This window comes from Cibotium barometz, chromosome 21, assembly GCF_041138505.1.
Source record: "Cibotium barometz isolate CiBa-2024 chromosome 21, ASM4113850v1, whole genome shotgun sequence".
Lineage (NCBI taxonomy): Eukaryota > Viridiplantae > Streptophyta > Polypodiopsida > Cyatheales > Cibotiaceae > Cibotium > Cibotium barometz.
Genome location: NC_141066.1, coordinates 36,929,855 through 37,001,943, shown reverse-complemented (window position 1 = coordinate 37,001,943; position 72,089 = coordinate 36,929,855). Strand labels below are relative to the sequence as shown.

Sequence of the window (72,089 nt, the reverse complement as noted above, 5' to 3'; positions counted from 1 at the left end):
AAATGATGTTTATTTGGAAGACATATTTAGATGGATTGTACAAATCAAAAGACTATGTTTACAAGATTATGTAATGAGAAATCCTTTTTTGTAATGTAATGTTTTTCAACTGTTCTATTCTCACTCAAGTAATGTGTCTTGGAAAATAGTATACATTGAATTGTTTTTTGAAAGTACTGCATCGAACAAAAGGCTCTTGATTAATTATGTTAAAAGAGTACATTCAAATTTGTAATGTTAAGTAGGAGTGTCATTAACAAGATAGACTTGATTAATTATGTCAGAAGAGTACATTGGAGTGGGTATTGTCAAGTAGGAATGATCTTGACTGTGTTACCCAATTCTTTACATTGTATTAGTCGCTCCCTTCTAAGGAGGACCTTTCTTACATTGTATTAGTTGCTCCCTTCTAAGGAGGACCTTTCTTCCATTGTGAATGAAATTAAAGTGTGCTGGCGTGTCTTGCAAGGATTCTTCGACAATATAATTCGGTAGCTATTGTAAATTACATTTTCCTCGTATAGAAACAATTGTCACCAGTTCAGCAATCACTTCAATGTCTATGACTTTGTTGTCCATTGCACTTGTGGATTCTTGATCTATTGGTACCAACTCTCCATTGATGTAACGGGACTTGCTATACCAGAAGGACAAGATAAAAGTTTGAGTTGCAATCATGTACTTTGCAACTACTGTCTCCAGTGCAATGTTACAATGGATATCGTCAAAAACTTTACTCGGCCATCCCTCATTAAGAAGTCTTGATAAGAGGAATGTGTCCAAATCTTTGCAAACAAGCATGGTTCTTGCTATCTTCACCTGAAATAAGCTAAAAAGTTCCACAAACACAGTAATTGGTAGGTAAACAATAATTTTTACTACACAAGTTGGAATGCTCCCTCGTAGAGAGCGTTGCACATCCTTGAAGAGCTTGCTCTTTGCTGACTCCATTACTATGAGGGGTATGGGATAGGCCAATCCATGTAGTTCCATTGAGCTTGCAAAGGTAGCTCTTCCAAGCGGTCACGATTGTGTCTCCTGTTGAGAAGATGGTAGAAATGATCATAGAAAAAGATTCTTATATCTACAAGGCTTTTGTTGCTCCTTCCCTCATATTGTAGCCAACCAATGTGTTCGTGAACCACATTCATAATTCCAATGATACAATGAGCTGGCTCCCACTCCTCATATGATGAGGCATACACATCTACAACCATAGACGTGGACAGTTTACACAATTCATTAGACCATTATGAGAGAAAATGAAAGATTCACACAAGTGATAGATTTACTTATAGTTTTGTCTATGCGAGGGTAATTTTATGTCATCTGGATTCTCAAGCACAAGCTCATTATGCATATATATATATGCTGCACTAGGACTTCCTTGATGATTGTCCTTCCTGTCTCTATCTTGAAGTCTTTTACTCTTCCTTTCCATGACGCCCTAATTGTTGCTTGTCTTTCTTTTCTTCCTTGACTGCATAAGGACCCATGTGCCCTTGTGATTAGCATTTTAGTCCACTGATTTTGCGCATTGAGAGAGTTGGATACAAGTATAGCAAACACTGATGATCTTGGTCTCCTTGCCCTAGGAATTGAATCATCTATGATGGCATTAGTGGGGTGAAATTGGGATGATATAAAACGAGATTTGCTACCCATGTTTTCAAGAAGGAATGGAGTACAAAAGCTTGAAGCTTCAGAAAATGGAGTGCAACAGAAGGTAGAGGAAATGAAAAGAGCGTGAGATGAGAGGAAGTTTGAGAGGGGGGAATTTTCCCGCCTTTGCAAAAAGGTGTATTTAATACATGGATTTGAATAGAAGTTTCCCTCCCTACAAAAGTGTAGGTGTGTTTAATGCATTCGGGTGTGAAAAGTGTAGGTGTGTTTAATGCATTCGGGTGTGAAAAGTGACTATCAAGTGTAAGTAGAGTACATTTTGATGTGAGAAAGAAGAGTTTTTGGATTTAGAAAAAAGAAATAACCTATTTTTCAACGTAATGTTGCCTTCTTCTTGATTGGATGTGCTCCTTTTTCTCTCTCTACTAAAAGGCCCTACGAATGACCTCCAAAATGTCTTAATGAGGGTACCACAACTAGACCAAAGGGCCATGAACCCGAGATACCTAGAAGAGCCAATACAGGTAGGGGACGAGGTCTAGGAAGGGGGGGAGAAATTCCCCAGAGACCTAGAAACGATTCAGCCATGGACCTTAATGTGGCCACCACAAGGGCAGACTTGTTAAATATGGCAGCAGAGATGGGTAGGGGGATGGTCAGGGAACTAGGCTCTACTCTAGAACCCCAACCTTCCCAGATGAAACCCTATATCATTTCAAAACTTGTCTAAAAGTTCTCTGGGGATGGGGATCCTATCCAACATGTAGAGATTTTTGAATCTACATGTGAAACCTGCAGACCGGTCAGTGACGTGACCATGATACATGCCTTCTCTCGCTGACGTTAGAAGGAAAAGCTCATCAGTGGTTCAGAACCCTTAAGCCTGAGGACAAGGTTAATTTTACAAGATTAAAGAATTTTTTTGTGCCCAGCTTTGCATGTGACAGATGGATCCCTGTGGAACAACTACATAACATCAAACAAAAGGAAGATGAGTCGATGAGAGACTATGTCTCTCACCCTGAAGCACTTAAATTCAAGATGCAAATTTCAGGAAAGGTTGATAGATGATCAACTGTTACCTTGTTTTAGGAGAGGAGTTAGGGACCATAAAATGCATGATTACCTGGTACTAGCCCAGTTAACTACTCTTGATGCATGCTGTAAATTGGCAATCAAATATGAAGATATCATGTTAGAATTGCCACAACTCGAAGATGTTAAAACCTATGTGGATAGTTTCATTAAAAACTTTAAGCCTAAAGCTTTAACTCATGAACAATGTGATAGCACATCCATTGCTTGTAAGCATTAGTGAATTGCATGACAGTATTCAATTTAGAATACTACAATATGTTTTAGAATCATACGTAGTAGAGCTAAGAGACACTACTTTGATCGTGGTGGAGTGCTATCAAAAAACCAATTGGGATCAAGGTTGGGAAGAAAACCTTGTGTACATTCAATTGTGTTGCATATTGAGGTTTACTAAACGTGTTGAATTTGTTACATCCACTTTTGGATATTCTCGGGATTGGTATACTAGAGATTATTTTGGGGAATTGAGAACATATTTTTAGGAATTTAGTCCCTTCCTAAATTTAATCAACAGGTTACCATTCTCGTTTAATGAAACCGATAGAAACCGAATAGAGAGAGGGATTGAAGATGAAATAAGAGAAGGGTAATATTTGAATTTCCTCTTATCAAAAGCTAGAGTGTCTGGTTATTTGCCCTTCAAATTTCTAGACTAAATTGGGCATCTATCCTATAAATTGGTGGAGTCTTAACAGAGCATTTGGATGATGCTGCCAAATGGTTCTCCAAATGGTTCAAAACTTTAGAACCAGAGGGAAAAGAAACTTATGAAGATTTGAAGCAAACCTTTTTGATTTCTTACACCAAGATTGGTGCCAAGGGGAGCTCAGTGAACCAGCTCAATACTCTTAAACAAAAACAAGAAGAGACGATTCCATAATATATCAACAGAGCTAAATATCTTTATAAATAGGTGTGAACCTATTTAAAGAGAAACCTAGCCAGACACGATTGATCTCACTCTTCTTAGAAGGTTTACAAACTAAAAGATTTCATGATATGGTGGATGAACAAAGGCATAGAACCTTCAATGAGTGTGCGTAAAATGCCATTGATTACAATGATAACTTTATGGGACCACCCAAAGAAATTCATGGCTCTAAAGCACTACTTGATTGATCTTAGCTTGTGGTGGTTGTGGCAGTAGAACTGGTGGTGGTAAGGGCGAAGCGTCTTGTACCCGAAACATCCCCCTAGGTAAGTAGGAAGAGTTGGGTTGCCCAGCAGTGGTAGTGATCTGCATAGGTGGTGTTGGAAAAGCCAATGGGACTCTATTTGGTGGTAGTTGTGCCACATTATGAAACCTTGGAAATCTACACATTGATGTGTCATGATTTCCCAATTTTACACAATGCACACAATAAAGTAATGGTATTGCCCTTAACTGTGGACATTCGGTGGTGGTATGATTTAGTCTGCACATGGATCACCACACCAATTCCTTGTGGGGGTAAAGGTGACTATACCCATGCCTCGATGTCTCTCTTCCTTCCCCGACCTTTAATTTTTCTATTATGGCATTGTTGAGCTCAGCCATAGTCATATGTCCGACTTGCTTACTTCAAGTTCCAATTTCTTGGGGTGACTCGAGACACGCGAAGTCGTGGTTGCTGCACAATTTGTTTCCCATTTTCCCAATTTTTTCTTATTATAAACTGTATTGACTGTTTTTCAAAGTAGTCAAAATAGACTTAGACCTAGTGCGTGGATACTCCTCAAGGTTAGGACTTGAGCCATATGCTTGGTTTTCAAAACAGATCCCTAAGTGCCCAACAACCAGTTTTAGCAAACTTACCTCTCAAGATGGCTATTTTTGACAAGTCTGTATAGGCTTTCTAAGGCTCTTCTTAAGATGGTGAGTTGACAAGCCCAAACTCCAATGGACGAATTATCACCGTATCAGACGGTGTCTGAAATAGATCTCTGAGAGAAAAGATATAGCCTTGTCAAAATTGCTTTTCAATTCCCAAATCTGCTTCACAAAGTTAGACAAATTTTGGGAGCTTTTCTCTCTTAAAGAAGACAAAAATGGGCTCTAACTAGTCCAAAACTAATCCCAACCAAGCCAAACTTGATAGGATGTATATTTAGAGTACAAGGCTTGATGTGGATGCTTCAAATCCAGTTTTTTAATTCCTATTAATTTTAGCATGAACAGCTAAAACTCGACAGTAATCTTACCATGTCAAAACTAAACCAAATTTAGTGTGAGGGTAGTCCATGACATCGTCTATGACTATGTGTATTCAGTTTTCAAGAACTCTACCCAAGCACGAAATTAGAGCCAGGCATGGACAAGTAGAAAGAATCTTGCTTCATTTACACCTGGCTTTCGTCTTCACATATAAGTGGTCATAATAGAATTCTGTTTGGACAGGGCTGTAGACCTCGGCAAGGACCACCTCTATACACAGGTTTGCTTAGAATAGGCATATAGATTTCTAATTATATCCAGTTGTGGATAAGAGGCTTGCATAAGGTTTGGGGTCCGTAGAACTGCTAAAAATAGCCACTTCACCACTCAGTTAAGTTTGGTATAAGTACTAGTAGGGTTCTTCGCACACCTACAACGTTTCAAGTGATTCGGACTCTCCGCCGTTTAGAAGTTAGGGCTAGGCATAGACCACTCATGCAAATCAGCCCAGAAATGCTTAATTCTCAGCCATGTATCCTTGCTTAAGCTCATTTTGGAGTGGTCCTCAGATGGGTCTACACTTGTTGAAATGAGACAAGATTTGATACGTGGTATGTCCAACTACTAATCTTCAATCTTAGAACCTTAGGTCTTCTTTTCCAAAATTCCACCTGCTATTTTTAGCCAGGCATAAACGAGAGAAAGAGCAATATTGCCAATTTTGGCCAATTTCTAAATTTAGCAATTTGAGGTCATACTTGACATAGGCCTAGTACTAGGTCTCTATAACATCAACCAAAAGTTAGAACTCAAAAAGAGTTATTGAGCTAAGAGAAAATGCCAGGCATGGGATAACTTTTGGCCAGGCGTGGACAACTCTTCTAGACAGGGTGAATTTGTACAACTCATAACTTTTGACTCGTAGTAGTTAAAAGTTATCTACTAGAGATGAGATTTCCATTGATGAAAATAGTTTCTCATTTTGGGTTGTGCATCAAAAGTTATTGCAGTTCAGAGAATTATAACTTTTTAACAATCTTCCACTTGTCCTAATTCGTACCCCTTCCTACCCAGTCAAAATCGGTCCCAACCGCGTTCGAATGCTAAAATATAACATAATAGGCTACTCAAGCATACAACCAATAGTTATGTACTAGAGATGAGATTTCCATTGATGCAAATAGTTTCTCATTTTAGGTTGTGCATCAAACGTTATTGCAGTGTTCAGAGAATTGCAACTTTTTAACAATATTCCACTTGTTCTAATTCGTACCCCTTCCTACCCAGTCAAAATTGGTCCCAACCATGTTGGAATGCTAAAATATAACATAATAAGGCTCCTCAAGCATACAACCAATAGAGTTTAGGACTTACTTGAGGATGTAGCCATAGATTGAGTGGTCGTCCACACAAGTCCACACATCAGCAGAGCCAAGGTCTCCAATCTCCTATAAGATTTAGTTGATCCACACCATCTTTGATTCGTAGACTTGATTACTACATGTTGTAAATCAACCTAATAAGTGAAATTAGTCCCAAGAAGATAGATGTAGCATATATAGTCGTGTAAGTGCTTGTGGACTCTAGGGACCTCAAAGGGTATGCTGTAACATATAGTGCATGTGAGTTGTGAGGAGTTTAGAGCTTGTAAGTTTTACCAATTGCCCACCAAACACTCACCTTCTTCGTGTTGAAATTGGGAATGCTAGCATTCAACTATACCAGTTGATCTTTGTCCTCTTTCCTCTTGTTCATAGCCAAACAAACACCTCCAAAGATGTGATCATCAATGGCGCTTAATTGCACCTGTAAGCACCACTAAGATACCAAATGCATTAAAAATTACTCTACTATGCAAAATCTTAAGCTAAAATTCAAAGTGAAAACATAAATAATAAGAAAAATATGCCTAGATTATGATTAATTACATCACTAATCCTTATTAGAGATCTAAAAATAGTAACTTTTCACAATCCTAAACCCATAAGATTGTAGAGCTCGATCTCTCGATTCCAATGGTGCTTTACGGAATCAAATTCTGAGTTCGGGAGCTCAAAAATAGCTGAAAAATGATGACTTGATTATCTCCTAATTAGTTCTTATCTTAGTTAACAAAATGCATCTAAATGCTTCTATTAATGTTAGGAATCCAATGCCTATGATTAATTTTTTTAAATTTTTTGATTAATAGAGAAATTAGAGATTAATTAGAGCCAAAATAGACATTTTGATTCCATTTTTTTAAATCCAATGAGAAAACATCAAATAAACCCTAATCTACTTCATACATTACCATCGATAACCTCAAATCAAATGAAAAACACAAAATCTAATAACAAAAACATAAAATAACCCACTCAAATCCCTGAGTGAACCAACCTTGTCCTTTTTTCTCTCTCTTCTCCCACTCATTGTATTTTCACACAGTGAGCTCACATAATGGAAAAAATACTTGAAAAACCACCAAAGACTACCACACGGGCTAGGATAACAACCACAAATCCTCGATAGCGGTGCCAATGTTAATCCAAAATGCTTTAGCAATTAAATTGAAATGCATTGTACCCAAGCACTCCCATAGATCAAGCTTTCGGTTTAGAATCACCGATTAATATTTCATGGGGCTCAAGGTAATACCCGTATTCAGCTTCCCAAGAAGGGAGACCTTCCAACCACCACTATGTGTAGAAGCTAGCCCTAATGGTATCTTCCATTGCTTGTCTCACTGAACAATGTTGATAGATAGATCAAGGACAACTCCCTCTCACGGGGCAAGGAGATATGGAGGTGGAGAAAGCCCTCAAGCTCACACTCACTCACACATAAGAGATAGAGGAAAGAAGAAGAAGCAAGAGCTCTCTATTCTCACACAAGGGAAATGTCCATTCTCATTAGATGAGTTATCCTTTATACTACAAACTTACTAAGTGGTTGGACACCCAGGCACATGTGGACATTGAGTAAATATATCATCTAGTGTGTGCTAGACTACTAGTATACATGTGAACTCGATGCCATGATCACACTTAGCTCGATCATCTCTTGTTTTCATCGTGTGTAGCTCATTAGAGCGAAAAAAATCATAAGTTATGCATTAAGTGCAAAAAAACCACTCAGGTGGGCGGACAAAATTACAAAGTGATGTAGACTAATAAAACCTTTGATGCCAATCACTTGTAATGACTTTGAATTCTTTGAAGAAAATCTGATGGGGCCCATTGAAGCCATCCACCCCCATTTAATTGCCATAAATGGGGAGAAAATCTGATGGGGCCCATTGAATCCATCCACCTAGTTAACCGCTATAAATGGGGTTAATGCAAGTGGACCAATTTAGACTCCAAAACATTATCTCTCGTCATTTGTGGGCTAGGTGACAACCAAATCCATCAAGTGAGCTCAGCAAAAGACTTCCAATGAAGCATGGCTTATTCTCAATTCCATCTTTGGGCAAACTAATGCAACTGCTAGGTTCTTCTTAAGGGACAAACTTTATAGGATGGAAAAGGATGACAAAACGAGTGTTACTTCTCATGTCAATGACATTCGATGTCTGATTGATCAACTCAGTGGTGCAGGTGTTACCATTAAATAAAGAGGAGGCCATCTATGTGTTGCTCTTTAGCATGCCTCCTTGTTAGGAGAAGTGTGTCTCAGTGATAGCAAATCAAACCAATCATACTCTTACCATAGTGACATCTGCCCTCATTCTGGAGGAAACCCACATCATGGAGGGTTCCAAAGCTTCAGTTTCTTCAATATACCAATTCTAGTGGAGCATGCCTATTATGCCTATAGTCAAGGACAATAAGACCAAGGCTCCTCGGACTTGCTACTATTGCAAAAATAAGGGCCACGTCATCAAATATTGCTTCAAAAGGAAGAAGGATGAAGAGGAGAAAGAGAAGGGCAAGGATAAGCAACCAGAGAAGGAGGAGGTAAACTTCTCTTCTACTAGCAGTTGTCATGTATGACATTTTATAGCCCGTGGGGTATTTTTTATCTTAGTGATAGATCTGATCCAAGCACACCCTGCGTGGTATGGATGCTTGATCAAGGGAGGGTGTTAGAAATTATGTGATCTAGCATCCATTATTAGTGTGAGATCCTTAGTGGTACCTTAGAGTGTCTTGTTCTAAGGTTAGAAGGCTCATTTACTAGAGTGATTGAGTGTAGGCCTAGTAGATACTTTCCCCTGATTGAGGCATCACCTTTTAGGTGATTATGGTGAAAAATCTAAGGGAGGTGGAGAGATTCATGGCATCTAGGTGCCCCCCTCTCTTGAGACTATATAAATAGGGCACAATACTCACTCTCATGGAGCTAAGTGGAGAGAGTAAAGCCCATGCTTTGTGTACTTCCTTAGTGGCTAATATACTAAGTGGTCCTTTGTGAAAATACTCTCTTCTTTGGAATTTTCATTAGCATGTGTTTATGTGATGCTTTGTGATGACCTTGAGTACATCCTATTGCTCATTGGTTACGTCTCATCTTTATCTTGGTGGTTGCATATGTTGCTCTAGTGGTGTGAGTGTGATTGTGTGATAACCATCTCCATTGTGTGATTCATTTAATCATTGTCAAGCTTAATCTCACATCATGCCTTTTAATAGTCTTTTGATGCAATGGACATCTGATTGTATCTCGAAAGGTCATCTAGGAAGATGTAAACTTCCGCCCCCATCTACTCTTTCCAAAACATGCTTCGTGTATGGCAATGGGTAGTGATCCCTATGGAGTAGCCAGATTCACTTTCTTCAAATCAACACACATGCCAAGCTTCCCATTTTTCTTAGGTACAATCACAATTGGTGATATCCAATCGTAACTTACACACTCATCACACTCACTCAGTCACTCATCTCTAAACTTACACACTAACACCACCTCACTCAAATGACATAGGATAAGGATGTACAACATCAACCCTTTGCTCAAAAGAACACTCACCCGCCCTCATGGAAACAAAATGGAAACCCCTTCTTTTGACCCCAAATGAAACCCCATCCAAATTTTTTCACTATGCTCGCCCACACAAAACATTTAGTAATCAAGCCCTCCACCCGGCACATCCTAGCTATGGTGCAGAAAATTTCTCTGGCGTAAGGATTATTTTTAGTACCCAAGCCCATATTGATAAAATGTGTGTGTGTGTTTCATTGCCTTGGTGCGAATGATCCCTTAGAATTAGGTGATGATATTTTAATAAAAGATAAAAATGAACTTAAAGAATTGAAACCCTGCAACAATATGACGTGGAGCGAGCACACAGAATGATGTGTAGAGAGCGACAACTTTCTGTCCAACGCCATAACTGCACCCTCAACTATTCCTTCTCCATCGACCTGCTCTTTCCTCTCTGCCAATTGTTGGAGCAGCATTCGAGTTTTTCTCTGCACTTCTTGCAACCAAGCTTCTTGTCATCTCCTCCAAGCTCTTCCGTAAATCTTGTTTGCGCTTCCCCTGCAATCTGCAAGCGTCAAGAAACCCATGGGCCGGGCCTCCCTTACGTGCTCTCAACACCCGCCATCGCTGGCCATCGTCGCCGTTGACCATAGAGGCCTCCGTCGCCTCTTGCGTGTGTCCCCTCCTTGTGATGCGCAGGCGGCCAACTTCCATACAGGACATGCACACACCCATACTCTCTCTTTATGTACAGAATTAACAAACAAACAAACGTGCAGGCTTACCTCCTCCTCCTCCTCCTCGTGTTCTTCACGCCAGCCAGAGAAAGAAGCGCTTCCTCTCTTCCTCTTCTATTTTATTCTCTCAAGAGGGTACCAACGGGTGCTAAAACTACCCACCCCTCCATTTTTTATTTGAACCTTTTCATTTCTAAGCACATTAAGGTCTCAAACTTACGTTCCCACCTAACCATACTAACCCTCGTTCTCTTCCCCTCGATCTCTCTCTTCTCTCTACCCACTTACATACAACCTCCTCTTTATGTACAAAATAATATTAATCGTCACCATTCCCATGCAATGTGCTTACACCAATGGACAACATCGACCATCATGATGCATGCAAATACCATGACATTCCACACACATATGCTTTCAAATACCATGAAAATGCACCTAAAATAACCACAATTGACCCTATGTAAACCCTAAAAATTGCTAAAAATTGCTCTTATCCAGGGGTCATCATCCCCCCACACTGAAATGTGAGCGTCCTCGCGAACACAGCAGCAACTTCACTTTACAGCTTCCCCCACACTTAACTTCTTCACCATCACTACTGCCTAGCATCACATCTCCACTTCATCACTCTGAAACAATCACCAACCATACACTTGAATTATACCATACCAAACAAACAAACAAAAACAAAAACAAACCTTCAACACCTTCACATCAGCACACATAAATGAGTGAATAAAAATCCAAGTTGCAAACACCACTACAAGAACTTATATAACACTAACCAATAGATAAACCAAAAAGGTTTATTAAGCAAACATCAAATCCCAAAAACAGTAAAAAATTAGCAACTACCACAACATCCTCACTATGTCTATAATATTTCCACTTTAACAAATAGGAAACAACCCATCCATAACTACAAAACTCTAGGAAAACTACCTTCCACTCACTTCCATATTTCATAAAAACAATAGTAGCACAACTAACCATGGAAGTCATTGCTTGATTGTAATTCCCTTATATCATAACCATGCCTTTCTCGTTCCAATTTTTTTTTTCTCTTTTGATTTATTTTTAAAAGAAAAACCAAATGTACACCACAATGGCAACCACCCCATATGAAACTAGGCTGTGATTCTCGGACCTTGCCACCCGGCTAGGTTGACTCCAAGAACCTACCAAGCTCACATGACGATGGCTATCCCAAAACAGCCCAAGGCATCGGTTTAGAGTACTGACAACCCTGCCACCATGACTCTCCTCACCTACCAAGAAACATTAAGGCGATAGACCACATATACCACATACATACATTTGAATTTTATTTTTCTTCCTTCCTCTTGTTTCTTCTCTTTTTTCTTTTTTTCATCATTTTTCAAAAGCAATGATTTGAAAACCCTCCCCAGGCTCATCATGAAAATCGAGACTATTATGGTCATTATAACCCAGGAATAAGGGAGAAAAGTTCCTTCCACTAGAGTTCTTAAGCACTTCCAAGCTGTTACCTACCATTAAAGAGAAAAAATATAGTCAATGCAGCACATGCCTAGTTAAGATGAGAAATGTGTTTTTGGCATTAAGAAAGGAATCTTGTTAGGTCACGTGATTTCATCTGAGGGCATTACTGTGGATGATAGTAAAATCAATAAGATACGTGATCTGCCTGCTCCTACAACCATGAAGCAATTACGAGGGTTTTTGGGACATGCTAATTATTATCGCCGATTCATATTGAATTTTGCTTCGATGGTAAACCCTTTAACTATTCTTCGGAAGGATGTACCCTTTGAATGGTCACAAGATTGTCAGAAGGCTTTTGATACGATCAAAGATCGATTGATAAAAGCACCAGTTTTGATACCCCCAGATTGGTCTAAACCTTTTCATATTGATGCAGACGCTTCACACACAGCTGTAGGAGCAGTTCTTTGTCAAGCAGACGATAAGAAGATAGACCATCCGATTTATTATGCGAGTCGCAAGTTGACAGAGACAGAGAGAAATTACACTACAACGGAGAAGGAATGTTTATCCATGGTATTTGCCGTGAATAAATATTGACATTATTTATTGGGCAAGTTTTTTACAATTTATGTGGATCATCAAGCACTAAGATACCTTTTGAACAAGACAGATCTTGCGGGGCGAGTAATTCGATGGATGTTACTTTCTCAAGAGTTTGATTTTGAGGTGGTTACTCGTCCTAGAAAATCTCATGTATTGGCGGATCATCTTTCTCGGCTTTTGACTGAGGATATTGAGGAGGGAGTGGATGATGAATTGCCTGATGCAGCATTATTTTTGACCGATTGTACACTTCCTTGGTTTGCGGATATTGCAAATTTCTTGAGCACTGCTCATTATCCAGGAGGCGCCAGCAAGTATGAAAAAAAGAAAATTTTATTGCAATCTCACCACTACACCCTCTTTGGCGGATATTGCAAATTTCTTGAGCACTGCTCATTATCCAGGAGACGCCAGCAAGTATGAAAAAAAGAAAATTTTATTGCAATCTCACCACTACACCCTCTTTGGTGGTTTTGTATCGTTATTTTCCTAGGGAGGGGGTGTATTGTCATTGTGTGCGAGAGGATGAGATACCTTCTATCTTACGTGCACTTCATGATGAGCCATGTGGAGGTCATTTTGTGGGGGAATTAACCGCTCGCAAAGTATTGCTAGCAGGGTATTGGTGGCCAACTGTTTATAAAGACTCTTTTGAGCATTGTAAACGTTGTGATAAGTGTCAACGGTGGGTTGGTCGACCCACACCACAATTTGCGACCCCTTTAAATCCAATCTTGGCTTTAAAACCTTTTGAGAAATGGGGAATTGATTTTGTGGGTCCGATTGATCCACCCACTCATTATCGATCCAATCGATACATTCTTGTGTGCACGGATTACATTCTTGTGTGCACGGATTATGTGACCAAGTGGGTTGAAGCTAAACCTTTGAAAACGGATAGGGCATTGGATGTCGCCAAATTTTTATATGAAAATATAATTACTTGTTTTGGTTGTCTGTTGGAATTGGTGAGTGATCGTGGTTCTCATTTTTTAAATGAGACCATTATGGAATTAACGAAACTTTACAAAATCAAGCATCGAAAATCCACTCTGTATTATCCTCGAGCTAATGGTCAAGTGGAGGTGACCAATCGAATAATGGGAACGATTTTAACCAAGACAGTATCGAAAAATCGACGCGATTGGGATGAGCGATTGTTTGAGGCTTTGTGGGCATACCATACTACATTTAAGGTTACGACTCAAAATACACCTTTCACTCACAGAAGCAATTTTCCCAATAGAGAAGGAAATACCCACATTACGCGTTGCCGTGGAATCTCGACTAGGTGAGAAGGAATCTTTAGAGGCTCGATTTTTACTGGCCTTGGTGAGGTTGGATGAGATACGTTTAACCGCTCTGCAAAATGTTGAGGCGATGCAACATAGACGAAAGGCTTGGCATGATCGTCACATTAAGGTGAGGGAGTTTCAAAAGAATGATCAGGTTTTAGTCTATGACAATCGATATTATAAGTTTCCTGGCAAATTACAAATGAGGTGGTTAGGCCCTTTCAAGGTGTTAGAGGCCTTTAATAATGGTTCTTTGATTGTCCAAGACCCTGATGCTGTAATAGCTCCTTTTCGTGTTAATGGTCTTAGGGTGAAACATTATTTTGTTTAAGTTGGTAATTATGTGGGTCAAGTTGGAGGCGCGTTTGGCATTTAAGTGGGGAGGCGCCCTGGGCGTTTGAGGGAGAGAGTTCATGTTTAAGGGGAGGACATGTTTGCATTTGAGGGGGGGAGACACGTGCTGCGTGATTTAGGGGGGAGACACGTGCTGCGCGATTTAGGGGGGATGACAAGGTGTTTTCTGCCCCCCAACTAAGGGCAGCAATGGTCGCCCTCAGTGGGGGGGTGGGTGGGACAACCCCCACCAAGGGGAGGGCGTATTCACATTTGAGGGGGGAAAGGCATGTGCTACACGTTTTAGGGGGGGAGGGCAAGCCGCTCCCCCCACTAAGGGTGGCATGGTCGCACTTATTGGGGGGTGCTCACCTTGTTTTCTTTCTTGTAGCAACATGTCTTGCATTTTTAGCAATGCAGGTGCTCAAGGAACTCTGCACATAATTTTCCCTTTGGATCTGAACTGCAGTTGCTCTGTGGTACTAATGAGAAATCAAAATATTTTTTCTTTCAACCCTTGAATCCATATACAGCTGTTGCTATCACTAACTGCTAACTCACAATAGCAAATTTGGTGACGAAAGCAACAAAATCAAGTGTAGCTTTCCTCCAACAAGCATTACCAAGTACTCGCACACACTTCAACACACACAAATTTTCACAACTAATCTAATTCCTTCACTTCCACACAATCCTTATCCACACAGTACTTCACAATGCACTTCTAGAATGCAAAGGAAACAATGAATCTTGAATAGTGGGAGCTAGAGCTCTAAGAAGATGGATTCAAGGAAATACCGGTTTGCTGACAACGATCAAAGACCTTAGCCAACTTCTCAGGCATATCCTCCTCATCCCCTTGAACTGAAAAATCGTCCCAAAAGATTTCCATCCACTTTTGTAAAAACTCTTGAAATGAAGCCATCATCACCCGTTGGAAAGTAGATGGAGCATTACATAATCCAAATGGCATCACTCGATAAGCATAAGTTCTCCATTCTGTTGTAAAAGTGGTTTTTGGTTGATCATCTGGGTGGATTTGTATTTGATTATAACCGCTAAAACCATCTAAGAAGGAATACAATTTATGCCCTGCTACTCGGTCTAGAACTTGATCAGGGAAAGGCAATGGAAAGTGATCCTTCTTAGTCTTATCATTTAGCTTTCGATAATCCACACAAGTTCTAATCTTACGATTTTTCTTTGGAACAATTACAATTGGGGAAACCCACTCACTGTATGCCACAGGATAAATGAAACCCACATCTAACACCTTTGTTATTTCTGCTTTCACAAGCTCTGCATAGATAGGGTTTGTGCGCCTTTGACGTTGGCATACCGGCCTAGCGTTTAGCTCTAAATCAATGTAATGCTGGCATATCTCGGGTTTCACTCCCTGCAAGTCTTTATAGGACCAAGCAAAGACATGTTTGTATGTTTGTAGAACCTCTTTCAATCTAGTTAAGGTTCGTTCTTGCAATTGACTCCCCAATGTAAAGCATTTTCTCTCTTCAACTTCCCAGCACTGAGTAATTTCTAATGCATCAGAAACAAAGGCTGATCGTCGACGAGATCTAGCTTGTATAGGTGGATGGTCTCTAACTTTGAAACAAACATTTTCTAGAAACTTTTGCTTGTTGGTGTTACACTCCTCCTCCTCTTCGTGCGAAGAATGAGCACTTACAAGACTTTCATGGGTATAAGGTGTCACCATTAAAGGGTCTATTTCCTCTTCATCATTGATAGGCTCCTCAATTTGGACCATAAAAGCATCCCTCACTACCTCAATCATCTTGAAATCAGTCCAATCATTGAACTCTCCTCCATCACCTCCTATTGTTTCATTGTATTGTGCTTTCTGGAAAATGACTTATTTTTCCTTCTACTCATCTTTTGCAATGACGAGCCATCCTCACTCTTGTTATCTTTTTGCTTATATCTCTCACATTCTCTGAGCAACTTTCGAGTATACCTCGCATTATATTTGAGTTCTTGTTTCGACAATGACCAATCTCATGATCTTTTTCTTGAAGTAAGGCTTCCCAAGAAGTTTCTTCTTCTTGACGGCACTCTTCAAGTTGCAAGGTAAAATCTTGCAAATGTCTAATTTTTATTTCAGCTCGTCCCTTATCTTCCTCTAGCATCTTCACCTTCCTTAATAGTGCGTCCATCGACTCACTAGAAAAAACTCGTTCTAGCTCTAACTGCTCTTGCAATTTCTCAATAAGGGCATATAGCTCTTGGTGCCTTGCTTTATCCCCATCGTCTGCTCTCCTCTGCTTGATTGTATCCATGCAAAAGCAATCCACTACACACTCCTCTGGTGATGACAACCAATCGATAATGTCATTGTCAGAGTCATTCTCCGAAGAAAAATGCACTCGATATTCTCCCATACCGGCATCCAAAGCAAAGTTAGAACACTCTCTCTTTTGCATTATAGGCTCATCCGTATCAACCATTTGCATTTGATACCCATTTTGAAGAAAATGAGCATACTTATCTTTATTTAATGCAAAGCGTTCTTGGACTACTTCCTCACCAAGGGATGTATCACTTCCATATCCCATCATTTCTTTGGTTGTAGAAGGTGGTTTAGTGAACTCCCTCAAGAATTCTTTAGACACAACCCTCAATTGAACTCTATCCGTACGTGGACCTATGGTTATTATCCCTTTATGCCACTTTTGAACACATCGAGCTTGTACTAACCAAGGTCGTCCTACCAAGATTGGAAACGCTGCACCATAGGAATGCGGTCGCACTACTAGATAGGTAACGCAAAACTCCAATCCAGCTATTATAGTCTTTACTCCTTGAAGAAGACCTAATGGTTTCACTCGATGTTGATCTGCTACTCGTCGCAACATGATATTTGTGGGCTCTAAACCCTTTAGGCCCAACTCTTCCATTGTGTATTCAGTCATGAGATTCACCGCAGCTCCTCCATCTAGCTGTACCCCCATGACCTGATGATGTCCAATTTCTACCGTAATAGTCGGAGCCTCAGAATCCATAAACATATCAATTACTTGCACTCGTGTTTCCAAAGGTTCTTTAGGGGTCACTTCTTTTCTCACCCGTGAGAACGTCGACGTGCAAGTCGTTGATACACTAATAGACACCTCACACCGTTCCAATATATCCCATAAATCAAATTGAGGTTTTGGATCAACTTTAGCACCTATCCCGACCTTCTTAGCACGTGGTACTTTTAATCTATCAGGGAAAGGTGTTACACCAAGTTGGAAGTGAGGGCCTTTTCCTACGCGTGCTATGGGAGGTTGATCAGACGATTGCTCATTCGTCTCACTGGCTCTTGACTCTCTGCAACTTCCTCTAAAGATGCCTCCTTAAGCATGCTTACTTTTCCTCCTTCTAATTGGGTTGATTTCGGCAAGCTTTCTGCAGTCCTTTGCACTTTCCCCTGGGATCTAGTGACAACTCCCACCATTGGATGATTATGAAAAAATGTCACCTTTCTAGATTTTCTGTCTGCCGATTCTTTCCTAGCACCTACTATAGGGACTACTTCCACTAAATTTGCTGAAGTACTTGGACCCTCATCTACCATTTGCTTCCCTTTGTCCCCTATTAATTTTGCATTACTTTTAGGGCAATCTTTCTCCTCGTGGCCCTCCTCACTGCATTGCTTGCATAAAGGAACATAATCTTGGTGTGCCCTTGCATTCGGGCAATATGCAGCAATGTGGCCTTCTTGGTGGCAGTTCCAACAAATCACTGTTCCTTGGGTAATTGTATTAGGACTTCCATATCCTTGATAACCCCGGCCAAAATATGGCCGATATGGTGACCCTGGCCTTTGTCCCCTCATTCCACCTTGCCCTTGCCCTCTCGTGGAAATGGAGGTCGGCGGGCTTGTGCGGGTAATCCTTACTGCAATTGTTGCTTATAGGGCTCTGGGATTCCTCTTTGCATGAAAGGTCGAGGTGGAGGTCCAATTTCATAAGTAATATTATTCTTATCCATGCAATTAAAATTAGTGTTCATCCCCTGCACTTGCCTTCTTTCATGTGCTTGCTTAATGAAGCAATTTTTCTCTTTATGATTGTTTTTCAAGTAATAAGTACAAAACAAGATTCGTGGTTGATCAGGTACGACTCAAGATATAGTAGGACACTTTGTAGCCAAGTGGCCATAGCCATGACATTTCCCACACCATATATTCGATCGGGGTGGAGTTTGCACACTGGCTTGCATAGTAGGCAGTTGTGGCTCTATAGCCATAACGTCCCTTACTGGAGCTCGCACAGCACTTAAGATCTCCTCTTTAAATTTTCCCAACACACTTGTCACAATGTCCCCCACCCTTGCCTCGCTCACTAAAGGTGGTGGTGGTGTTCCGGTCTGAAGCATGTATGCCGGTGCAGTCATATATGGGTTTGGAGGCATGTATGATGCTGGATTTGTATTAACAACCACTTGTGGTTGTGAGGGACCGGCAATTGTTGAGACCTCCTGGGGTCTCATAGAGCTAACCATAGGTGATGTCCCCATAGGGCCATAAAGTAATTCCCTCCGTCGTTGCTGTCCCAGCTGTACCTCTTCCCAGTTTCTAGCTTCTTGTTTGGCCGCGTTCAAATCAACAGGCCGATGAAGCCCAACATACTTCTGAGCCTCTGGATCCCTTAGACCATCAATCAAACGACGCTTTTGTGTGTCACCATTAGGGGCTGCTACTCCCATCTTCCTCACAATGGTCTCCATGTGTTGTATGTAATGGTCAATGCTCTCGTTCACTCCTTGCAACAAGTAGTCTAATTGCTAGGCTAATCTATCTTGAGAACCTTGCCTTCTAAATTTGGCCAAAAAAGATGTTGATAGATTTTGGTACGTGGCCTTGGAGGCTGCATCCAAGTTGCCATACCAACTTGCTGCTTCGTCTTTAAAAGTTGCCGGAAAGATATGCAGCTTTTGATCTTGATCAATTATCTCGTTAGCAACACATGTCACCTCAAACTTTTGTAAATGCGCATCAGGATCCTCGTCCCAAAGTCCCGCAAATTGCACAAAGTCAGCCAACCAGATTGTTGCTCTTTGTGCTGGAACAGCCATTTGGAAAAATGGTACCTCAAAAGTTGGATCGTCCCAGAAATTTAAAGCTCTAGGTCTTACCCTAGGTAATCACGAATAGCTTCTAAGTCCTCTAGGCACACTACCGCTAGTGCCTGCAATAGTCTCTCTTTCTTCTCTTGTTGGGCTATCAACTTGTACAGGTCGATTGCTGACTCCTAAATCCCTTATTGTTTGGTCATCACACGAAAGATCTTCCCCGCTTAGACTAGAAGGAACGCTAACCTGAAATTGACCGCTATCCAAGGATCTTCCTTGTGTCCCGTTCGGTTCTTGCTCTCTCAACAATAGGTTCACTAACTCTAATTGCACAGCGAGACAGATTTCAGCTCGTTCAGCCCTCCTTTCTTCCCTTGCTTGTCTTGGGTCAATTGTTCGACCCTGAGTAGACTCACTCATGCACTTCTTACTTCCTGAGGTTCTTCGTGATTCTCTGGATTATCTAGCTTGATGGACCTTAAAATTTCCTTGATAAACCACTTCCACCAGATTGGTGCATGGAACAAACCAAAGGGCTCTATGGATCTAAGATAATCCTTGCAGTATGTGGCCTTGATCTTACGTATCACATCACTGGGAAACCGTGGGTAATATTCTTGAATGAATATGTCCTCCCACTCTTGTCGTTCTTCCTCGTACGGAACCCAGTTAGCAAAACTCTCCAAAAAATCACATGTGTTTACCAATGCCCCTCTCTCATTTGACTCCTCGCGGCCACTCCTAAGTCCTTCTGATCCTAGGAGTCGTGTCGTTTTTTTTTGGAACTCCTAAACCCTGGTTCTCACACGCAAAATATATGCGCCGAGATATCCCATAGCTACTAACTAGCCGGCAAACGCACCAAAAATGACTGGCCTTCCAACTCTCTAGTCCAACGCACTAAATACTCACTAAAACAGTGAATGCGTCCTAAATAACAACCACACACAGCCTAAATCCTAGAAACACACACCAAAAAGACATCTTTTTGTATGAAATATTTTACAATGTTTTATTCACACACATCCACACGGACACACAAATGGAAAAGAACAAACTACTACGACCACAGATTATCAAGACACAACTTCACCATTCTAAACTGAATAAAGAAATTTAATGTCAAAATGGTTTTGTGTAAATTGTTTCCAAGAATTTAATGAAAAAGAACCGATATTTCCAACACTTCCACATTTCAGTCAATCTGCAACAGCATCACTGCATTCAACATTTGGCTAATCTTCACTTCACTCCACTCTTCACTCTCTCTCTTTCACACTTCAAAACTCTTTCTTTCTTTCTTCTCTCTCTCTACTCATGATTCTCGTGAACTCTCTTCTTCTTCTTCTTTCTTTCTCTTCCTCCTCCTGAAACACAAACACAAGAATAATGCACACAATCTAATACATTATCTCACACTCTCATGCTTTTACTTTTAAGTATGCACCATGTCAAAGTGATCAAATCTCTTTCTCTCTCTTTCCTATTTTGCATGTACACACATAGCGTAGCCATATTTCCCTCTCTCTTCTTTCCTTCTTCTTCTACCCACACACAATGTCTCCTCTACTTGCTATGGTTCCCCACCTTCTCTCTCCTCATTTTAGCTTGAAAGCATGGAGTCCTCCCACATGCACACACACGTTTCTTTCTCTCTCTCATAGTCTACCATGGGTGGCCTTCCTAGGTGTGTGCTTGCTCTCTTCATGAGCATCAACCTTAGTAGTGTGGCTAGGGCTTGCCATTATGATGTCTTGCCCGATAGGCTTCAAGACACGGTCTAGGCTGCCTTTGCCTTCGTTGCAAGCATGTCCCCTACTCTTCATGACCTCACGGCCAGCAGGCTATGTCCATTAAGCCTTGGCAACCTTGTTCCATGCAAAGTGCACGGTTGACCTAGCTACATAGGCTAGCCACCATAGGTACCCCATTGGCCTTGTGAGACTCACACCGTGCAGGTGTGACTCCGACACATGGCGGCTCCCTACCCCACCATCGCACGGAGCTCATCTCCATCCGTGCCTGACCAAAGCCTTAGACGCAAGTCTCATAGGTGGCAAGCTTACCACCTTGTACATGCCACCTTGCGGCTGTCTCACGACCCCCCTGAGCGCATGACTCCAAACCACCGACAAGCCAATGCGCATGGCGCTTCGCCGTTTGTGAGGTTTGGCACCTAACAAGCCAACGTTCCCTAGCGCTCGTCAATGGCTCTCCATGCACATGGGTGCCACCTCAGGCGGAGCCAGCATATCCGTTGGCTTTTGGCCTTAGCCTCATGACTACGAGTAGGTGGCCCACCCGGCTACCCCAAGCACAAGGTCTCGACCCCCTTTGTATTGCGCAGGCAGCCAACACCTGGCCATGGCGACTTCGCCTTCCTCCTACACACGGGCTCTGTCCATCCATAGTTGGCCCGACTTCATGCTGATGCTCAGGCTCAACACGGGGCTTGGCTCCCACCTCGCGAGTCGCCATGGCCACACCTCCTCCATGTGGTGCGGCCATTTCCTCTTCGTGGGGTTTGGCATCTCCCTCGCCAACCTTTGTAGGCACTTCATGCCAGCTACCACATGGAGAACGGCTCCATCATGTAGTCGGCTCCTTCGTGTTGCATAGGTGCCGCTCCTCCATGTCCTTCGTGGGGTCTCTCCATGCACATGGGCCACGCGTAGACGACTAGCCCAATCCGTCGGGCTTGGCCTACATGCAACAGCCAGCCCTCCTCCTTCTACGTGCAGGCAGCCAACCCGCCTTCTCCATGCGCAAGGGTTCGACCTCCGCTGTGTTACACTGGCAGCCCAGGCGCAAGGCCCATGGGCCGGCCTCCCTTACGTGCTCTCAACACCCGCCATCGCTGGCCATCACCGCCGTTGACCATAGAGGCCTCCGTCGCCTCTTGCGTGTGCCCCCTCCTTGTGATGCGCAGGCGGCCAACTTCCATACAGGACACGCACACACCCATACTCTCTCTTTATGTACAGAATTAACAAACAAACAAATGTGCAGGCTTACCTCCTCCTCCTCCTCCTCATGTTCTTCACGCCAGCCAGAGAAAGTAGCGCTTCCTCTCTTCCTCTTCTATTTTATTCTCTCAAGAGGGTACCAACGGGTGCTAAAACTACCCACCCCTCCATTTTTTATTTGAACCTTTTCATTTCTAAGCACATTAAGGTCTCAAACTTACGTTCCCACCTAACCATACTAACCCTCGTTCTCTTCCCCTCGATCTCTCTCTTCTCTCTACCCACTTACATACAACCTCCTCTTTATGTACAAAATAATATTAATCGTCACCATTCCCATGCAATGTGCTTACACCAATGGACAACATCGACCATCATGATGCATGCAAATACCATGACATTCCACACACATATGCTTTCAAATACCATGAAAATGCACCTAAAATAACCACAATTGACCCTATGTAAACCCTAAAAATTGCTAAAAATGGCTTCGATCCAGGGGTCATCACTTTCCCATGAAATTTATTGTAGCCACTACATGTATCCAGATTTCACCAAAATCATCATTTAGAAGTGGGTCATACAAGGTGTCCCCTTCCTGTGATTCTTCTGGTTGTTCACGGGTTACACATAATTATACTGAGGGTTTCCTTTCTATGGTTTTAGAGTTGTTTCTAAATAACCCTCCATCCATGGGATGTGTCTTCTATATCCTCATGTGAGTCCTTTTGTAGATAAATGTGATATGTGGTGGCACAATCATGGACCAGTTTAGCACTCCTCATAAAAGTTCTACCAAGAATCACATCGTGCGAATCTGCATGCCTAATAAAGTTCATGACCGCAAATGTATGGTAGTAGCGGAATGAGAAGACTTTCCTCTCCAAGTTTTGCAAAACTCCCATAGGTTGTGACATGTGTAGCATTATATGGTAGTGATGTGTGTGAACACACTTAGGACCGCTGGGGCATTTTTTCCCTCACTAGGAGGTTTTTTCCTCCGTGCATATGTACACCCTCTTATCTACTCATTTTGGGGTGTGTACTTATCTTTTGTATCTAGCACACATTTGTTCATTCTATTCTAGTGAGTTTCTGTGCTCTCAAGCTTCTCTATCTTGTGTGTGTGCATTGTTGAAACCCTAACCCTAATTCCAACAATTGGTATCAGAGCTAGCTTCCTTGACACTTGATCTAGTAGTCTGCCTCCCTTCTCACACGACCCTATTTTTTTGTCGATACCCTCTTAGGAGAAGAAGGTGTATATTGCAGTGTTGTATACAAAGTATACAACATTTTCGGGGATTGCGACGCGATTCGGGTGCATTTTGGGCATCGCAAGGTTTTTGCAGACGTTCTGGAGAGGCATCATTTTGGATTGGTTCTGCTTGATTTTGGGCGTTTGGGTTGTGTAGCAGCAAAGATTTGGTGTGCAGCAGCATCTACAGTGTCTTCAATAACATCAACCATCATACTTTTGCTAGTAACACTCTATTCTCTACTCTGTGTTATTTTTCATACACTTTGCAGGTGATTCAGTCAGTTGGTAGCCATCCAGGGTTGCATCTAAGTACTTGCAGTGTGTTGAAAGATTTTGCATTTGGTAGAAAGTCATGGCTGGCAGTAGTGATGTATTCAACATGTTGTCTCTGCTGAGGACAAACTTGATGGGACTAACTACCCATTGTGTTCTTATATGATGAGGCATGTACTGGTTGCTAAAGGCCTTTAGAATGTGGTTAGTGGTAGTGAAACTCGTCTTGTTTCACAACTACCAGTGTAACCAGGTGTTGCAGGTACATCTGATACAGATTTGGCTCCTCCACATGCACCACCAGTATCTCCCACTGCTGCTCAAACGAGATGGGATGGAAGAGATGCACAAGCACATGCATGGCTTGCACTTTGTGTGAAGCAAAGCATTAGTCCTCATATTCAGTCATGTAAGACTTCAAAACAGGTGCATGGGATGCACTTGCTGTATTATACCAGGTGGGCAATGAAGCACGTGTTGCATATCTGCGCAAATAGTTGGAGTCTGAGCACATGAATGAGGGAGACTCAATGGATAGCTTCTTGACCAAGATCAAAGATTTTAAGGAGCATCTTGTTAGTGTGGATGAGATATATCCTGATAGTACATTGGTGCCCACAGCAGTTCTCAATGCATTGCTAGATTCTTATTAGAGTTTTGCCTCTACGCTTAGACTCATGATGAAGGGAAATCCAAATGCCCTTATTAGAGTTTTGCCTCTACGCTTAGACTCATGATGAAGGGAAATCCAAATGCCCTTACATTTGATGAGCTGGTTTTAGTACTCTTGCAAGAAGAGCGGTCTAGGCAAAACAGATCTAATATGTGAGTTGGTGTGACCAAGCTTTTGTTGCCAATCAGAAAGGCAAAGGTAAAGCTTCTTCGCATGGTGGCTATAAGCCAAAATCAGAATCCTCAGATAAGGATGCAGAGAAAGAAGGTGATAAGCCTAAAAAGAAGGGTAAGTGTCACTATTGCAGGAAACCAGGGCACTACATACATGAGTGCAAGAAAAGGCTAGAGAAGGAGAAAAAGAAAGAATCGGGCAAAGCTGTGGCTGATGCATTTGCACCAAGTGCAAAGAAGAAGGAATCTGTAAGTTTTGCTCAAGATGATTGGGCATGGACTGTACATTGTAGTTATGACCCTTCTGTTCATGATGTATGCATGTCAGTGGTGGCAGAATCAGATGCTTGGTACTTTGACAATGGTGCTAGTAAGCACATTACTTCACAAAAAGGTTTGTTCTCATCTTTGAAATCTATCCCAAGTGCAGGAGCCATCACATGTGCAAATGGTTCCTCATATCCTATCAAAGGAGTTGGTAGAGTTATGCACACTGCTGCAAATGGGGGTGCATTTACTCTTTCGAAAGTTTTATATATGCCAAGCATTAAGAAGAACTTGCTGTCAGTTTCAGCCTTAGCCTTGTCAGGCTTGACAGCGGTGTACAATTCAGGATAGAAATGATGGTTATTCTATCATTGCCTCAGGTACCTTGTTTCATGGACTATATAAGATGGATGTATTTGAGAAGTTGCAACATGATGCTTGCTCAGTCTCTACGACTAGTGCTATGAGTGATGTAGAATTATCGCATGCATGATTTGGACATCTGAATTATAGTAGTTTGTTACACCTTTAAAGACATGATATGGTGTCTGAGTTGCCAACTCTTGAGACCCCTACTAGACATGTATGTGAGGGGTGTATTCTTGGTAAAATGCGGGCATCATTTCTAATGGATGGATTTGTGAGAGCTGTTAAGAAATTACAGCTTATACATAGTGATGTATGTGGTCCTATGAGGACACCATCTATTGGGGGCTATCCCTACTTCGTCACTTTTATTGATGATTACTACAGATATAGCTAGGTGTATCCATTAAAGTAGGTCAGAGGTTTTTATGTGCTTTAAGCACTTCGTATCCATGGCTGAAAATGCATGTGAATGTAAAGTTGGCACCCTTCATTCAGATCGAGGGGGGGTGGAGTATATGTCCAAGGAATTTCATGCATATATGACTAAAAAGGCATAAGGCATCAATGTACAGTGCCATACACACCTCAGCAAAATGGTGTGGCTGAGAGGAAGAATAGGTCTCTCATGGAGATAGCACGATGTATGGTGAAAGCCCAAGATTTACCTCATGGTTTTTGGTTAGAGGCAACTATGTGTTGAACAAATGCCCTACCAAGGCTTTGTAGTCTAAAACTCTTTATGAAGCTTAGCTTGTTGGCAGGAAGCCTTTTGTGGCTCATTTGTGTGTTTTTGGTTATCTTGCTTATGCTCTTGTGCCTGAGCAACACTACAATAAGCTTGATGATAAGGCAGTTAAATGCATATTTGTGGGGTACAGTTCAGAAAGCAAGGGATATAGACTCTACCATCCGGCCTCAAAGCCGATTTTAGTAAGTAGAGAGGTTGTTTTTGTTGAAAACTTAGTTCAGCCCATTCTTTCATGTAAAAACGGCAGAATGTATGCTCACAGGGCATTTTAATTCGCTCCTACCTTTGTTTAATGGAGGGCAACCATATGTAGAGCAATTGAATGCTCAACCAAGTGCTGAAATTCAGCCTTTGCAGGTGCAAAATCAGCCTTTTGATGAGGCAATTATTGAGGATGTAGTGGATGAGGAGAGAGCAGCCATAGAAGAATCTAGGTGTATGCCAAAATGGCTTGTGCAGACATTGAGGGGATAGCAAGTTGGCAGCTCCTTTCCCTAGTAGAACTCGTGCAGGTTCTCATCATGTAGATTATTCTCATGTGGATCATGTTCTTATTTCTACTTTATGTAATGAGGAGGAACCTGTTTCCTTTGAGGAAGCATAGGATGATGATCATTGGTGCATGCTATGTGCAGGTTGAGTATAACTCTATACTCATGAATGACACCTGGTATTTGATAGATCTACCTCATGGCAAGAAGGCCATTGGTATTAAGTGGGTTTACAAGTTAAAACGCAAAGTAGATGATGGTAGTATTGATCGCTACAAGGCCAAACTTGTAAAGGGGTATTATGATGAGACCTTTGCACCCATATCTCATATGACTACCATCATTAGGTGTCTCATTGCTTTGCTAGCACATCATGGGTGGAATGTACATCAGTTGGACATTAAGACTGCATTCTTGAATGGTGATTTACATGAGGAGGTGTATGTATTGCAGCCTCCTAGTTTTGATGTGAAAGAGGAAGAGTCTAAAGTATGCAGGTTGAAAAAGGCTCTTTATGGCCTTAAGCAAGCTCCTAAAGCATGGTATGAGAAGATTTATGCATACTTGGTTGCAAAAGATTTTTGCAACAGTCCAACAGAGAGTACCCTCTATGTGAAGAGGAGTAAGGACACATTTTTTATCATCGTTCCAACAGAGAGTACCCTCTATGTGAAGAGGAGTAAGGACACATTTTTTATCATCGTTCTATACGTTGATAACTTGCTGCTCATGGGACCCAATATAGATCAAATTTTAGTCTTTAAGGCTGATTTGCAGTCATCATTTGAGATGTTAGATTTGGGGCCCTTGTATTATTATTTGGGGACTCAGTTTATGCAGCACAATGATGGTATTGTTATGATGTAGTCTAAATATATACAGAAGCTATTGAAGAGGTTTAATCTTGAAGACTGTAAACCTGTGGCTACACCTATGGAGACAGGTAGTCGACTTAGTCTTCAAGACGCAAGAGACTCTTTTAATGCTAGTTTGTACCAGCAGGCTGTTGGATCCCTTCTTTATGTATGCAACACGAGGCCAGATATACAATATGTGATCTCACAATTGAGCAGATTTATGCATATCCCAGGTACAAAGCATTGGCAGGTTGTCAAGCGAGTTTTCCACTATTTGCAGGGCACTCAGTATTTTGGATTGTTTTATCCAAAGGGGGGTGAGTCATAGCTGCATGCTTTTAGTGATTTAGATTGGGTTGGTTGTTATGACACATGAGTGTCCACTAGTGGGTTTTGCTTTCGCCTTGGTGATTCATGTATATCATGGCTCAGTAAAGAAGAAGCCTACAGTGGTGGCCACTTCCAGCTGTGAAGCTGAGTAGAGGGCAGCTTTTACAACTACAGTTGAGTGTGTGTAGCTCAGACGTCTTATGGCTGATTTGGGTGTTGGACAATCGTCTAGCAGCACTACCATTTTCATTGACAGCTAGAGCGCATTAGCAGTGCGAGGAACCTAGTGTTTCATGCTCGCACTAAGCACATTGAGGTGCATTACCACTATGTCAGGGGACTGCAGTAGAGATTAGCTTGATCTATGTGCCTACACATGACAACATGGTAGATTTATTCATGAAGGCTCTTCCTCGTGAGAATTTCAAAGCTTTTCGTAAAACTTTGGGCTTACTGCCTTTTCAGGATTGATCGGGCATACCCTGTACATGTTTACATCATCACTCCAGGGGGGGATTTGTAGCATTATATGGTAGTGATGTGTGTGAACACACTTAGGACCACCGGGGCATTTTTTTCCCTCACTAGGAGGTTTTTTCCTCCGTGCATATGTACACCCTCTTATCTAATCATTTTGGGGTGTGTACTTATCTTTTGTATCTGGCACACATTTGTTCATTCTATTCTAGTGAGTTTGTGTGCTCTCAAGATTCTATATCTTTTGTGTGTGCATTGTTGATACGAGTGTGGGGATGCAATCCACACTTCTAGAGAGAACTAGCTCACGTAGGTTTGAATCTAGGCAAGTTGAGGTTTCTACAAATTGGATCACCGGAGATCCCCTAACACCTTAAGGTTTTAGGGTCTTGATGGCTAGACCAATTTGTGGAACACCTCAGTTAAGCGTGCTTGCATAGGAACACAATTGGGATGGGTGACCTCCCGGGAAGTGGGAGGATCCATGTTTCCAACAACATGGTATCGTCAACCATTTTCACTATAAGGTTAGTTTGCTCTGAGGCAAGAAGTCCTCAAATTTTGATTATTCAAGAAGTCCTCAAATTTTGATTATATCATTGGAAATGTGCAATCTCGCCGGCCAACTTTTGATTATATCATTGGAAATATGTCTCGATGAGTAGATTTCAAATGTGCAATCTCCACCAACTTTTGATTTGATTTGCAAAAAATTCACCATGACCCCATTTTTTTAGAGAAAGGTGTGGAAATCCTTAAGGGGAAAAAATGAGAGTCCATATTTTGCCTAATGGTTATATTCATGTCATCACTCTCATTATACTTTCCCATCTCGTTAATCAAAATTTGAACTAGTTCTAATAGGTTGTCCCTTCCTTAAACCAATTCTATATCAACATCGATCGAAAAAGGTAATTCTTCCTTGGTTGGTGAATTGGCTTACATTCTGCCTTCCACCCATACTTTTAAATCAATCCAAAGTTGGGGGTTTCCTCTCAGCCAAGTTCCTATTGGCATTTTTATCTTTGTGTTTATGTCCCATTTTGGGTTTATATTCTCTATAGTCTCCTTTTTCCTATCTTTTAATTTGACCTTGGTTTTGATAGTTTGTAGTCCCTTGTTTTTCTTGGGTTTAGAAGGTTTTGTTTTCTCTTTTGGGTTCCGTTTTAAAGCATGTTCTTCTACCCATGTTGAGGTATTGTCTTTTACGTTTTTTTTACTGTTTCTCGTGCCTTGGTTTGTAAGTGTAAGCACATTCAAGGGCACCGTGGACAATTGCCTGTTTTTCACACTTAAGATGTTAAGAGTTGTATTTTGTGAGACAAGTTGCATTGAAGGAACTCATCTTGGGCAGTCTTGGAACATATGATCAATGCCACATCATTCACACATTGGTCGCAAGGTGTCAGTGACTATGGGTATATGGGAGTATCCCAAACTGTGTAGTCTTCCACTGCTGGTGAGGTCCATATAACAATAGAAACACTGAAGTGTTCGATTAACTGCCTCTTGAGCAGTTTCTACCCTTTGGACTATTTCTGTTTTGGTGCACAGAAGATGGAGGTTTTGAGTCCCTTGTGGATGAGCGGGACACTTTTTAGTATCATGGTCAAAGGTTTTACAATATATTCAGTATAGAAAAATAGGTGCCTTGTATGCACAATGAGGATTGGGATGATCGTAGTGATTGCACTTAACACAAGGCATTTTGTTTCTCACTTTTAGAGGCATTAAGGATGCCTAGTTTCGAAGGTTTTCATCCTCTCTTAGAGATGTTTGCTGTAAGGTTTTAAGCAAAGCTGTATAAAATTATGGGAATGTCAATTCCAAGATCGATCTTTCTTTTGCCATTGCTTCACTTGGTTTAGATGAGGAGCACCTCGTAGCATGCTCATCTTCTAGCATGTTGTCATCTAAATGTATTGCTTCTTTGCAACATTGATCGAATGTTTTTGGATTGGATACAATGATCAAGCTGTGTAAGCGGTTATTCTTCAAGCCCATCATGAAACATCTCCTCAATTGAACTTCGTTTAATTTTTCCCATGACTCACAACGTGAGTCCAAGAGTTTTATCCTAAGGATAAAATCTCTAATGGATTCATTTTTGGTTGATGCTCAATTGAATAGAGTTCTATTACTGCACTCCACCGAATGCCTTGTCTAGAAAAGCCATGTATAAAGGCTGATTTCAAGGTTTTGAAGTTGGTCTTGATCGCCGGCATCAAATGCGATAAACCATCGACTAGCTTTTTCCTCTAAGCAATAAGCTCAACGCATGTACCTTAGTGGGGCAGTTGGGATTTCCAAAGACTTCACATCTCTGTTCAAACATTTGAATGAATTGAACAGGGTCTGGTTGCTCCGTCATATTTGCCCATAATTTTGAAAATTTGTACGGCCGTATTGTTGTATGAGTCACTGAGGCCGTATGTGAGTGCTCTTGTTGGAAGAGACTCAGTGAGTCCTTGGGCCACCCCCCTTCCTAGAGACTAGTCAATATGTCCAAGGTGTGAGCATCCAGGAAAGGGTTGGTAGTTATAGGACTTGTGGGAATGTTAGGCAAGGGACCAAAGCCTAGTGGGATCGAAGTCATAGGGGGTGTAAAACCTGATGACACGCTTGTTATAGGCATGGCCAATAGCATTGGGAGTTGAATTTGTGGCATAGATCTCAATGGCTCGAAGATGTCAACCATTGGGTTCAGTCCTTGCGTGATCCCTAGCAATCTCTCTATCTTGGCCATATTAGAGTGCCTAAGTGCTTCTTAATGAGCAATCTCAGTTTTTTTTTTTGCCTTTTGTACTTTCCCATAGCCCGTTTACAAGCTTAAGAGGCTTGGCGTACTCTTCGTTGGATCAAACGGGTGTTTGTTGCCCTAATTAGCTTAGGCGCTATACGCACGTAAAATGAAAATTACCATTTTTTTTCCTAAACCAAGGCTAATCTCTCTAAGCTAGGCTAATCTATGCTAAGCTAGGTAATCTAGGCTAATCATGTAGCTAGATTTCTTTCAACATGATAAATACATCATTTTGGACACCCCTTTCATACTTCCAAAACGAGCTCTATGCAAGCTCTAGTCCCAAAAGAATCATTACAAGTTTAAGTTGGGAGATAGGGCTTTCAGGCCTTAAATGTTGGACAGAACATACATTGGGTAGGAGAGAATGTTAACCTCATTTTGGGCTTAACAAAGGCACTCCCTACTACAACATACATGAGTAGCCCAATAAGTGTCGTGTAAACAATACTCAAAACATTATACATATTATGAGAAAAGCTAGCAAATTAATAAGCTTAGTAGATTAGGGTTAAGTTTAGGTGCCCAAGCGTGAATAAGGGCCAGTTGTATATAAGTGAATTTCTCATAATAATGAATAGACACAATCTCCCTTTGCGCCAATTGAGTTGGGCATGTTTACTTGCTTTATTTTGTGGGGAGAGAGAGAGAGAGAGAGAGAGAGAGAGAGAGAGAGAGAGAGGAGAGAGAGAGAGAGTTGAGAGTATACTGTATGATTCTTAGTGTATGTTCATTGTGTGAGAGTGAGGGAGAGTGTGTGTGAGAGAGAGTAGAGTGTATGATTATTGGTGCATGTTCCTTGTGTGAGAGTGGAGTGAGAGAGAGAGTTGAGAGTAGAGTGTATGATTCTTGGTGTATGTTTATTGTGTGAGAGTGAGTGAGAGTTAAAGAGGTGAGTCCTTTGAGGGAAGTGGAGTATCCCTTTGTTGGTGTGACAACAAGGAAGGCACCAAAGCTTGGAGCTAGCAACAACCACTGGTGGAGCTTGCAGACTATGAATCTCAAGCCGAAAGCAAGGTAAGTCCCCCTCTACGATAGTTGTTGTTTGTTCCAATTCTATTAAGAATGGTAAGGTTCTAGAGAATGAGCCATAACACACACAGAGAGATATCTTCAAAGGCAATATTCAAGCTAGTGGAGGTATATGATCCATATAATAACACAAAGATGTAGCAAGAAATCTCCAAATAGGAGTGAACACTAATACTCGCATAATGTATGTATGTGTATATGTATATGTATATGTGTGTGTGGCATGTTATGCATATGGGTATGTGTATTGTATGAGTGTGTGTGTGTGTGTGTGTGTATGTGTATGTGTATGTGTATGTGTATGCATATGTCTATGCATATGGTGTATGTGTATGTGTATATGTATACTTATATTTTTGTGTGCATATATGCGCGTGCATGTGTATTTTTATATATTCTTTCGATGTTATAAAGCCAAGGTAGTGGATTACACACACGATTATTTGTATGGCACCAAAATGCACAATGTTGGACTTGAACCTTAGATCTCATTATTAAGAGTGTGTTGCTAGGAAAGCTTCGTGTGTGTGTGTGTGTGTGTTTACATATATTATTTCGATGCTATAGCCGAGATAGCAGATTGCACAATGATCATTTGTATGGCACCAAAATGCACAACATTGGAGTTGAATATTGGATCTCCTGATTAAGAGTGTGCTTCAAGGAAAGCAAAACTTTTGTGTGTGTGTGTGTGTGTGTGTGTGTGTGTGTGTGTGTGTGTGTGTGTGTGTGTGTGTGTGTGAGAGAGAGAGAGAGAGAGAGAGAGAGAGAGAGAGAGAAAGGTGTTTAATTTTTTGTTTTTTGGTATAAATTTTTTAAAATAATATCATTTAACTATGTGTGTTGAGTAAAATGGAAAAATGTTTAAATATAAAGGTAATATTGACTTGAAATATTGAACATAAAGGTAATATTGAATTGAATTATTGAAACTTATGACATCATATACACATGATAAGGTAAGTGTACTAGTTATGGAAGCACCAAACAATCTTTGCAATTTGGAAGTTGTCATGGATTGTTTTGAGTAATTTACATAGTGCTGCTTGATTATGCAAGAAACAGGAGATTCATCTTTTTGTTTTTACTTAAGACAACTACAATGTCATCCTTTTTGGCACTCATGTGATGGATTCTTGGATCTTTCTTGACATGGGTGAACATGCCATTTGTACTTTTCACTCAAGGTATTTTTTGAAATAAACATTAACATGTGCATGCAATTTTCCCCCCTTATTGAAGCAAGTGAACATAAGGAGGGGAATTCATGGTTTCCAAACATTCATGAAAAGTCAACAAAACCATATGTCTTTTCAAAATTTCTATGCATGAACAAAACTTCTTTTTTCTTATGCAAGATATGGAATCTCCTTGTCACATCACTCATTTCACCATCTCTTTCCATGCACATTATCTTGAAAGAGAAGGAAACACTATTAAGGGCTTATTGTGGTAAGGTTAGTGAAGCATGGCTAACGTGTGGCATGATGCTTTGTCAATGCCTATAAAAATTCAAAAATTTATTGGAATCTCTCTCCATAGCACGTACACATGTGTATATTAAATATAATATAATACAATATTAGATTATAAATAAATAAATACATAGCACGTACACGTGTACATTAAATACAATATACGATTATAAATAAATACATACATACATACATACATAAGCAGACACATGTGTGTGTGTGCATGCACGTGCACACACACACACACACACACACACACGTAGAGAGAAGGTGAAGTTATTTCTTTCATCATATGCTAGGTAAATGTCATAGATGAATTGATAACTTGGAGCCCAATCTAAGGGTACATTGATGCCTTTTAGATGAGGAAACTCAATGTGAAGAAACACAAAATTTAATGTGAAGAAACATAAAATTTTGGATGAGGAAGCTCAATGTTAAGAAATACAAAATTTCAATAAAGTGATTGATGTTTTAGGAAAGCAAACGTGAAGAATTGGGAAATTTCAATAAAGTCAATAATGCTTGAAGAAGGCCAATGTGAATAAATGGGAAATTTCAATAAAGTGATTTATGCCTATGACCAAACACAAGGAAAAGTAGGACATATAGTGTAAAGATCTATACTTGAGGATCTAGTTCATGTATGAAATGAAAAAAGACCATGAAATTTACTTTGCATTCACATGCACTTGTCGCCACAACAAAGGATGTGTCTTATATTGTGCTTGCATGATTGCAAGGTGGACATGGACAAGGGCATGTCCAAAACCAAAACATCTCCTTGCTCTTCCCCTTCCTTTCTTTTAAAAGTGGAATATTTTCAAACTTGATTTTTTATGTAAATTTGGTGTATGTTGATAAACAATGAACATTATTGTATGTTATGGTCAACATGTCGTTAGATGACCGTCACAATAAAGTGTGTGATGTGAACGTTTGAAAAAGGCATGATGATTTAGAAATTGAGGGGTGGGGCAAGGGAGGTTGTGAGCCTTGAGGTGGTATTGTTTGTCTTTGTGTGGCGTGGCATGATTCCTTAAAGAAGGGGAGGTTGTGCTTGGTCTTTGAGAGTGGTCAGGTGGAGAGGATTCGTTTGAATATGATGTTTATATTATGCACATAATGCCCTTGAGTGTTTTTTCTTGTGTCTTGTGAAATAGGGACCTAGTTGTGGAAAAAATATAAGAGAGCAAAACCAATTTCTTCTCTAGTGGTGCCATGGTGGATTTTGAATGCTATATAGGATGTTAGAGTCTGTACAAACATCTCCCCATGGGCAAGGTTTGGATCACAGAGATTGCTTGCCCATGAGGGACGGGTGGGGTGAGATCTCCCCTTTTAATGGGTGGTGATTATATCTTAGGGTCTTTACAGACACAACCACGATCAATTGAACAGACTAGGGTTACAAGTGGATCCATTGTTGTGAGAGACGGGTAGACAAGATATATGTGATGGGGTTATGTGTGTAAAGGTCCCTAATATATATATTATTAGTAGATAGCATCAAGTACCTAGTATAGTTTACACACCTAATATATATATTATTAGATAACATCAAGTACCTAGTATAGTTTACCCCTAATATCTATATATCTAATAATATATATATTATTAGATAACATCAAGTACCTAGTATAGGCTACCCCTAATATGTATTTTTTTGAATAACATAATGTCTAATTTTTTAATAAATAACATCAAGTACCTAGTATAGTTAACCCAGGACAAAACAACAATTCCATTTGGATTATTAATGCCTATTATTGGACATAAAGGATCTAATATAGTTTATACCACTACAGAACAAGTTCCTTGTTTGTTTTTAGCTTGCCACCATGGCTATGGTGCCTTGTATGCTTCCCCTCCACACATTGTCCTACTCTCACACAGGACAGTGTAAGCCAACCCAAGTTGAAAACAAACTTGTGAAAAAAGCTGTGTAAAAGTCCAACCAACCACCTCACCTCAACCACAAGAACAGTAAATATCAACACAATTCAAAGGAGAGTAAGAAAAGCAGTAACTATCAGAAGCAGTTGGCAGCAACCCCCATCTCTTCATAATGATCATGACTCCCTCCCCTAGGCTTACTTACACACGCAGCCCCCTTCCTTTTTCGCTTTCTTTTCTCTAAATCATTATCTGATGATGATGATGATGGCGATGTCATAATTGTGATTATAATGTACCCTATCATTATTGCATCACTGTTGTGGGAAAATACCAGTCAATTCCGTAGCCTAATTTTAATGGGAACACACTCAATTGGGGAGTTCTGGGCCATTAATCCTTAACGGTGTACTGGCCATTAATCCAACAATTGAGCACCCAATTGAGCAATCAATCGACGGATTAAATTGAAGATTACAGTCAATTGGGAGCTTAATGAGAATCGGGCATTATTATTATTAGCTGATTGCCTCTGTGTGGACACCATGTCTAGCCTCAATTCTGCTCCTCATCATGAAGAAACTGATGCCTTTGCTCCAGTCAGTATTTCTATCGTCAAAAAGAAGAGAAACCTTCCTGGTCATCCAGGTAACACAGGGGACTCTCATCACCCAGCACTGCCATGTAAATTTAGTTTGATTTTCAGAATTTAACGCTCATTCAATTGGCACAAGATCTGGGCTATTGCTGTGTTTTGTAATGATGATTTTCTAGTTAATTAATCATATTATGGTTACGTTTAATTAGCCTCAAAATCGTAGGATCTTCTGATCAGGAGGAAATTTTTATTTTATTTCTTGTGCAAAAAAACAGGCATCCGCTCTTTTTGAGCTGAGAAAATAAGGGGTACTTTTGATTTGATGGGATTTTTTTTATTAAACCCAAATTTTTGAATTAACCCCTTTATTACCTATTTAGGCACAATCTTGATTTAGAGATTCTCTATTAACCTTCATAATCTGCAGTTTGGTTGCAATCTTTGATTATGCTGTGACTAATGGGGCCTGAGGGCATAGTTTTCCTTTAATGGGGCCTGAGGGCATAGTTTTCCTTTAATCTTTTGTGTGATAGAACCCAGTTCATCTTGATTGTGCAATATTTATGTATGTATACGTATACACACATATAAATGCGTGCACACATGCATGCTTGGATACATACGTATGTATATATATGTATGTACGTGCATACATACATACAGAAATACAGAAATACAGAAATACAAAATGCATTCATGTACCACACACACATATTTGTGTATGCATGTGTGCATGTATTTATTTATGTATACATATACATGCTTGCTTGGATATATACATACATATATACACAAACGTCTGCGCGTGGCACACACATGCATGCTTGGATACATACATCGTAAATATATGTACGTACGTACGTACGTACATACATGTCATGTGCACATATGGACATGACTGATTTCTTGGCTAATCCTTGATTAAGCAGCAGATAACAAAAGTTTAGGGCACCGGAAGTCTTCTCTGTGGACCAGGACCCAGTCAGGCGAAGCATAGGAGGTGACACACTTCAGGTCGGCAGCATACATATATTTATGAGTCCATGGAACTGGCTGGTTGAAAAGGTTATTTTTACAGTCCTATGGACAGCTTTAGAACTGTATAATATATAGAAAATACAGCTCTCTCTCTCTTTCTCTCTCTCTCTTTGTTGTGGTGACTTGAGTTGCTTAGGGCTGAAAGAAGACACACAGCTTCCGCGCATGTGACATTGGTATCAGAGCATCGAGCTCAGCAAAGCTAAGTGCTAAAGGTGTCCCAGGAAGGTGCACAGGTCCAAGGAGGAGGGTAGAAATCCCATCAGCCCTGAGGGTCGGATGCCATTTGGGGCATACCAAGGAAGGCTCTCGGGAAAACGGTTCCACGGGGGTGGAGCAAGGATGCCATGATCAACCTCGGGAAGGAGACCATTGTAGTGTTCAAGGACAGCATGAAGGCATGGGGACAAAGCATAGATCTCAACACTAGATTTGGAGTGGAATCAGAGACATGGCAAGGTTTTCAATGGAAAGGTTGCCAGGAAGGAAGGATGACAAGTTTGGGAGTCCATGAGGAGACAAGGGAATGATGACATTCATCCAAGGTCAAAGGTTGGAATCCTGTCATCAAGGTTTTCAATGAAAAGGATGCCAGGAAGGAAGGATGACAAGTTTGGGAGTCCATGAAAAGACAAGGGGATGATGACAGTCATCCAGGTCAAAGGTTGGAATCCTGTCATCAAGTTTAGTAGGAGGGGATGTCATGTGCACACATGACTGATTTCCAGGCTAATCCCTGATTAGGAACCAGATAAACAATAGTCTAGGGCAGTAGCAAGTCCTTGAGAGGCACCGGAAGTCTTCTTTATGGACCAGGACCCAGTTGGTGAGGCACACATTTCAGGTCAGCAGCATACATATATTTATGAGTCCATGGAACTGGCAGCAGTCAGCTACTTGACAAAGGTTTCCAAAAGCCTATAAAAAGGCAAAGCTTTGTTCTTTGTAGATCATCTGATCCTTCTGGGGCAGTTCAAGAGTTAGGGCTTTTTAGGTCTTAGTTTACCTCTTTTGGAAGGCCAAAGGCCACAGATTTGTAGAGTCTTATGGACAGCCTTTGTACTATATAATATACTAAAAATACATCTCTGTCTCTCCCTCTCTCTCTCTCTCTCTCTCTCTCTCTCTCTCTCTCTATCTATCTATCTATCTATCTTTGTTGGTAACTTGCATCAAGGTTCCTATTCAGCTGCTTAGCGTTGAAAGAAGACACAGAGCTTCCGCGCATGTGACAATACATACATAAATATAGAAATACAAAATGCATGCATGATCCACACGCACATATTTGTGTATGCATGTGTGCATGTATTTATTGATGTATGCATATACATATACATATACATACATGCATGCATACATACATAAGAATATATACTTACATACATACACCCACACATACTCTTAAATTCAAGTGCAGAATCAAGATCTATTGGATTCAAACAGGTATACATATAGATAAGGTTTGCATGCATTCATGTATATATGCATATATGTATGTGTGTATGTATAAATATATGCATATACATGCATAAATTTATACATGTTTGCCTGCACGTCTGTATGCATATATGTAAATTTTATTTATTCATTATGCAGTTAATGCATGTTTTCTTGATTGATTATATAATTATGTATATTTCTATCTGCAGACCCAGATGCAGAAGTCATAGCCCTCTCTCCAAGAAGTCTACTGGCAACAAACAGGTTTGTGTGTGAGATATGTAACAAGGGCTTTCAAAGGGATCAGAATTTGCAGCTACATAGGAGGGGCCACAATCTGCCATGGAGACTGAAGCAGAAGGCAAGCCATGAGGTCAAAAAAAAGGTGTACATATGCCCAGAGTCTACTTGCGTCCACCACGATCCGGCCAGGGCCTTGGGTGACCTCACAGGAATCAAAAAGCACTTCTCCAGAAAGCATGGTGAGAAGAGGTGGAAGTGTGACAAGTGCTCCAAGCGATATGCTGTCCAGTCAGACTGGAAGGCCCACCAGAAGACGTGTGGGACCCGTGAGTACCGCTGCGACTGCGGCACTCTGTTCTCGAGGTTAGTGTGGTTCCCCTCCCATGAAAAGCCTTGCTAATCAAATTGTGGGGCATAATTATGTTGGTATTTATGTAGATCTTGTGTGAAATATTGACTTGCTTGCCTAGAAACCCCATCACATATGACAAGACTGATGGCATTAGTGGCACACTGTGAGCAGGAGGGACAGCTTTATCACCCACCGTGCATTTTGCGATGCCTTGGCAGAAGAAAATGTCAAAGTGTCAGCACACAGGCAAGGAGAAAGCCAGCAGTCAGCAACCAGCCTTGATAACAATACCCACAATGCTCCATTTGGGGGGGACCTCTCAGCAGCCATAGAGGCCCCTTCATCTCCTATTTCTCAACTTACTGGAGATGCCTTCACCTCTTCAGAAGTTTCAAAACCCATCTTAACTGAGAGACCATCTGATTTTCCATTACCAGAAGGTGGCATAGCATCATTATCATCAAAATGGGTGCAAGGTGGCATTGGGGCGAATGGTGCAGCATTGAGTAAAGGCCCAGGATTATCTCTGTGTCTAGGGATGGGCCCTGGACCTGGTCCTCCAGGTGCATTACAGATGATGGGAAACCAAACCCCATCAGGTTCAGCCCCCTCCTTCATAATGCCAAGTTCAAAAGGGTTGAACAAGCTTGGGTTTTCTCGGATGCCGGGTCCGGAGAGTCATGATACTGGCATGCATGTGTCATCATCCACCGGTGCTATGGGCATGCTTGCAAGCCTGTTTTCTTCTTCAGGAAATGGCTACTCAAGGCATGATGCCAGTAATAACATGGCTGGTGTGTCATGTTATGCTGGGTTGATGAATCATTATGATCGGCCTACGATGCCATCGTTTGTGATGCCACCTACCGGGTTATCTACCAGCGTTTCCAGTATGATGAATGACCTTATGTATGCAAATGGACCATCAAAAGCACCCCTGCAACACACGGCAAGTGCTCCGATGTCGGCAACAGCCCTGCTTCAGAAAGCTGCACAGATGGGTGCAACAGCAAGCAATCCCTCTTTGTTTCAAAAGTTTGGAATGGGAGTGGGAGAGTCAAGTTCATCCACCATGGGTGCAGGGGGAGTGCAAAGGCAAGCCTCATGGGCTGGGGTCAGCAGCATCATTTCGAGCTCAATGCCTGCATATTCAAAGATGAGGCAGGCAGGGGATCTTAGAAGCGGTGGAGACCGGGGGAGCAGGGGTTCCGTATTTCAGTCAGGGTCAGGAAATGGGTGCATGCAGGAGTTCAAGAACTCCATGTCAGGGGGGGCTGGAATGTGTGGAGGTGCATTGCATGAAATGCCTTCTGCTGGTGGGCCATCCAGCAATGGCAACAATTTTCTGAAGCATGACATGGTAAGGGATAAAGAGCAATTAAATGCATTGAATGGGAGGAGTGGAGGCCCTCATCAAAGAAGGGAACATGAAGGAGGCACACCAATGCTAGACTTCTTGGGTGTTGAGGGACCTAGTGGGATGGTGGCTGGGGCTAGTGCCCAAATCCTCTCTCAGAAAGACTTGGCCAGCATCACTTCACTCAATAATTCAGGGACCAAGGTGGACAAAAGTCTGTCTTATCAGTTTTATCATCCAAGTTAGATGGGCACTCATTGCCCCCCCTTCTCTATGGAAGAGTTTTTCAGGGCTCTCTCCCCTTTGTGTACATTATTATTATTATCGTTGTTATTTTTCCCTTTTCATGCTCAGCAGAGTGTTTCCCCCCCTTTTTTTGCTCAATTTTTTAAAATAGAGCTTTGTAAAACCACGCATGGTACAATGTTTTATCTTTTTTTTGAATTCATTTTAATAGCGGAATCCAATTTGGAGCCTTATTATTAATGGCTATACACAATCCATAACTTGCTGTTTTTTATTTTTTGCAAGGGATGATTGCTGTAGATGAGGGTCACCTCCTAGAGCCTTTTTTTTTTTTAAATATCTAGAGGGTTAAATGTAGTTTTTGATTCCCATGGCTTCCTGCATGATTAGGAACATGCCACCTAGGGCCTTTTTAAAAACAATATCTAGAGGGTTAAATGTAGTTTCAATACCCATCACTTCTTGCATGATTAATATCATGATTACAAGTCAAGTGCTTACCTTGGCCATGTCGAATCATGTTTAAATGATATTTTAAAAAAGGCCCTAGGAGGTGACCCCAAAGAGGTGACATGGGAACCTGTTAAATGTAATTTTTGATGCACTTGACTTGTAATCATGATTACAAGTCAAGTGCTTACCTTGGCCATGTCGAATCATGTGTAAATGATATTTTAAAAAAGGCCCTAGGAGGTGACCCCAAAGAGGTGACATGGGAACCTGTTAAATGTAATTTTTGATGCTCGTGGCTTCCTGCATGATTAGGAACAAGCCACCTAGAGCCTTTTATTTAAATATGTGAAGGGTTAAATGTGGTTTTTGATGCTCATATCTTCATACATGAAGTGCTTACCTTAGCCTTTCCCACGTCATTGGGTCTTGCCTTTGAGCGACAATACAACGCCGCAATGTTTGTGTGCTGGCTTGTCCCGCCATCGCCCCCCATAGACATGGAGCATTCCATAAGAGAATATCTTTCGTGGTGGTCCTCTCGCACAAAAGATGGAATGTAAAAGAAGCTAATGGATGCTAGAAACCTACAATCAAACCTATCTAGCAAGAATCCATCAAGCATGCAAGATTAAGAGAAGAATGTCAGGGGGAGAGGGTTAACTTACAATCCCGCAAACAAACTTCCTCACACACACACAAGAATAGACGAGCAATTTTTTTCACGCACACAAGAATAGACGAGCACACAAGAGAGAGAGAGATGGATGGTTGAATTTTCCTCTTTCTTCTTCACTTCTATACAACCATAACATAAGGATAAGAGTACATACTATAAGGGAAAGTAATCTACTACTAAAACATACACGGTTCATAGTGTGAACCCAATTATATGAGTTGGTGCTAATAACTATTCCATAACCCTAGTAAACTAAGGTGGTTGTTTTATAGCCTGTAAACCATTGGCGGAATATAACCATAATCAAAGATTAACGTGGGTTGAGGGGGAAGAATGGTTAACTAAACCAATCCTCCCACAAACAGCAAGGTCAGACTGTGTAAGTAGCACATTTCACTCCTTGAATTAGGAGAGGGATGACGCAAGTTCTCTTAGGACTGGAGAAGTATTCTTCCCTACCTTGGAGCACATTAGGGCCAAAAACGAAAAAAAAAGAGCCCTTTAAGGTTTTGATTAAAACACTAATTAGCTGAGGTTTTAGTAGAATGAGACTTCCAAATTTGGCCATTCAGAGGCACTTTTGGTGCATTTAAGAGACGGGCCACAATAAATGCTAACATTCCTTAAATCATGTTAGAGGTACTTTTCAGTCGTTATTCTCAGTGTTATTTGAACTTTTGAAACGTCTATTGTATAAATATTCCCACCAAAACACGTCCGTTTTTCCTCTCGTCATCATTTGAGTACTCTCTTTTTCTCGCTCTCTCTCTCTCTCTCTCTCTCTCTCTCTCTCTCTCTCTCTCTCTCTTCTCTTCTCTTCTATTCTTTTCTGTTATACCCTTGCACATTGGATTATACTCTAATGTCTATTGTTAACTCTTTACTCAATGCAAGAGAACGCAGATACAAACTTGCTATTAACATAGATTAGGTCTATTCATCTTGGAGAAGTATTCATCACCGAGCATTGTTGGACAAAGATAAGGCAAACAAACTACGACTAGAGGGAAGAAAGCACATTGATTTGTGGATGGATGGAAGTATTTATCCCAATGATCCTTCAACTGGTAGACCTCCTCCATTTGTAAATGTTCATGACTTGATTAGATTTGTTGGAGATGGTTTTGATGGTCTACTTGGTTTTACTGTATGAAGTTATATTTTGCATCTTCTGTGTGCTCAGTCCAAATGCATCAATTGAAAGAAACTTTATTAACATCTCAGAAAACTATTTTAGAGCTTCATGATAAGATTAGAGAGCTAGAAGCTGTAAACCACTCCTTGAAAGAGAAACTAGTAAACTTGAAAGAAACCCTTGGAGGATTGAGAGAGAGGAAAAGAACTTTAAAGAATATAAGTGAGTTGTCTGAAAGTAGTGGGGCTAAAAAGAGGAGACTCAACCTTGCAAAGAAATGTGTCTCTCACATTTCAGGTATTAATATCCTTCGAAATGAGGAGAGAATCAAGGTTCTCATTGAAATCATGAACAAGGCAGACCTGGTCAGAATTCTTCAATCTCCAGAGAACACAAATTTGAGAGATCTTACTCTCAAAGAGTTGGTAAGAGACTTAAGGACCATTGTGAAACCAGATGAAACAGTAGAGACTTGTGACACTGTGGGTATTAGTTGCAAAGGTTACCAAGCTCTTTCTGGATTATGGTTCCAAAATCTTAGATGCAAGAGAATAAGGGCTTTTGGTTTGCCAAATCCCTTTCAGTTTCTACTGCTAGGACTGCTATGAATTAGAAAATTTTGAGTATTTTTGGAGAGTACATACATATTGAAGGGATAATGCCTTATGAGAAGCAGAAAAAAAAGAGTACATTTGTCTATAATGCATTCAACAATATATGGGTGGATCTTAGAAAAGTACAAATTGCAATGGTGCATATGTATAAAATTATTGTAGAAGAATGTGGTGGTGTGCTAACGTTCGTGTTGAAGCTGGATGAGGCACGAATCCAAAAAGGACAAAAGATGGAAAGAGTGAGCATATCTATCATGAACAGGGCAATTGAATATAGCAATGGTAGAGGAGAGGGACCAAAACATAAAATCCACTTGGAGATGGAGCTTTGGTGGGTTGGTGCACCTCAGATACCAACAGAAAATCATCAAACCCTCAAATGGTTGTTCTCCCACATAGGTATCCCTAATATAATTCAATCCTAAAGTACTGGAGATATGTTGATAGTTGATGGAGTTGGCAATTTCAAAGTGGAATGGCATTTGGGTGCTGACTTAAAGACTATCAAATGTATGCTTGGAATATGCAACGGGGCTAATGCAAAGTATCCTTGCATTTATTGTATGGAAGGTATGGGATCAAATGAGTGGAGCAATTTGCGACCAGCGGAGAGTCCCAGCAAGGAGAGTCCCAATGAGAGACCCTATAGATCTAAGTAAGTTTAAGAATAAAGAAGATATTTGGGATCCCATTCTTCCTATCTCTCTTAAGAATGTTTAAACACATATGCACTTTGCATGATGCAGAGATAAGAATAATTGACAAGCTTCTGAGATTGCATCTTGATTATGCATATTCTATTAAACCAGCATTGTTGGTAGATCAATGTATTGATAAATGTGAAGCATTGTTATAAAAAATGGGCTTTCATGGGGGTCAGGTTCATTTAAGGAAAGATCCAACAGTTTTAGGGAAAACACGAGATATCTTGGTAGTTGTCTCCATGGGAGGTGCAAAAGCCAGAAGATTTTTAGGAAACCTGTTAAAACCCTAAGATCTCTCTAGATAATTGTTATGCATAAACATGCATAATCAGGCATAAACTCAACCACCCAACCACCCCCGACGAACCCAAGGGATGCACACATGAATTATAAATGAAATACATCATACCTCTACCTTGATGTCCCATACCATCAAGAGGTATAACTCCAATCCAATAGCATGTAGCTATAGTGTGAAATGGTAGGTGAGTAGATATGGACCTCTATACAAGAGACCATAGCCTAAGCCTCCAAGCCCCCAAGCCTCCCTTGATGAGTGCGCCCCATGTCCCTATTATATAGGAGGGCCCTCAAGTGACTCTTGACTCTCCATTTCCCATGTGTGACCCTTGGATGCCTGAACCTAACCTTAACCCTTAAGGTTAGTCCTAACCTTAACCCTTAAGGTTAGTCCTAACCCATGCTCCACTAGAGCTTGTTCCCATGCTCCCATGCTCACAAGCCTAATGTGGGTTAGCCTCCTAGTATATGCACACATAATGTGCATATAACATACTTCCCCTCTCTCAAAACATTGCACTCTTGCAATGAAAAGAAGAAGAACTGCGCTGAACAACTCAACCGACTCCCAAGTCGAAACCTCTATTTTCCTATCTTTCCACCTAATTTTAACCTTAGGGATTAGTCAACTAGAAAGTTTTCTTTCCCTGAATTCAAGTACCTTATCAGGTTCATGTGGAACATAGGATAAATATTTGACTTCAACGAGTTCTTGAGGAGTAACTGTGTAATCCTCACCTCCCAATTTTCCTTCAATCTATTGATATAAAAGACTGGATGAACTCTAACATGTGGAGGTAATTTATAGTTCATATGCAACCATGCCAATCTGATGTATAACTCGAAATTGACCACAATATCTAGGAGATAAATTAGAGCATTTTCCTTTTGACAAAGTCTGAAAATACTTCTAAATAAACCAACGCTTCTGGTTCAAAAGACCGAGATGAGCATCCCCTATCAGCATAAAACCGTGCCCTATCATGAGCACTCCTGATAGAATCCCGAGCTTCGGTTAGCATTTCGTGCATATCACGCAAGAAATCCCTCGATGCATCAAGCTCGATGTCCTTAAGACCGACATCAATAGGTGCCCTAGGTTAATACCCATACATAAGCATGAACGGACTAAAACCAATAGCCGCATGTTTAAAACTGTTATAGGCAAATTCCATCATTGGAATATATTTTTCCCAATTTGATCCTTTTCCAGAGACATATGCACGAAGCAAATCCTCTACAATCTGATTCATATCTCTATTTGCCCATTAGACTGCGGATGATCAGAGCAATTCATACTCAAGTAATTTCCTCGTTGTAAACCATTCGGAATAAAATAGGAAAACATGGCATTATAACAGCAGAAACCAGGGATGCATCGATGCCCCGATATACCCACATCTGCATATGGAATAATCGACGTCCCGAGTTACCCATATCAACATATAGAGTCATCAGCATCTCGATGAGTCACATGTGTTCATCCGTAAACCATCAGGTTGACTATATAAATCACCTAAAGTACGGAACTAGAGAAAGAAATGCCAACAAAGGAAGGATCCAAATTTCCATAAGATAAACTTGTTTGAACTCTAAAGAATCAACAAGTGAATATGCCGGCGAGATTTCCCTCATCAAAACATGCAGGCTATAGATAAAAGAAGTTTATCTAGAGAATGCCCACACTATAACTTCTAGTGAATTTAGAAAATGAGATTGTCTTTAAATGTTGAGGTCAACATGCTAAGTGATGCAAGCAAAGAAACAATCTTGAGCCCAAATTATCCCATAAGATAATATATGTGAGGGATCACATATATTATCTTATCAAAACATGCAGGCTATAGATAAAAGAAGTTTATCTAGAGAATGCTCACACTATAACTAGTGAATTTAGAAAATGAGATCGTCTTTGAATGTTGAGGTCAACATGCTAAGTGATGTAAGCAAAGCAACAATCTTGAGCCCAAATTATCCCATAAGATAATATATGTGAGGGATCACTAGCATCCCATACCACCATGATACCACCCATACATGCCTTAACAATTTGAAAACTCCCTAGTATGCCGTTTAGGAAATATGAATAAAATCTTGTATAAAAGGAATAAGATAGCCTTATCCAGACTTTCACATACCAAAACCTGTCTCTATATACCTAAGACCACATCAAGGAATAACTCTTTCCGAGTGTATCATTAGAAAAGAAATTGAATTATTGGCGCCTTTCTAATGATAACTACCAAATAAACTCAATAAAGTTAGGGTAGGAAAAATAACTCACCTAGATACATAAACAACTAGGTATCTGAGTTGGAATATGTACAAGAGTACAAGAAATATACTCTAAAATCACGTGCAAAAACGAAGGCAAATGTTAGCTTCAAAGCACATGATATTATCCAAAAGATCAAAAGATCCTTATAAAACCATGGATAAAAGCACAGAAACTCCTTGAATCCATAAAAACCATAGTTGATCATAAAAATCATTGCATACCATCTAATGAACATTAATCATACCAAAAGAAGCATTAAAATTGGTGGCCAACTCATCAATCGGGAGTATATGAATGTGGTGTCGTTCAAGCAAAACTCCAAAGTAAGCAAGTGAAAACACATGTGTGTAGCATTCATTAAAAAACCCCTAGACATAAGTGATCTAGGCAAAACCTGATGAGTCCATATAAAACTTGGAAAACATCCAATAAAATCCACCAAAACAAATTGATCAACTAATCCATGATAGAATTTGTCTTAGGCTTAAGAAATTAAGCATAGAGCACACTTAAATAAGTGCAAAATAAATTATCATGAAAAAGTGTCAAAGGTGAGACACACTTTGAAGGCAGATTATAGCCATCAAAAGAAATTAAGGAACATGTCCAAATAGAATGGCTAAACAATGGTTAAAAAATCATAAAACCATCGTTTAGAATTAATCCAAACAGAAATACTAATACGAGCTATAATCGTATTAATAATATGCGAATAACCCGCATCTATCTAATGTCAGCACGAGAAAACGTACTTCAACATTAAATAACCCTCAAAATTATAAATTCTCGAGAAAAAGAATTATCATGATTTTTTTCTAATTTTTCCTAATTTTATAGGGCCTCAAAATACGATAATTTTGAATTCCACCAAACCTATCTTATGGCATTCCAAACCTATATTTTTCCAAAAAATTTCCAGCAAATAAATTTGCTAAAATACCATTGATATTTTAAAAATACTAATTTTTCAGGATTTCTAAAAATAATTTCTCAAAAATTCCTAATTTTTCCTAAGAATCCCATCGTTCACAAAATTTCCAATTCCGCCCGACAATTCTCAAACCCAATGAAAGTTTTTAATTTTAATGGATTTTTTAAATTTTTGGATCAAAAAATATATTTTAAAGGAATTTGAATGTTCACAGGCACCTGAATGGACACACCACATGCCAAACACCAACCCCACATTTTTCGGAAATTTAAAATAACCTTTGTCTAATTTTCCATTAATTTTAGAATATGAACGGTCAAAAAATTTTGGAATTCCAATGGTTTTCCCAGAATACGGAAAGCCAAAAGTTTTGGGAAAATGAAAAGACAAAAAAAATCGGAATGTGAAAGGTCAAAAGTTTTCGGAATATGGAAGGTCAAAAGTTTTTCCAGAATTCGAAAAAGCAAAAGGTTTCGGGAAAGTGGAAAGACAAGAGTTTTCAAGAAAATAAATGCTAGAAATTTTCAGAGAAATTTTTTTCTAAAAATTTGGATTTTCCTCTCTTCTTAGGCTTTTTACAACTTTTTTTAAACAATTTCAAAAGCTCTTTTTTTAAATAAAAAACTGATTTTTTTTAAAAATAAAAAATAAAAATAAACAATATTAATAAGCTTAATCAAAAATCTTATGTAAATTTTTTAGGGGGGGTGGCAATTTTTTTCGCCGCCTGCGAAAACACCCCCCCCCCCCCAATTTGCGCAAAAGATTGAGAGAGGGAGAGAGTGAGAAGACTCCCTCTCTCTTCTCCCCTCTTTCCTCTCCTTCTTCTCCCTTTCATTCTCTCTCCTCCCATCTCTTCTCTCTCTGTTAACAGAGAGGTTAACTTTTGATTAATTTTGTTAATCATAATTAACTCTTAATTATGATTAATATTAATTAAAAAAATGTAATTTTTTAAGAGGTGGTTTATAAATGCGAGAGAAAATAGAAGAAAATTCAGAATTGAGAGACGAAGCAGGTCCCATGCACATGGGAGAGCATTTCATTCATCAACATGCTACCCCCTACTGAATTTCAGCAGAAAATCGACAGAAATTTGATCGCATACCCGTGGAAAAACCTGTAAAAATGTATAAAAAATACATTTTAAACATAAAAATGCTCAAAAATTTTCTAAAAAATTAGAAAAAAATTCCTAAATTTTCTAGAAATTTAAGGAATCCATTCTACCAAAAATATCCACAATAAAATATGTGGTATTTTTGTAAAAATTTCTATTAATGCTTATTTTAAACCACAAAAAATAGAGAATAATAGCATTAAACTCACGAAAATTCCCCTGCAATGTCGATTCATCCATTGAATTGTAGTAACACGCGTTCCAATCACCATATCGATGATCCATGTGCAAATCATCAACACAAATCAACAAAATAACATTTTTATTAGTAAATATTAAAATTTACTTTTAAAAAATGCTAAAAATTACAAAGAAAAATCAACAACAATTAACTAGAGATTGCTCTGATACCACTGTTAAAACCCTAAGATCTCTCTAGTTAAATTTTTTTTGAGAAAAGATCCTTTCATTAGTTATAAAAAAAACACCCGCTGGGCTACAAAAAAACTCTCCTGCATAAGAAGGCAGAGCAGAGATCCAATCAAGGCAGCTAGGGAGACTCTCCCTAGGTGCAAAAAGGTACAAAGATCAGTACAAATAACTGAGAGCTATATCATACAATAGGAGGGGGAAAAAGCCAAATAGGTGGCCTGTAATGCCAGCGGCGGCGGGGGTACTCGCGTGTAGTGTATAGAAGGGGCCGCTGCGCCAAGTGGTGTGGAAGGCCTGGCGCCACAAGATTGCCGCGTCCGAGTCGCCCCGGATGCGGTCATACTATCCTCATAGGGTGTGGATCAGCTCCTGCCAAATCCCCCGAATAGTGTCTGCTGCCTGCTGGTGGCTCGTCTCCCCTCAAAGGCCCTGAAACACCGGGCTCTCCAGGTGAACCAGATGGTGAGGCTGCTGAGGAGATCCCATTGAAAATCCCTCTCCTGTGTCCAGACAGCGGACAAGAAATCCAGTGAAGGTTACACTAGTCCCTATAGGTTTTAGATGATTCACATCAAAAATGTAATTTTACTAATTAGATTATTAATATTTACAGGCCTTCTGATAGTCTGGAAGAATTTTGAAAAAGAGATCGTTAAAAATCCAACCATTGGATTTGCAATTTTTACTAACCACCACATTCTACTAATGTCTCAGTATCTACCCACTCTTTTAATCTACAAGATTGAGGATTTTAAGTGGTAGCTATTGTGGGTACAAAAAGTGGCGTATATTATAACACTTTAAAGACCTTGAAATATTTAAAGAAAATAGACAAATATCTTAAAAATTTCTCAAAAAATCAAGTTAAGCTCCATATTTTGTGAAGATCTAAGGTAAAAAGTGGGAATCTCATATGAGTTTATATGTAAAAGATATTAGCATTTTATGGAATCAGTTCAATTTTGGGACAGGGTGTATACATTGACTTTGTACCTAAGAAAATGAGGACTTTTGACTATCTAATGCTTAATCAAATTATGCAACTATATTTCCAACTTTGAATATAATGTTCCAACAAAAGAACTTGAAACGAAATTCCTTCATTTACTAGGAGAGATTAGCCACTAAAGGTAAACAAATGCCTATTTTTTTATTGTTTACAGGGTGCCTGAGTGGACAAAACTGGGCACCCTGATCTTGCAACCACCCGCTCATAGCCTTAGCAAGAAGAGAAAAAGAAATGGAGCGAGGGCACCCCTGACGGACTGATCTGGTCAACTCAAAACTCGGCCCCCGTCCTCCTGCCATCAGCACCTGGCTGCTACAAGCTGTGGAATATAGAGCCGCCACCCCTCGAATCCAGACTGGCTCAAAACCCAGGCGAAGCATCTAGGAAACCCCAATCGACTCTATCGTATGCCTTCTCAAAATCGAGAAGCATAATGACCAGGTCCTTGTCGAGAAATCTAGCTCGGGCCGTCGCCTCCCACAAGGTGAAAATGTTATCAAGGATACTGCGCTCCTTAACGAATCTTGTCTGGGTAGCATGAATCAACTCCCCAAGGAAGGGCTCGATCCTCAAACTCAAGGCCTTGGCCAGGACCTCGTAGACAGTATTGAGGATCGTAATAGGTCTCCCACTACCGAATATCATCAGACACTCCCTCCCCCTTGGGGATAAGAAAGATCAAGCCCTTTGAAAAGCTCTGTGGCATCACCCCAGTGTCCAAAACATACTGAAAGCCCCTGCTGTCTGCGGAGGCCTCGTCCCAAAATGTCCCAATAGCACATAAAAAAGGCAGGCGTCAATCCGTCCTCCCCAGGGCAACTATGGCGCAGAAGGACCCTCAAAGCCTCAACAAGCTCATCCTTTGAAAGAGGCTCACCCAGAACTGTGAACATACGATCTATGACCCTCCTCTGTACATGGGCCCACACAGTCTGTCTGCAAGCATCACGTGTCTCCATGGCTGGCTCTGCTCTGAGAGCAGGTCTCTATAGAACTCAGTGGCAATGGCTCTAATCTCCCCGGGCTCAGTGTGGCTAACGAGCCGTCCTGTCTCCTAAGCTGGCGTACACCTGCTCAAGCATGGTGGGGTCCGGTAATCTCAAAGAACTCCCCAGTCACTCTATCACCAAGCTGCGTCCACCACTGTGAGGCCTGGCGATGATAGTAGAACTCATGTCTCTGCTCCTCTGCCTCTCTAACCTCGTGGCATGCCTGGCTCAGCTGGGATGCCACCCACTCACATGTAGGCTGCTGCTCCTGAAGGCGCTGGAGCAAAGCAAGGCTACGTCTCAAAGCGACGCTCCCGCTCTCGTGTCTCTCCCAGTCGTGTCAAGGCTACAGCGCCCAAAAAAGAGCTGAGCTCGATGAGTCCCTGGGCACACTGGCCTGCTGCATCCAGATTAGAGCTCTGGCTATCATGCCATATCCTCTCAATGTCCTCAGAACTGGAATCTGTAAGTATCCTCTCTAGGATCCTCAATTGCAAGCTGGTCTCCCGTGTCCCCTCCTCAAGTGTCAAAATAACTGGCGCATGTCTGAAAAAGAAGTGCCAGCAAGAATGCCAACGGAGCCCCCATGCTCCCCGAACCTGTCGCCCACATAGAAGCGATCAATCTGTGATAGATTAGTCCCTCCTTGCCGGCGATCCGACCGAGAAAAACTAAGACTGTCCTTAGAGCGGGAGAACGCCTCATGCTGCCATGCATCAGTGATCCGCAATGTCATGCAAAATTGCTCCCAAGTTGCAAGCTCCGTGCTGTGCACTGTAACATGACTGCCTCCCACCCTATCGGCCGGGTCCTCAAGCATGTTGAAGTCTCCTCCGACACACCAATGTGCGACCTCGGGCAATGCATCTGTAACAAGGGTCCAGAACTCTGCTCTGGCACTAGCATGGTTGGGTGCATTGACATTCAACATGCCAAAGAGCTCATCGCGCATCCTCAGGATAACATACTGTGCTCTACCAGGCACAATGACCCCGTGATCCACAATGGCCTGCCACCATACATCCGCAATGACCATACATACTCCTCCCTTCCCACCCAAGGGGCCAAACCTTGCAGACCAAAATGTGTCCCATCTACCAGGCATCACGGAACCATATCTCCGAATCCTGCTCTCACTCAAATGGTGCTCGTGCATCATCAGAATATCAATATTGCCCCCAACCAGGCATCTCTGAAGCTCCTGCCTCTCAAGCAACCACGAAAGCGTGCGCCGCCAAGGCCCTGTACATTCCATGAGATGATCCTCATGGATGACCTGCTGAGGTGGAGGCCGTCTCAGCCATATGGTGGCGGGCCTTCGCAAGCGGCTTGGATGGAGAATAGTCCCCATCCGAGTGGCTACGAATCTGCCCACCCGGTGTGCTGCAAGAATCTCAGATCAGGCACCAGTTGGCTGTGTCCCATGGCGACTACCTCCCGCTCATCAGAGAGAGCAACCTCGTGTATGCATACATATCCAGGGTCACGTGCTAGGTCTGTTGAGATATCGAGCTCGTTTAGTGAGGCGGTGGACACACTGATGACCCGCCTAGGGGATAGGCCGTACACTTACACCACTGGCATGGTTGGTGAGATCTTGGGTGATATGCGGCCAGTGGGATGACAGGCTGTGTGACAGCCATTCTAGAGACTGGCATGGTTGGTGAGATCTTGGGTGATATGCGGCCAGTGGGATGACAGGCTGTGTGACAGCCATTTCTAGAGACTGCTGGCATAGTTATAGCGCCAGCTCATTTAGTTGGGTTCACACTATAGAGAACCCTAGTATGTATTTGGTTGAGTACCTTTCATATTATATGTACTCTTATCTTGTATATGATGTGTTGAGTGTTGAGTGAAGAAGAAGAAGATTTTCAGCCTCTCACCTCGTGTGTTCTCTATTAGAGTTTCGTGTGTGTGTGTGCTTGCAAGAGCTCAAGCTCTCTTCCCCCTGCATCTTTTCATGGTATCAGAGCCTGGTTCGTGCTAAGGGCTGAGCTACAAGCAAGAGAACCACAGGAAGCGGTACGAGGGTAAGAGCTTCAACTACTCTTTCTTATTTGTGTTGGTGACTACACCCTTGTCGGGAGCTCTACGGGAGGAACCGGCAAACGATCTCTGATTGAGGAGCTTTCTTCGCGGGAGTAAAGCTATAGGGCAACTATTCTATCCTGTCGATGTCCTATTGGGCATAATTTTCTGGGCCGAAAACGCATTTCGGACGCGTCTGGACCTCCGTTTTTCATAAAGCAGGCGATTTCGAGCACTGCGGGTAAGTCATCGATTCTCTACAGAACTCTGTTTTAAGAACTGCAGGAAGACAGATTGGCTGTGCAGACACAGTGTGTGGTGCTGCAAAGAGGTCAACAGTTGCCATTGGGTGTATGTATGCATATTGAAGTCACTGGTTGTGACATTTGAGAGTACTACAGTACCGCTACAGAAAATACAGCAGTTATGCAGGACAAACCAGAGTGCTATTTCTGGTAAATTTGTCTATTTGGCAAGATGTCAAATGATGGCATAACCCAGATTGTGGCTGAGAAGCTTGATAAGAACAACTTCCATGCTTGGAGGTTCAGGTTGACGAATTTCCTAATGGGGAAGGGCTATTGGGACTACATAGAAGGTGAGCATGAAGAGGCACCGGAGATACCGAACATAAATCCGATAAATCCGACTGCTGCTCTGCATATGTGAAAGAGTTTAAAGACTGGAACCAAGGAGCCAGGAAAGTTATGTATTGGCTCTCCATTAGTATACAGGACACCATGATTGGACACCATGATTGGGCACATTCAGGATGCCAAGTCCCCCAAGGAGGCATGGGACACCTTGGTAAAACTCTATGAAACAAATACCAAGGCACGTAAGATACAGTTGAAGAATGAACTTCATACTGTGGAGAAAAAGAGCATGTCTGTGAATGACTATGCATTGAAGATAAAGGGTATTGTGGAATCCCTTGCATCTATTAGTGTGTCAGTAGATGATGATGATAAGGTGGAAGTCTGTCTACGTGGTCTCGGGCCACAATACAAGGCGTTCAAGACGTCTATTCAGACTCAGGAAAACATTCCCAACTTTACAGATTTGGTGTCTATGCTGATTATAGAAGAGAAGAGCTTGGGTGAAGACCAACAGTTTTCACAAAACAAAAACAGTTTAGAGAACAGGCCTTCTACACAAGTTCAGGTAGAGGACGAGGTAGAGGAGGCCGTGGACGCGGTCAAGAAGGTGGTCGAACAGGTAATCAGAATTATGGCCAGCAACAACATCAACAACACACAGGTGGAAGAGGCAAATTCAGAGGCAGGGGGAGTCAAAGAGGACGTGGAAATTGGCAAAGGCAATATAATGATGCACGTGAATGCTTTTATTGTGGTAAGCCTGGACATGTGCAGGCAGAATGTTATAAGAAGCAGGCTGACATGCAAAATGGGAAAGTGGAGCAAAACAACTATGCATCCTCAAGCAGAAACAATGAGGATAATGAAAGGTTGTTTGTTATGCAGTATGTCGTGAATGCCATGTCTGAAAATGTTGAAGCAGCACAAAAAGATGATGTATGGTATATGGATTCAGGTGCTTCGAACCACATGACAAGTCATGGGGAGTGGTTCAAGGAGATGAAAAACCTTGAAAGACCAGGTTTTGTAGAAACAGGGGATGACACTGCTCATCCAATTGCCCATGTTGGAGATGTGCCATTTATTGAAATATACAAGTGAATAGGGTGTGTGTGGGAACAAGCTCTTGGATAGAGGCTATAAAAGAGGAGATGTAATTGTGAAAGAACCTGTGAAAAGGTGAGAAGAATCTACTGGGAGAGAATAAAGGGTAGCATGAGATAATTTAGGAGTGTGGAGTTATTTTGGGAGATATTTAGGGAAAAGAGAAGAGGTGGAGAGAATCAGGCAAGAGGTGGAGATATTCTGGGAGTGAATCATGGAGAAATCAATGGGATTTGATGCTTGATGTAAACTCTATAAATTGAGGCATAGCCCTAATGAGAGTTTGCTGGTTTTTGAGTATCCATGCCTACATTAATCTATTTGCTAATTACCTACTAATTACATCTTAATTATTTCTTAATCACTTTATTAATGATGTTGATTCTAGTGTTTGATCCACCATAGCTCATCACAATGCTCAAATTTCAACATGGTATCAGAGCCATGCCTAGAATCCATCAGGTTTATGAGCCCATTAGTTAATTAATTAGGATTAGTAGATAATTAGCAAGTAATTTTTAGTTAGTTTTTCACTTCACCCCTTCATCCCTAGCCAGTGGAGGACTCCATTCAGCTTGTACACTCTAAATTAGGTCTTGCCCTTCTAACACAAGCTAGCCAACACACCTAGCTTCAAGCTCATCAAGACGACGCAGCAAACCGCGAAGTAATTTAGGAGAAATCACTATTTTCGTCGGTGCCTTTTTTCTGAAGAGCAGATTGGAGATTTCTTCTTGCTCAAGTCAAATCTTTCTAATTCCTCTTAGCCTCGGGGGTTTTCAAGCACGCTCTACAAGCTGGGGAAGACAGAATTTAGTTTCATCAAGTCTACAATGAGATCCAAGCTCTTCATCAAGTCTACAATAATGAGATCCAAGCTCTTCATCAAATCTGTAGGTGACTTTGGTAAAACAGAGATTAAGCTTTCAATATTTGGTCAAATCTTCTGTTTCTTGGCTTAATCTTCTACTAGACTCATTGCTATTGATGCCTTTGAAAGCATTTGAGCTCATTTGAAGTGGAAGGCACCAGATCTGGACTCCTCGCATACTCTATTTTTTGCACACAAAACAGAGCATTAATTTGCTAATCAATGATTAATCAGTACTAATCAATATATTTTGGTGCAATTGAGGGTTCAAATTAACCATTAGGTATCTGATACAGATCCCTATAGCTTCAGATTGCAAATCGGAGTTGGTTTGATACTCCAACCATCCCGTACAAATTGGTTACCCTTAATTTAGTGTAATTTATGGTGATTTTATGCTGATAAAATTGTTGTAATCATCTATTAAACACCAGATTGAGTTGTAAAAGGATAGACACTGGCCTTGAATCTTGAAATTGGATCAAGAGGTAAGACCCCCTTCACATCACCATGAGTTCAGCACAGGAAATAGCCAAATTTAATGGGGAACAGTTTTATACAAGGCAGACAAAAACCATGTATTTACTGATGAGGAAAAATCTGTGGGGATTAGTTGAAGGGAGAGATGAATGCCCAGAGAGAGGGGAAAATGAGTGGAAGAGCAGGAATGAAAAAGCATTGGGACTTATTGCACTCAGTTTAAATGTGATGAAATCATTCATCACATCACAGGGATACAGTGGGCAAAAGATGCATGGGATGAACTCAATAAATTATTTGGTACACAAGCAAAAAATTCCAAGATAAATTTGTTAATACAATTCTACAAATTGGACATGAAGGAAAGTGAACCTTTAATCACACACTTGAACAAATATAAAAGCATTAAGCAACCAGTTGGCAGCTATTGGCAAAAAGGTAGAAGATGATGAAGCATTAGCTGTACTTCTGAAGAGTGTGGACAAAGGAGATTATGAAAACATTGTAGCAACACTAAAGAATGTACCTGAATTGAAGATACACGAGATAGAAGCAGCTCTACTAGAGCAAGAGAGTAGAGGCAAAGGGAAGAAAGGGCTCGACTCAACAGCAGGAGAGGAAAAAGCATTCTTCACCCGAGGAGGATTCTCTCGAGGACGAGGACGAGGACGAGGAAGAGGCAGAGTAGGAGGGAGGACCTTCACTTGCCACAAATGTGGAAAGCCAGGACACATGGCGAGAGACTGCTACAGTAAACCCAGTGAAGAAGGAACGACATCTACAAACTTCATGGAGGCTCCAAAGGAAGTGGAGTCGGATCATCTTTTCTGAGAGAGAGAGAGAGAGACCCCACAACCCAATGTAACCTGCCCCAATAAAGTAAAACCACCTCTGAGCCACCGATGATGTAGGCCACATGGTAGATGTATGTGTGAGTACTTTAGTCAAGGTCGCGGGCGGGCACTTATAGTAGCCTTGGACACATAGAGAGAGAGAGTGTCAAGGACTATGGAGTTTAGGGACTTGAGGCACTGGTCGCGGGCTATCAAGTAAGAGGAAAACATGGTATAGGGTCCAGGTGTGCTAGGATTATTCACTTGAGGGGAGGTGTTGAAATATACAAGTGAATAGGGTGTGTGTGGGAACAAGCTCTTGGATAGAGGCTGTAAAAGAGGAGATGTAATTGTGAAAGAACCTGTGATGAAAAGGTGAGAAGAATCTACTGGGAGAGAATAAAGGGTAGCATGAGAGAATTTAGGAGTGTGGAGTTATTGTGGGAGATATTCAGGGAAAAGAGAAGAGGTGGAGAGAATCAGGCAAGAGGTGGAGAGAATCAGGCAAGAGGTGGAGATATTCTGGGAGTGAATCATGGAGAAATCAATGGGATTTGATGCTTGATGTAAACTCTATAAATTGAGGCATAGCCCTAATGAGAATTTGCTGGTTTTTGAGTATCCATGCCTACATTAATCTATTTGCTAATTACCCACTAATTACATCTTAATTATTTCTTAATCACTTTATTAATGATGTTGATTCTAGTGTTTGATCCACCATAGCTCATCACAATGCTCAAATTTCAACACCATTGTCTATGCAGGATGGCAAAGTGAAGTACCTTGCAGATGTACTTCACGTCTCGAATATAACAAAGAATCTGGTTTCAGTTGGCCAGATGATTGAGCAGGGTTTGCAGTTCGGTTTAACCCTGATGGTTGTTATGTTGAAGACTTTAAAGACAAGTGCAGGTTGGTTGCAAAAGGCAACAGAGTGGGCAAAATGTTTACGTTGAATGTAGACATGCTCGAAATGAGTGCTGCGATGTTTGCAAATGGTTCAGGAATTGTTGCAGACACAGACATTTGGCATAAAAGAACTGGACATATGAATGTGCAGAGAATGAAGTCTATGCAGACTAAAGGAATGCCAAAATTTAAAGTGGAAGATATGCAAAGAATATGTGAAGCATGCCAATTTGGAAAGCAAACAAAGCATGTATTTCCACGAAACAAATATGTGAGCAGAAATGCACTAGATGTTGTGCATTCAGATGTATGGGGTCCTACGAAGACCATGTCTATGGGAGGCTGCAGGTATTATGTGACATTCATTGATGACCACACAAGGAAAGTGTGGGTATATTTCATGAAGGAGAAGAGTGAGGTGTTCACTCACTTTCAGAATTTCAGAGTTTTGGTTGAAAAGCAAACAGGGAAATATGTAAAGTGCCTAAGGTTAGATGGAGGGGGAGAGTACTTCTCCCAATGAGTTCTCTGAATTTTTGAAGAAGAATGGTATTCGGAGATGCAAATACACTCCGTAGGAGTTGCTGAGCGAAAAAACAGGCACATTGCTGAGATTGCACGAGCATTGATGGAAGAGAAGAATATCCGCATAGCTATTGGGCTGAGGCTATTTCTACAGCAGTATACATCATGAACAGGACTCCAACCTGATGTTGCAGCCACCTGGTTATTATGAGGATGTGAGTCACCCCGAGCATGTTTGCAGGTTGAAGAAAGCCTTGTATGGCTTAAAACAAGCACCAAGAGCATGGTCTGATAAGATTTCTGAATATCTTGTCACTATTGGCTTTCATGTAGCCAATGCAGATTTCTCGCTGTATGTGAGACATGGTGATAGAGGGGTTGTGCTTATTGTCATCTATGTAGATGACTTGATCATTACGGGGAACCATGATGCAGAGATCTTTGATGTAAAGATCTTGCTTAGACAAAAGTTTGAGATGAAGGATCTAGGGGAGCTCAGATATTTCTTGGGCATTGAGGTGATTAGGTCACCACATGGTATTGGATTATTGCAGAGACAGTATGGCTTGGACATGTTGTCCAAGTATGGTATGATAGGCTCTAAGCCTATTTCCGTGCCATTGGATCAGAATGGCAAGTTGAGTGCAGTTTCAGGAGAGATCTTGGAGGATCCTACTATGTATAGGCACATAGTAGGAAGCTTGATCTACATGACGATCACCAGACCAGATTTGAGCTATGCTGTTGGGTTGGTGAGTCAGTTTATGAAGGTTCCACGGAAATCGCATTTGGATGCATTGAGACGCATACTGAGGTATGTGAGGTCTACTTTGCATTGTGGACTATTCTATGAGACTGGGACAGAGATATGTGTACATGGGTAAACATGGAGAGAATTTTAATGATTATACCAAACAAGAGGAGATAGGTATAATATGATGGTGTTGTCTACCCGTGCGCTCTAGTGTAGAGCTTAGATGGCGATCTAGACAGACTGGATAGAGGGCGTGTTAAGAGTATAGGGAATATATGCTCACAAGCATTGGATGCGTTTGCTTGTGCCAACTATGTCCATTTATAGTGCTACAAGTAGTGCGATGGACGCGTCCAAGACGTGGGTAGCTATGCTACATTGATGCTGCTCACTACCCGCATATTCATAACGCATCCCCACCGACTAACTGCCCATTAATGTGATGAACTTAATACCCAAGGGAATATTCCCTCGGATCTCAAATAATTCTTGTACCCCTCATCATCTCCTAACCATCAATGGTCACAACTACGACCCCTTCCAGCATCTAAGCTGGGGTTCCCACTAAAGATATGTGCACCAATGGCTTCTCCTCATAATGCGGTCCTTACAAATGTGCACCATACATCAATGTGAGATACATGCTGAGAGGCGGGCATTGAACATATACTAACATATCGTAGGTCTCTCTTCTTTCCTCTCGTCTCAAGTCCAAATCCCTATCGGCACCTTGCTCTGCAAGGTAGCCCAAGCTTGTAATAAAGTAGGAACTTTATTCAATAGGGTTAATAATGGGACAAGTCCATGTATAAAAGAGGGGACTTGGACCATGGTTGTAACTTTTGATGATCATTTTTAGAAATGGAAACTTATGTTTCTTGGAGCTCATGGCTTCTCTCTTGGCTTGTGGAAGGCTATTTCCATTCTCTTTGTGAGAGACTAAACACACTTAGGCATCATGTTTACATGGTGATTACTCATATTTTTCATGCATTACATCCCTTCATTCCAATTGGTATCAGAGCTCTTGATTTTGATCATGGGCATGCATGGGTTGTTGGGAAAATTTGCTTGAAAATTTGAGTTTCTTTCATTTTTTTCTCATTTTCTTGTAATCCTTGAGTGATTCTTGACAAATCTTCTCTAATCTTGCTTAATCTCATGGAGATGGTGAGCATTTCATGGAAATTGCTTGAATTTTGAGTGATTTTGGCCAATTTTGCCATTTTGGACCAAATTTTGGGCCTCTGGACCAAAAATTTGGGGCAGTCAGCCAAAACTTAGGGCAAGTGACTAATTGCAATTAACTTTTTTGCTAATCACGTTTAGTAATCATCTTCTTCTTCCTCAAGCTTTCCATAGCCATGGGATGCTCTTCCTTTACCCGTTTTGATGCCAAACCTTAGGGTTTTTGTAGAGCTTCTTGAGATCTTTCATTTGAGCCTCTTTCTTGCAAATTTTTTTCTCAAGATTTGGGAGCTTGTGAACCTTTCTCCATGGCTGAAAGTTGAGCTTTCATTGCCAAGTTCTACTCAACATAGATGGCTGCAAGCATCATATTATGGTGATTTCTTCTCTCAATGAGCATGGAGACTAGCAATGGGGCTGAATTTTCACTTCCACGTTGAATTCTGGGGCTGATTTTCGCTGATTTTCGTCGCCTCTTCCATGCCTCCTCCAAGCTATGAAGCTTAGCCACAAGCTTCATGAAGGATTGCTAAGTGTTTTAGCCCTTTTTGGTGAGATTTTGGGGAGCATTTCATGGCCAATGGAGAGGGAGAAATGGTGTTCTTTGGCTGCAAATCAGGGAGCAAAAAGAGGCTACGTTTTTCTTCAACAAGAGGCTTCTTCAACATTTTCTACCATTGAAGCTTTCCGGATGACATTTTCTACCATTGAAGCTTTCCGGATGACATTGGTGAGTGGTTTGATCAATCCCTTGCAAGTTTGAAGCATTTGGTGGAGCTTGGGAATGGATTAGGGTTGGACACATTCAAACTCCCCTAATTTTCAGAAATTAACCATTAAAGCTTGACCATTCACATGCCAATATTGCTTCTCCATGCATTATTGATGGCAATGGTGAAAGGAATTGATTCCATATGAGCTTGGCCAATTCATAGATCACATTTTGGGGGATTTTCTTCATTATGTCTCATTTGGCATGCCATTGATGGAATAGCAAGCTTATGCAATGTTTTTGGAGTCCCTCATGCTCATCTTGATGCCATATGGACACTATGGATGCTATACATAGCCATGCCAATGCTATGTTTTACACATGGGCATAAGAGAGCATAAGTTTTGGAAGCATGCATTTGTCAATATGATGTGAAAGGGATTGTTGGAATGCAATTGCAAATGCCTTGATTGTGGTTAACAAATGCTTATGCAAATGCCATGGTGAGGGCATTGTGAATTGTTGGTTTGTGTTGGAGCTTTTGGATGATGGATTGAGGCATGAGTCCATGCTTTATTGATGAATTCTAAATTGTAAAAGGGCATGAGTCATGCTCAATACTTGTAAGCCAACAAACTTGTTCTATCATTTGATATTATCCACATCATTTTGTACCTACACTCACCATTGCTACCACTTCAAGTTTCTATAGAATCTAGCAATGTGTGAGGGTACCTTGGCATTGGTTGGAGAGGCCAAGGGGAGAATGGCTTGAACTCTTTGTGCCGTGATTGCTTGGTAAAGCGGTACAAAGGGGGATTAGGTACACCGGTGTGAAGAAATGGCCTCAACCTTCACCTTGGAGGAAAACTTGGTGAAGGGGTGAGAAGAGCTTGGCCGGGAGATCGGCAAGCTTCAACGCGCGTCCTCAACAATCCTCACCATCGACTTTGTGGATGCATTTGGGCAATGGGGCCCCTTTTCCATCATATTGTGTGGATATTGCAAATGCTTTGATGGACAAAGAGTGCATATGATCTTTCATGACATTGTGGGATACAAAGAGTATTGCATTGTGATTTGAGAAGTTGCATTTTCATTTGAGATTTGGTTCCAATTACAAAGGAGACTCTGGCGGAATTTTTCCAACAAGGGAGCCAAACAAGCTTATTGATTGGAGATTTACCCCATGGATACACTTGAAGAGTTATTCACAACTACCAAGGGGAGAAACACCAATCATTTGTAGCCGGATTGAGCTTTGGGACCGAATTTTGGGAATTTCTGGGATTTTACAAAACCCTAATTCAGTCCTAGGGTTTTTGGGATTAGGTCCGAGTGATTACACGACTCTATTCTACTCCTTGAGAGTTTTCAAATGAGCCATAGAACCCCTTAATCGGATATCACAATCTCGGTCAAAGTAGTCATGTTGACTTTCTGGTCAAAGTCAAACAAAATATACTTCCACTTTGACTGAATCAAAATGCTTTTAGGGGTAGGTTCTATCTTCCGTTAGCTTTCTATAGAGCTGTCAAAATCCTAATTCCGACATATATTTTGCGTTTTAGAGCCAAATTACTACTTTTAGCTGTCCCGCACAAACCCTAAAACAGAGAGTACTTGCCCACACCTAATTCTTACTGTGTTCATTTGGGAGGATAGTAGACACCATTACCTACCCATAGAACCTTCTTTTGTCCAATTCCGACATCATTTGGGCATTCTACCAACATCTTGCATTTCTTCACTATGCCGAAGGGAAGACCACGCAAGGGTGGGGATGTTGTGCAAGAAATGATCATTTGGTGATGAGGACATGGAAGGTAATATGGATGCAAGGGATGCATTCATCAATGAAGACAATGGGGGCAATGTACACAATCAAATTTCTCAAGGGACACAAGCGGCGGTTAACCATGACACCCTCATGCAAATGCTTGTACAACGGTTGGAGACCTTAGACTCCAAGCTTGATTCTCATTTTGAAACATTATCCTCACGGATTGGTGTGATGGAGGACAAGTTTGGGAAGTCTCAAGCACAAGAAAAGCATGGGAATTATGGTGACTATGAGCAAAGAAAAGGCAAGGGCATCTTGAATGAGGATTCCATGAAGGCCGTACAAGAGGATCCATTGGGAGCATCCACTCGGGGATTCATGGCGGATGCACGGAGACCTCTTGTCAAGGACATGTTTCCTCCTTCTTTTCATTCGGGTTTGTCTCACCTCAATGCATCAAAGGGTCCTACCTTTTCTAGGGCAATGCATTCAAGGGAAGAGGATGAGGTGTTTGTGAATGATAAGGAGATTGCACTCGATTGGAATCAAATGTCCTTTGCCCAAAGACAAAGGGATGCTCACGAGAAGTGGATGGAATTGTCGAATATCATCAAGAGGGATTACAAAGACTTTGCATAATTTATGGAGTCATACTTGAAGATGCAAAGATTCAAGCCCTCTACCCAACATGATAACCCATCCCACATATCTTCCAAGGATGTCAAAGACAAAATCTCACTATCAAAGTTCAAAGGTGACGGGTCATCTCCGCAAGAGTTGGAGGAGTGGGCTACCAAGCTTGACACCTATTTCCAACTTTACCCAAAAAGTGAGCGTGATATGGTACAATTTTCCTGCTTACATCTTGAAGATTATGCTCATCAATGGTGGAGGCACTTGGTCAAACAAGGGAACACGCCATCAACTTGGGAAGGATTGAAGCGGGAGATGAACTTGGCCTTCATTTCACCCTTAGTGCTCGACCGATACCATGAAGAATGGTATGAGCTTTCTCAAAAGGGGATGATGGTGAGAGGTTACATCAAGAGATTTTTGAAGCTTTCAATGTACGTGGAAGGCTTGAGTGAAGACATGAAGATGAAAAAGTTTGTGCATGGGCTTGAACACTTCATCAAGGCGGATGTGTCGGCTCAAAGGCCTAGCTCTCTCAAAGAAGCTATGAGGTTAGCCGAACTCTATGAGCCAAAGTACAAGAGGTCTCAGCCCATGACCTTCACCAAAGACACACTCAAACCAACCACTACTTCTTACAATTTTGGGAAAGGTCCTACCTCTACATTACCATCCTCTAATCCAAGAACTCCTACATCATTTGGGGGTGGACAGCCAAAGAATGAGATACATCAATTTGATGCCAAAAAGAGTAGTGACTTCATGAAGAAGAAGCCCTTTCAACCCTTCAAGAAGACTCAAAGAATGGATGATCCAAAGATTGAGGAGTTGAGAAGCAAAGGGCTATGTTTCAAGTGCAAAGAGAGGTGGTCACCCGGGCATGTGTGCAAATCAAAGAAGATTGTGGCCACTATGATCCTCATGGATGAGGAAGAGAACAAGGATGACTCTCATGACATTGAGGAATGGGAGGATTGCAATGAAGAAGCACATGAGGAGTCACTTGAAGACCATTCTTTCATCACGGAGGATGGTGAGTTTCCGTTTGATCCGGGAGGTGGAGTTAAGGAAAGCCTTGTGGACGGAGACATGCCTACCAATGCAGAAATTTCAGCTTGCATATGCTCTATCTCACAAGAGTTGTTGGCGGGTTGCAAGAACCCAAGCACACTAAGGTTGGTGGGGACCATCAATGGGAGGGTTGCATATATTCTTGTGGATTCCGGGAGCACTCATAGCTTCATCAACTCTAAATCCATCAACTCTCTTGTCCTCTTGCCAATAACCCTCTCCGGCTCATAAATGATCTCACCTTCTTCATTCATGGGTGGAAGCTCTTCCATCTCTTGAGGCAAAGATCCCATAAACCTCTTAAGGTTAGATACATGAAACACATTATGGATCCTTGTCGAAGAAGGCAAATCCAACTTGTAGGCCAAATCACCAACCCTCTTGATAATCAAGTATGGTCCATAATACCTATGAGCCAATTTTGAGTTGGTTACACCTTTGAGAGTGTTATGCCGACTCTTGGGAAGCTTCAATAGCACATAATCACCCTCTTGAAACTCCACATTCCTTCTATGAACATCCGCATTAGCCTTCATGACATCTTGAGTCTTCTTCATATTGTCCTTGCAAAGTTGAAGAAGTTGTCTCATTCTTTCCAACTCTTCTTTTGCCAATGGATTGACCACTTTGTCTTCATGGAAGGCTATCGATGGCACATGTACTTGATATCCATAGAGAGCCTCAAATGGTGACATGCCAATACTCAAATGCTTGCTTGAAGAAGCACATGAGGAGTCACTTGAAGACCATTCTTTCATCACGGAGGATGGTGAGTTTCCGTTTGATCCGGGAGGTGGAGTTAAGGAAAGCCTTGTGGACGGAGACATGCCTACCAATGCAGAAATTTCAGCTTGCATATGCTCTATCTCACAAGAGTTGTTGGCGGGTTGCAAGAACCCAAGCACACTAAGGTTGGTGGGGACCATCAATGGGAGGCTTGCACATATTCTTGTGGATTCCGGGAGCACTCATAGCTTCATCAACTCTAAATCCATCAACTCTCTCAAACTCAACACAAAGAAGTATACATGCTATAATTTCTGGACAGCTTTGGGAAGGTCTACTATTGGGCCTATTTTTCTACTCCAACAAGCTTCATGGCGTATCCTAATGAAAGATTATGATGTGGGCTACATATGGCTGAGTGTACATATCATTTTCAGCCCAATATATGGAGTCTAAATGAAGGATTTTCAAGGGTCTTCATCGACTAGAAGGGCTGTCATAACAGTCCCACTCATACACTTTGGGCTTGAAGCTTTGTGGACTTGTATACATCCGGATTTTCATTGTATATGTGCTTTGGATGTACTTGAGAACTCTTAACCACTTCCCATTGATTACATTAGAGTCTCATACTTTGAGATTGTACATGTTATTGATTTTGAGGACAAAATCTTTGGGAAGGGATGGTTTGTAATAAAGTAGGAACTTTATTCAATAGGGTTAATAATGGGACAAGTCCATGTATAAAAGAGGGGACTTGGACCATGGTTGTAACTTTTGATGATCATTTTTAGAAATGGAAACTTATGTTTCTTGGAGCTCATGGCTTCTCTCTTGGCTTGTGGAAGGCTATTTCCATTCTCTTGGTGAGAGACTAAACACACTTAGGCATCATGTTTACATGGTGATTACTCATATTTTTCATGCATTACATCCCTTCATTCCAAAGCTTATGGGGAATGACCTGAAGGACTAGATGGAGGGACATCTCAGAGAAGGCATGTATGAAACCATAGAGCCCAGCAACTCTGATGAATCCGAGAAAATGAATTTCATATACCTCACAAGGTAAGAGGAACCCCCACGGTTTGAGTTAATAAACTTGGGTAGTACATCGAAGGCAATGAACTCAACGCAACTTTACCCATAACCTTTATTAGCCTCCAAGTTATTGCAATCTTGGATGGGGGAGCCGAAGTGAGCATTGTTACCAAACAATGCTGGGAAAAATGGGGAGCATTTGCCTTGGATAACACCTAATTTCTAGTTAATCTTGCTGTTGCTGATGGAGCCACCGCTACACCCATTGGTCTACTAAGGGATCTTAAAATTAAGTTTTAGGAACCACCTATTGCCGCACTTTTGTGGTGATGAATTTTGGACGTCAGCCAGTTTCATATGATTGCATTCTGGTAGACCCTTTACGAGAGAATCAAAGATGATCCATGACTAGGACACTGACCACATTTACATTCAAAGAAAAGGTCTTACCTTCAAGATCAATCTATGCACCTGGAAGATACATCCCATGAGTGGCAGACCATTTGCAAACCCTTTACGAGAGAATCAAAGATGATCCATGACTAGGACACTGACCACATTTACATTCAAAGAAAAGGTCTTACCTTCAAGATCAATCTATGCACATGGAAGGTACATCCCATGAGTGGCAGACCATTTGCAAAGGACTCGGTCACAACCAAACGAGCTACCAAAGTCCATTTATGTTAGACATGCCATAAAACGCTAGAAGATGAAAAGGAGAGTGAGGATTGCGCACCACTCCTAGAGCCGGAAGACTCTGAAAATTGGATGCATATTCTTGTTACCCTGGATATCTTACCTTGACACAGTGGTACAAGGTTTGCTACGGAACATGAGCAAGAGCTTACATCATTATACATGCTTAGCTCAACATATTTGCCAATATAACCACCTAAGAGCTTGAACAAGATGTTGGAGCAAAGCCATCAAGGAGTACATGCTCCCATGGAACTCACAGGCTAGAGGGATTCCCTGGGCCGGAAAGGTATGTCTTCTGAGACAACTCAAAAATCCGTTGGTTGAAATATGTGGGTGTTAAGCAAACACATGATCATTTCAATAAAATGTGGCAAAAAGCGTTTGCAAACAGCTCTCTTTTGGTCCACACTACCGCCCCACAACCACAGTTGAACTGATTCAACCTAAACCAGTCCCCTGAAAAGTATTGCCGCTTCGAGCGAGCGTAAGGCATGCAACAAAAAGTTAGCATGCATTCTCTAAGAAAGAAGCCAAGAAACTAGTGATGAGGAAAGTGCTAAAGTAGAAGAGACAAGACACGTGCCCAAGCACTTTAAGACCTTCCAAATGGCTGACCGATTTGTCCAACATGACTCGGCTCAGAGGGCTGCTAGTGGGCAACCTGGGACCTCATATGACAGTCCAGCTAAGGTCAAGGAAGTAAACTTAGTAGGCTAGGGTGAAGACCCGAAGCTAGTATTTATTGCAAAAGACCTTTCAAAGGAAGAAGAAGAGACTGAGCTCATCACTCTCCTGATAGAATTCTAGGACTGTTTCTCTTGGAAGTACATGGATATGAAGGGTGTACCTCCATAAGTGGTCCAACACAATGGTTGATGGAGCCAGGCTGTCAAACAACGTTCTTATCCTATGAAACCTAAGTACTCCAAGATGGTCCATGAGGAGATTGAAAGACTTATTGATGCTGGATTCATCTATGAAATCGAGCATACGAAGTGGGTACCACCAATTGTGATAGTACCCAAAAAGAATGGAAAAGTGAGAGTGTGTGTTGACCTCAAAAAGGTTAATGCCACCACCATTAGGAGAACCACTATCCCCTACCATTCACTGAACACATGCTTGAAAGAGTAGTGGGAAAGGAAGCTTATAGTTTCCTCGATGAATTTTTAAGATACAACCAAGTGCTGATTGATCCCAAGGACTAGCAGAAAATGGCCTTTGCCCACTGAGTGGGGTATATATGCATACCGAGTCATGCCCTTCGGGTTAACCAATGCCCTCGGAATCTTCCAATGCCTCATGCGTATGGCTTTACAAGGAATATCTTTTGAAGTTCCTTTAAGTCTTCATGGATGACCTTTGTGTTAATTCCTCTTAGAAGGATCATGTCACGTAGGCTGTAATGCCTATGATGACCGACGGCAGACCGGATGGCTATGTCCGGGGTTCAGTGGGAGAGGACGCCCATGCGGAGTCATGGGCGGCCAGGCTAGTGTGGACGGCAGGTCACACACTATATAGCCTGGGGGATGAGGGGCAATCCTCATTCTTCCTCTATGGCTGGGTGGTGAGCCAGAGGCCGTCCCCTCTTGTGGTAATGCCCGTAGCGGCGTTACGGGAATGTAACACTGGTATCAGAGCGTGGTTCGAGGGAATCGTGAGAGCCCGCGCGTGAACGGGGGACCGGAGCCTACTCGATGGTTTTCATCCACAATCTTCTCACCCTTATCTCGAATGGAGGGTGTGGAGGGAGGCAGCCATGGAAGAATGGAGGGGAAGAACTCTCTCTCTCTCTCTCTTCCCGTCACACACAGCAAGGAAAATCAAGTAAGCAAATTGTGAGGTAAGCTATTTTCGTTTTTTGCTGCGTTGAAGCTTGTGTGCAAAAGAAAAAGAAAAATTCGTTTTCTGTGTGGAAAGGGCGGCACAGCCCCACTGTCTGTGACTTGCTGTGTATGGCTGCTTTGAGGATAAGGTCGCCTTTATACTGTGTGTGGGGGAGGTGGGGGGGGCGAAGAGCAGCCCCACGGCAAACACCAGCCCCCTCACGACTTGAAGCTGCTGTGAATGGCCACCAGCCCACGATTGATGACCAGGCGGCGTTGACCCGTGTGTGGGGGTGGGGGGCGAAGCAAGCCCAGGGCAAAAACCAGCACAAGGTTCTGTGCCGACTTGCATGAGCGAAGAAATGCGTTGAGCCAGCGAAGTCGACGCCTGGGCACTGCATACGCCATTGTTGTTGCTCACGAGCTGGTTCAAGTCGATGGACGGTGTTTCTCGGGCGCCCACCGCACCACTATGGACTGGCCCTGCCGGGGTCTGAAGGGCGGCCAGGCCAGCCAGCCTTAGGCGGCCAGGCCAGCCAGCATAGGCGGCCAGCTAGGCGGCTAGCCAAACGGCCAGGCCAGCCAGCCTTAGGCGGCCACAGCCAGGCTAGCCAGGCCACCCAGCCAAATGGCGGCAACGACCACCAAGACCGGCGGCCAGCAAAACGCCAGCCAACCAAGCGGCGGCGGCGGCGGCGGCCAGCCAGCCAACCAGGCGGCGGCGCCGGCGCCGGCCAGCCACCCAGCCACCCAGCCAGCGGCGGCCAGGCGGCCACCAACGGCGCACGAGAAAATATATATATATATATATATATAATAATTGTTCATTTTTTTTTTAAATTAAAAATGAAACGGGCGGCCAGCCCAGCAGGCGGCAAACAAGGGGCGGGCAGGTCCTAAGGACACTCCCCACGGGCGGGCGGGCGGCCACGCCCGAAGCGGCGAAGGCCGGCCCGGCCCGTTATTATTTTATTTTATTTCATTAAAAAAAAGGGTTTAAAAATCTATATATTTTTTTTAAATATATTCTTATTGTTCATTTTTATGAAATTAAAAAAGAAAGAATTCAAACGAATCCTCTCTTAAATGGGGAGGAAAGATATGGCAAGGCACAGCCTCTTAACTATTTTTTATTTTTGTTATGAAGACTCTGGGAGCGTAGCCTCGCCAGATTTCAATTTACACTTTTGCGAGCGTCGTCTTGCTAGAGTTAAAGTTTTGTTCGGACAAATTTGTGTTTGTTCTGTAGTGACAAACAAATGTGTTCTTCTGTAGACACACCCCACGAAACAAGCCCAACACGGCCGTCGTGCCGTGTGGCCGTAGTGCCCGTTTTCCACGAAAGAGACCCACCGCACATGGCCGTAGCGCCGCGTGCTAAGAGAGAGACAAGTCCCACGGCCGTAGTGCCGAGTCCTTCAAACAAAGCCGTTCTATAACCGTTGTGCCTAGTGAACACGTCTATGGCCGTAACGCCTCGACAATAGCACATGTGGTGATCACACATTTGGTTCAGAGAACTAAATTTAAGCTGAGCATAGACTTAGTGTTGACCATCAAAGTCACGTAGTTTGGCTAGTGTAAATCAAAAACTGAGGTGTATATTACTTGGGATAAAGGGGCTAGTAGTGCTGCTAGCAGTGCTCAACTGAATGGTTTATCTAGAAGTACTAATCTGAAGGATTAGCGTACGCCTAGATAATAATAGCAGATTTAGGATTGATTTGTAGAAATCAAAAGTAAATCTGAAAGGGTATAGTCGTGAGATGTAATGCTCAATGCCCTTATAGAAGTTGATCGACGAAGAGAACTGTTCTTAAACTTACTAGCATGGTTTTCTCTTCTTTTTATTGCCATGCGTCGACATCCCACTGCTCGAGAGTTTGTGGTGATCTTTCGAGAGGGGAAAGAGCCTTTTTATATGTCTATCAATTGGTTTGGCGGTAATTTGATGGTATGGGACATCAAATTCTCACGGAATCGATTGTAGTCTTGGTGGAATGGGACGCCAAGGCTTGTGCATGTAACTTGACTCTTTGGCAGGTTGTATGTACACTTGTCCGTAGTGATAAAGTGTGCAAGATAAAATTTGAACTTTGACAATTACCAAATATAGCCATAAGTTGGGATAAAACCCAGTTTTACAGAGTTCGGAGAAGCTCTAGGTAGCAAGACCATGATGGTGTGCTAGTGCTAACAGAGTGATTTAGTTCCGGAGTGATCTAAATCTAGAGGTTAGCAGTAAAACTAGTTTGGTTGGACAGTTTCATGCATGGGGGACGCCCTATAGCATTTTGCAAGCGTAGTCTTGCCTATTTTCAACATAAGTGTGCGATTGTGAGCACATTTTAGTTGCTACCATATGAATTTGGAAAATATATTATTTTCCTACATAAGCAATTGTAGTATTGCATGACAGGCTATTTTGCTTACAAAGTTCATGTGCGTGTAAACCCTATAAGTCGTATGACCCTGGGGAATGAGTGGAGCATTTCTCGGATTTAATAAGGTTTTACATGGCAATAGTGAGTAGTATCTCACTCCAGATGAGCCTCGTTGTTGTTAATATCGGATCCGACATATGAAGTGTACATAACTCGGGTTGAGTTAGGATAGAAGGCTAAGCCGGAGAGCTTAGTGGTAAATCCTACTGTATCTGGTGAGTTTTGACTTAACCGGAGTGTTAAGAAGTAAACTCAAAGTCTGGGGCTGAACCGGAGTGTTCGGAGGCAAACATATCTTTTGTTAAATCGGAGAATTTAGCAAAAGATGAGCTTGGGGTGAACCATGGTACCCAGGAAAAAAGCTCTTCACACTAAAATAGTGCACAATAATTTTAGGGTGATAAAAATCCATCTCGCGGGAATGTTTTACAACTTTCCATAGATGATAGATGAGACCATGTACTTTACGGAGTTAAAGTACATAGGTGGTGACTTCGGCGCCACATTTTTTGTAGAAAGTCACCAGTGGTGTGGTTAGGTCAGCCGAGACTCCACAAGACCTATGCAC

The 72,089-nt window shown here is 41.5% G+C and overlaps 1 protein-coding gene across 1 annotated transcript; it reads left to right on the top strand.

Moving 5' to 3' along the window:
* The first annotated feature begins 35,681 nt into the window (after window positions 1-35,681).
* On the top strand, window positions 35,682-40,882 carry LOC147627145 (uncharacterized). Its single transcript, XM_086815768.1, has 3 exons — window positions 35,682-36,013; window positions 38,654-39,050; window positions 39,211-40,882. The coding sequence occupies exons 1-3, from the start codon at window positions 35,911-35,913 to the stop codon at window positions 40,640-40,642; spliced, it is 1,932 nt and encodes a 643-aa protein (XP_086671894.1). The 5' UTR covers window positions 35,682-35,910; the 3' UTR covers window positions 40,643-40,882.
* Window positions 40,883-72,089: the final 31,207 nt, after the last annotated feature.

What these genes read in the sequence shown, in the direction of transcription:
- LOC147627145 (XM_086815768.1), top strand. Translation starts at nt 35,911, where the DNA reads ATGTCTAGCCTCAATTCTGCTCCTCATCATGAAGAAACTGATGCCTTT. An exon ending in AAACCTTCCTGGTCATCCAG is followed by an intron (nt 36,014 to 38,653) that starts GTAACACAGGGG and finishes TTCTATCTGCAG; the next exon opens with ACCCAGATGCAGAAGTCATA. An exon ending in TGCGGCACTCTGTTCTCGAG is followed by an intron (nt 39,051 to 39,210) that starts GTTAGTGTGGTT and finishes CACTGTGAGCAG; the next exon opens with GAGGGACAGCTTTATCACCC.